We start from the raw sequence: 72,089 nt of genomic DNA on the forward strand, positions 1-72,089 counted from the left end.
CGGCTGGGGACGGCGCGGGCGGCGGGGGACGCCGGGGGACGGCATGGGCAGCGGGGCTGGTGAGGCATGCACGGGAGTTTTTTTGCATTGGAGAAGATAAGGCAGGGGAGAAGATAAGGCAGGGGAAAAATAAGGGAAAAAGACCGCGAGTTGGGCTGAATTGGCGCTAAAATTTGGTGATTCCCGCGTTAGGCCCATTTAGTGTCCGACTGTTGGTCGGGATTATTTGCCGACCGACGGTCCGATGGGCACAAGACCTTTCCCGACCGACCGCTCGACAGGACAGTTTCTAGTATTACCGACCGACTGTTTGTTATTGTTAGTTAGATTTCCCAACCGACTGTTTGTCATAAGTTTTCCTCACAAACAGTCGGTCGGCGATACTGACTTTTCCCAACACCCGTCCGTAGGGAATGCAGTGTCGTGGTGTAGTGGGAATTTCAGATCTACGTACCCTTGTAGATCACATAGCAGAAGCGTTAATAAATGCGGTTGATGTAGTGGAATGTCCTCACGTCCCTCGATCCGCCCCGTGAACCGTCCCACGAACCGTCCCGTGATCCGTCCCACGATCCGCTCTGATCTAGTGCCGAACGGACGGCACCTTCGCGTTCAGCACACGTACAGCTCGACGATTATCTCGGCCTTCTTGATCCAGCAAGAGAGACGGAGAGGTAGATGAGTTCTCCGGAAGCGTGACGGCACTCCGGAGGTTGGTGGTGATCTAATCTCAGCAAGGCTCCGCCCGAGCTCCGCAGAAACGCGATCTAGAGGAAAAACCATGGAGGTATGTGGTTGGGCTGTCGTGGAAAAGTTGTCTCAAATCAGCCCTAAAACCTCCGTATATATAGGTGGGAGGGGAGGGGCCTTTTCCTTGGGGCTCAAGGAGCCCCAAGGGGTTCGGCCGAAGGGGGTAGGAGGATTCCTCCTCCAATCCTAGTCCAACTAGGATTGGAAGGTGGAGTCCTTCCCTTCCTTCCCACTTCCCCTTTTTTCTCTTTGATTTTCTTATCTCCTTGCACAAGGGCCTTCTTGGGCTTGCCCACCAGCTCACTAAGGGCTGGTGCGGCACCCTAAAGGCCTATGGGCTTCCCCGGGTGGGCTGCCCCCCCCCCCCCCCCCCCGGTGAACATCCGGAACCCATTCGTCATTCCTGGTACATTCCCGGTAATTCCGAAAACCTTCCGGTAATCAAATGAGGTCATCCTATATATCAATCTTCGTCTCCGGACCATTCCGGAAACCCTCGTAACGTCTGTGTTCTCATCCGGGGCTCCGAACAACATTCGGTAACCAACCATATAACTCAAATACACATAAAACAACGCCGAACTTTAAGTGTGCAGACCCTGCGGGTTCGAGAACTATGTATACATGACCCGAGGGACTCCTCGGTCAATATCCAATAGCGGGACCTAGATGCCCATATTGGATCCTACATATTCTCCGAAGATCTTATCGGTTGAACCTCAGTGCCAAGGATTCATATAATCCCGTATGTCATTCCCTTTGTCATTCGGTATGTTACTTGCCCGAGATTCGATCGTCACTATCCGCATACCTATTTCAATCTCGTTTACCGGCAAGTCTCTTTACTCGTTCCATAATACAAGATCCCATGACTCACACTAAGTCACATTGCTTGCAAGGCTTGTGTGTGATGTTGTATTACCGAGTGGGCCCCGAGATACCTCTCCGTCACACGGAGTGACAAATCCCAGTCTTGATCCATACTAACTCAACGGACACCTTCGGAGATACCTGTAGAGCATCTTTATAGTCACCTAGTTACGTTGTGACGTTTGATACACACAAGGTATTCCTCCGGTGCCAGTAAGTTATATGATCTCATGGTCATAGGAATAAATACTTGACACGCAGAAAACAGTAGCAACAAAATAACACGATCAACATGCTACGTTCATTAGTTTGGGTCTAGTCCATCACATGACTCTCCTAATGATGTGATCCCGTTATCAAGTGACAACACTTGCCTATGGTCAGGAAACCTTTACCATCTTTGATCAACGAGCTAGTCAACCAGAGGCTTACTAGGGACAGTGTTTTGTCTATGTATCCACACAAGTATTGTGTTTCCAATCAATACAATTATAACATGGATAATAAACGATTATCATGAACAAAGAAATATAATAATAACTAATTTATTATTGCCTCTAGGGCATATTTCCAACAGTCTCCCACTTGCACTAGAGTCAATAATCTAGTTCACATCACCATGCGATTTCAACGGATCCAACACCCATATAGTTCTGGGGTCTGATCACGTCTTGCTCGCGAGAGAGGTTTTAGTCAACAGTTCTGAAACTTTCAGATACGTGTGTTTTTTACAAATCTTTATGTGATCTTATAGATGCTCCTACTAGGTACTATTCAGAAATACTCCAAATATCTATCTACTATATGAATCCGTTTCACTACTCATAGTTATTCGGATTAGTATCTAAGCTTGCATCGACGTAACCCTTTACGATGAACTCTTTAACCACCTCCATAATCGAGAAAAACTCCTTAGTCCATTAAGTTTCTAAGGATTACTTTGACCGCTGATCAGTGATTCAATCCTGGATCACTCTCTGTACCTCTTAACAGACTTGCTGTAAGCCACACATCAGGTGCGGTACTCAGCATGGCATACTTTAGAGTCTACGGCTAAGGCATAGAAGACGACCTTCGTCTATTCTCTTTATTCTGCCGTGGTCAGGTTTTGATTCTGACTCAAATTCACACCTTACAACACAGTCAAGAACTCCTTCTTTGCTGGTCTATTTTGAACTCCTTCAAAACCTTGTCAAGGCATGCATCTTGTTGAAACTTCTATTAAGAGTTTCGATCTATCTCCATAGATCTTGATTCTCAACGTTCAAGTAGCTCAATCGAGGTATTCCTTTGAAAAACTCCTTTCAAACAACCTTTTATGCTTCACAGAAATTCTACATTACTTCTGATCAACAATATGTTAACCACATATACTTATCAGAAATTCTATAGTGCTCCCACTCACTTCTTTGGAAATACAAGTTTTCTCATAAACCTTGTACAAACCCAAAAGCTTTGATCATCTTCATTAAAGTGTATATTCCAACTCCGAAATGCTTGCACCAGTCCATTGAAGGATCACTGGAGCTTGCATACTTGTTAGTATCCTTATGATCGAAAAACCTTCTGATTGTATCACATACAACCTTTCCTCAAGGAAACTGTCGAGGAAACAATGTTTTGACATCCTATGTGCAATATTTCATAAATAATGCAGCAACTACTAACATAATTCCAACAGACTTTCAGCATCGCTACGAGTGAGAAAATCTCATCATAGTCAACTCTTTGATCTTGTCGGAAACATCTTTGCGACAGGTCGAGCCTTTTTTAATAGTGACTTATCACCATCATCGTCTGTCTTCCTTTTAAAGATCCATCTTTACTTAATAGTCTAACTACCATCAAGTAGTTCTTCCAAAGTCTACACTTTGTTTTATACATGGATCCTCTCTCGGATTTCATGGCCTCCAGCCATTTGTCGGAATCCGAGCCCACCATTACTTCTCCATAACTCGTAGGTTAATTTTTGTTCAACAACATGACCTCCAAGACAGGGTTACCGTACCACTCTGTAGTAGTATGCGACCTTGTCGACCTACGAGGTTTGTAGTAACTTGATCCAATGCTTAATGATCACCATCATCAGCTTCCACCCCAATTGGTGTAGGTGCCACAGGAACAACTTCCTGCGCCCTGCTACACACTGGTTGAAGTGATGGTTCAATAACCTCATCAAGTTCCACCACTCTCCCACTCAATTCTTTCGAGACAAACCTTTCCTCGAGAAAGGATCGGTTTCTAGAAACAAACACTTTGCTTCCGGATCTGAGATAGGAGATGTATCCAACTATTTTGAATATCCTATGAAGGTCCCTTTATCCGCTTTGGGTTCGAGCTTATCAGAGTGAAACTTTTTCACATATGCATCGCAGCCCCAAACTTTCAAGAAGCGACACCTTAGATTTCTCTAATCCTCAGTCTATATTGTGTGATCTCAACGGAAATACGCGGTGCCCTATTTAAAGTGAATGCGGTTGTCTCTAATGCATAACCCATAAATGATAGTGGTAATTCAATAAGAGACATCATATTATGCGCTATATCCAATAGGGCGCGGCTATTACGTTTGGACACATCATCACACTATGGTGTTCCAGGTGGTATGAACTGCGAAACAATTTCCACATTGTCTTAACTGCGTACCAAAAACTCGTAACTCAGATATTCATATCTGTGATCATATCGTAGACAGTCTATCCTCTTGTCACGACGATCTTCACTCTGAAATTGCTTTGAACTATTCAATATTTCAGACTTGTGATTCATCAAGTAAATACTCTTGTATGTACTCAAATCGTCATTGAAGTAAGAACATAATGATATCGACTGTGTGCCTAAGCACTTATTGGACTGCACTCAACAAAAATGTATTACTTCCAACAAGTTACTTTCTTGTTTCATCTCAATGAAAACAAGGCTTTGCCCCATGTGGTATGGTTTGCATGTCTCAAGTGATTCAAAATCAAGTGAGTATAAAGATCCATCAGTATGGAGCTTCTTCATGCACTTTATACCAACATGACTCAAGCGGCAGTGCCACAAGTATGTGGTACTATCATCATTACCTTGTATCTTTTGTCTCCAATATCATGAACATGAGTAACACTACGATCGAGATTCAATAAACCATTGAAGGTGACTACTCAAGCAAATAGAGTAACCATTATTCTCTTTAAATGAATAATCGTGTTGCAATAAACACGATACAATCATGTTCATGCTCAACGCAAGCACCAAATAACAATTTATTTAGGTTCAACACCAAACCCGATGGTAGAGGGAGCGTGCGACGTTTGATCATATCAACCTTGGAAACACTTCCAACACGTATCGTCACCTTGCCTTTAGCTAGTCTCCGTTGATTCCGTAGCTTTCATTTCGAGTTACTAATCACTTAGCAACCGAACCAGTATCCAATACCCTCGTGCTACTAGGAGTACTAGTAAAGTACACATCAATATCATGTATATCAAATATACTTCTATTGACTTAGCCAGCCTTCTTATCTACCAAGCATCTAGGGTAGCTCCGCCTCAGTGATTGTTCCCCTCATAGCAGAAGCACTTAGTCTCGGGTTTGGGTTTAATCTTGGGTTTCTTTAAAGCAGCAACTGGTTTGCCATTTCATGAAGTATCCCTTTTAGCCCTTGCCTTTCTTGAAACTTAGTGGTTTTACAAACCATCAACTATTGATGCTCCTTCTTGATTTCTACTTTTGCAATGTCAAACATCGCGAATCGCTCAAGGATCATTGTATCTATCCTTGATATGTTATAGTTCATCACGAAGCTCTCACAGCTTGGTGGCAGTGTCTTTGGAGAACCATCACTATCTCATCTGGAAGATTAACTCCCACTTGATTCAAGCGATTGTCGTACTCAAACAATCTGAGCACTTGCTCAACGATTGAGCTTTTCTCCTTTACTTCATGGACAAAGAATCTTGTCGGAGGTATCATACCTCTTAACAAGGGCACAAGCATGAAATCACAATTTCATCTCTTTAGAACATCTCTTATGTTCCGTGATGTTTCAAAACGTCTTCGGCGCCTTGCTTCTAAGCCATTAAGTATTTTGCACTGAACTATCGCGTAGTCATCAGAAACGTGTATGTCGGATGTTCACAACATCCACAGACGACGCTCGAGGTGCAGCACACCGAGTGGTGCATTAAGGACATAAGCCTTCTGTGCAGCAACGAGGACAATCCTTAGTTTTACAGACTCAGTCCGCAAAGTTTGCTACTATCAACTTTCAACTAAATTTTCTCTAGGAACATATAAAACAGTAGAGCTATAGCACAAGCTACATCGTAATTTGCAAAGACCATTAGACTATGTTCATGATAATTAGTTCAATTAATCATATTACTTAACAACTCCCACTCAAAAAGTACATCTCTCTAGTCATTTGAGTGGTACATGATCCAAATCCAGTATCTCAAGTCCGATCATCACGTGAGTCGAGAATAGTTTCAGTGGTAAGCATCTCTATGCTAATCATATCAACTCTACGATTCATGCTCGACCTTTCGGTCTCTTGTGTTCCGATGCCATGTCTGCACATGCTAGGCTCGTCAAGTTTAACCCGAGTGTTCTGCGTGTGCAACTGTTTTGCACCCGTTGTATGTGAACGTTGAGTCTATCACACCCGATCATCACGTGGTGTCTCGAAACGACGAACTGTCGCAACGGTGCACAGTCGGGGAGAACACAATTTTGTCTTGAAATTTTAGTGATAGATCACCTCATAATGCTACCATCGTTCTAAGCAAGATAAGGTGCATAAAGGATTAACATCACATGCAATTCATAAGTGACATGATATGGCCATCATCAAGTGCTCCTTGATCTCCATCACCAAAGCACCGGTATGATCTTCTTGTCACCGGCGCCACACCTTGATCTCCATCGTAGCTATGCTATTACTACTAAAGCTACGTCCTAGCAATATAGTAAACGCATATGCAAACACAAACGTTAGTTTAAAGACAACCCTATGGCTCCTGCCGGTTGCCGTAGCATCGACGTGCAAGTCGATATTAACTATTACAACATGATCATCTCATACATCCAATATATCACATCATGTCGTTGGCCATATCACATCACAAGCATACCCTATAAAGACAAGTTAGACGTCCTCTAATTGTTGTTGCATGTTTTACGTGGTTGCCATGGGTATCTAGTAGGATCGCATCTTACTTACGCAAACACCACAACGGAGATGTATGAATTGCTATTTAACCTCTCTCCAAGGACCTCCTCGGTCAAATCCAATTCAACTAAAGTTGGAGAAACCGACACTCACCAATTATCTTTGAGCAACGGGGTTGCTTGTAGTGATGAAACCAGTCTCTCGTATGCGTACGAGTAATGTCGGTCCGAGCCGCTTTGATCCAACAATACCGCGGAATCAAGAAAAGACTAAGGAGGGCAGCAAATCGCACATCACCGCCCACAAAAACTTTTGTGTTCTACTCGAGATAACATCTAGGCATGAACCTAGCTCTTGATGCCACTGTTGGGGAAAGTCGCATGGGAAACAAAAATTTTCCTACGCGCACGAAGACCTATCATGGTGATGTCCATCTACGAGGGGAATTTCAGATCTACGTACCCTTGTAGATCGCACAGCAGAAGCGTTAATAAACGCGGTTGATGTAGTGGAACATCCTCACGTCCCTCGATCCGCCCCGCGATCCGCCCCGCGAACCGTCCTACGAACCGTCCCGCGATCCGTCCCACGATCCGCTCCGATCTAGTGTCGAACGGACGGCACCTCCGCGTTCAGCACACGTACAGCTCGACGATGATCTCGGCCTTCTTGATCCAGCAAGAGGGACGGAGAGGTAGATGAGTTCTCCGGCAGCGTGACGGCGCTCCGGAGGTTGGTGATGATCTAATCTCAGCACGGCTCCGCCCGAGCTCCGCAGAAACGCGATCTAGAGGAAAAACCGTGGAGGTATGTGGTCGGGCTGCCGTGGAAAAGTTGTCTCAAATCAGCCCTAAAACCTCCGTATATATAGGTGGGAGGGGAGAGCCTTTGCCTTGGGGCTCAAGGAGCCCCAAGGGGTTCGGTCGAAGGGGGAGGAGGATTCCTCCTCCAATCCTAGTCCAACTAGGATTGGAAGGTGGAGTCCTTCCCTTCCTTCCCACTTCCCCTTTTTTTTCTCTTTGATTTTCTTATCTCCTTGTGCAGGGGCCTTCTTGGGCTTGCCCACCAGCCCAGTAAGGGCTGGTGTGGCACCCCTAAGGCCTATGGGCTTCCCCAGGGTGGGCTGCCCCCCCCCCCCCCCGGTGAACATCCGGAACCCATTCGTCATTCCCGGTACATTCCCGGTAATTCCGAAAACCTTCCGGTAATCAACTGAGGTCATACTATATATCAATCTTCGTCTCCGGACCATTCCAGAAACCCTCGTGACGTCCGTGATATCATACGGGACTCCGAACAACATTCGGTAACCAACCATATAACTCAAATACACGTAAAACAAAGCCGAACTTCATGTGTGCAGACCCTGCGGGTTCGAGAACTATGTAGACATGACCCGAGGGACTCCTCGGTCAATATCCAATAGCGGGACCTGGATGCCCATATTGGATCCTACATATTCTCCGAAGATCTTATCGGTTGAACCTCAGTGCCAAGGATTCATATAATCTCGTATGTCATTCCCTTTGTCCTTCGGTATGTTACTTGCCCGAGATTCGATCGTCAGTATCCGCATACCTATTTCAATCTCGTTTACCGGCAAGTCTCTTTACTCGTTCCGTAATACAAGATCCCGTAACTTACACTAAGTCACATTGCTTGCAAGGCTTGTCTGTGATGTTGTATTACCGAGTGGGCCCCGAGATACCTCTCCGTCACACGGAGTGACAAATCCCAGTCTTGATCCATACTAACTCAACGGACACCTTCGGAGATACCTGTAGAGCATATTTATAGTCACCCAGTTACATTGTGACATCTGATACACACAAGGTATTCCTCCGGTGCCAGTGAGTTATATGATCTCATGGTCATAGGAATAAATACTTGACACGCACAAAACAGTAGCAACAAAATGACACGATCAACATGCTACGTTCATTAGTTTGGGTCTAGTCCATCACATGATTCTCCTAATTATGTGATGCCGTTATCAAGTGACAACACTTGCCTATGGTCAGGAAACCTTTACCATCTTTGATCAATGGGCTAGTCAACTAGAGGCTTACTAGGGACAGTGTTTTGTCTATGTATCCACACAAGTATTTTGTTTCCAATCAATACAATTATAGCATGGATAATAAACGATTTTCATGAACAAAGAAATATAATAATAACTAATTTATTATTGCCTCTAGGGCATATTTCCAACATATATATCGGGGGTTTTGGCCATTGGAGATACGGTTTTCCATCTCTCCCTCGGTGCAGCCCTGCTCTTCTTCTTCCTCCTCTCCCACGGTGCTTGGCGAAGCCCTGCCGGGAGACCTCGTCTCTCCATCGACACCACGCCGTCGTGTTGCCGGAGATCTTCCCCAACCGCTCCCTCCTCCTTACTGGATCAAGGTGCGGGAGACGTCACCGGGCTGCACGTGTGTTGAAAACGGAGGTGCCGTGGTTCGGCACTAGACCGGAATCACACCGCGATCTGAATCGCCGCGAGTACGACTCCATCAACCGCGTTCTAGCAACGCTTCCGCTTAGCGATCTTCAAAGGTATGAAGATGCACTCACCCCTCTCTCATTTATGGTCTCTCCATAGGAATATCTGAATATGGCGTAGGAAATTTTTGATTTTTGCTACGTTACCCAACAGAAGACACCTCTCTCTATAATTCCTTTCAATAACTCATTTTCTTGCTCAAGTGTAACTTGGCTAAGAGAATCATTGTGGAATCAAGAGAGCTACTAGCAACAACAACATTTGATTTAACTTTAGCATTGTTGTTACTAGATGAAGAAACTTTCTTGCCTTTATTACTAGTTTTCTTCAGTTTAACTTGTGGAACAAAAGTAGACAAGAGTAATCGTTTGGCTAGATAAGAAGAGCTCTTCTTTCGAAGATCATCATTGATTTCTTTTAGAAACTCATGCTCTTGCTTTAAATTTAGCTTGTCGAAGCGTAGCTTCTCATGAGTTCTTGCAAGATCTCTATGATCTTACAGAGTAGTTTCATGAGCTAACTTAAGAGTGTTTAATTCTTTAGTTAGTCGTTCAATCTCTTTCTGATCATCATCATTCAACTTCTCTTGACTAGCATGATTATTATCAAGTTCATTTGCAATATTATCACTAGTCTTATAAAAAGCAAGTCGTCTTGTCCTAATAAGTCATCCTCATTACTATCAAAATGAAAGTACTCGGGGTGTGATACCTTGGGGAGTTTTGCCATGAAGCAGCTTCCAATTTCTTCATTTGGTGAATCAAATATGTCATAGGAGTCGGAGGAAACGAGTGCAAGACTGGCAACACCTTCATCTTGACTATAGTCGGAGTTGGAGTGGTAGCTCCCTCAGATTGGTTGTCAGACTCGGAGCTGGATACCCATTCACCAACATGAGCTTGATGTATTCTTATTGAGCTGCTCTTGGTGTACTTGTCCTTCTTCTCCGATTCCTTACTTCTCCGGGAGTGTCTTCGTTCGTAGCGATCTTTTCTACTGCTTCTCTCTCGGTGAGGTAACTCATCTCTTGAGCTTCGTCTTCTAGGTGGCTCTTCTCTTCGTTTGTGGGGAGTTGATCACTCATTGGAATAGTTTTCGGGTTTTCCACAATTGTAGCAGTTTTGATCATGACTAGATGAACGCTTCTCTTTATATCTTGAGCTCGAGCTTCTTTCTTTGCCTCTACTCTTGTAGAACTTGTTGAATTTTCTAACCATGAGGTTTATCTCTTCATTGGTGACAAGGTTGTCATTTAAGGTAGCAGGATTATCACTTAAAGCTTTGTAAGCACCGCTTGACTTGTTGTGCAACTCATATTTGTCCTTGAGTGACATTTCATGAGCGATAATCCTTCCATTGACTTCCGTTGGCTTGAGATCCATGTAGTTTAGCATCATTTGGATCAATGTGCACAAGATGCCATATCTTCCATCCAAGGTTCTAAGTATCTTCTTGATGGTGAATTTGCCGGTCATATCTTCGCTTCCTAAGCCGACAATCTCATTTGTAATGAAAGCTAGCCTAGAGTACATCTCATCGACTCCTTCACTATCCTTCAACTTGAACTTGTCAAGCTGACTTTGTAGCACATCCCGTTGGAAATATGCCCTATAGGCAATAATAAAATAGGTATTGTTATACTCCCTCCGTCCCAAAATAACTGTCTCAACTTTGTACTAGAGCTAGTACAAAGTTATACTAAGCTTAAGACACTTATTTTGGGACGGAGGGAGTATTTCCTATTTCAAGATAATCGTTTATTATCCATGCTAGAATTGTATTGAATGGAAACACAAATACATGTGTGGATATACAGACAAAACAATGTCCCTAGCGAGCCTCTAGTTGACTAGCTCGTTGATCAAAGATGGCTAAGGTTTCCTAGCCATAGACAAGTGTTGTCACTTGATAACGGGATCACATCATTAGGATAATGATGTGATGGACAAGACCCAAACTATAAACATAGCATGTGATCGTGTTATTTTGTTGCTATTGTTTTCTGCATGTCAAGTATACATTCCTATGACCATGAGATCATGTAACTCACTGACACCGGAATAATGCCTTGTGTGTATCAAACGTCACGACGTTACTAGGTGATTATAAAGGTGCACTACACGTATCTCCGAAGGTGTCCATTGAGTTAGAATGGATCAAGACTGGGATTTGTCACTCCTTATAACGGAGAGGTATCTCGGGGCCCACTCGGTAATACAGCATCACAAACAAGACTTGCAAGCAATGTTACTAAAGAATTAGCCACATGATCTTGTATTACGGAACGAGTAAAGAGACTTGCCGGAAACGAGATTGAAATAGGTATGGAGATACCTACGATCGAATCTCGGGCAAGTAAGATACCGAAGGACAAAGGGAATGATATACAAGATTAACTGAATCCTTGACATAGAGGTTCAATCGATAATATCTTCGTAGAATATGCAGGATCCAATATGGGCATCCAGGTCCTGCTATTGGATATTGACCGGAGAGTGTCTCGGTCATGTCTACATAGTTCTCGAACCCGCATGGTTTGCACACTTAAGGTTCGGTGACATTTCGGTATAGTTGAATTATTGATGTTGGTAACCGAATGTTGTTCGGAGTCTCGGATGAGATCCCGGATGTCACAAGGGTTTCCGGAATGGTCCGGAGACAAAGATTGATATATAGGAATGTTGCATTTGGCTTCTAGAAAGATTTTGGGCATTACCGATAAAGTACTAGGAGTGACGAATGGGTATGGGGTTTTACCGGGAGGGGCCACTCACCCGGGAGAGGATCTAATAGGCCTATGGATGGCGCACCAGCCCTTAGTGGGCTGGTGTGGCCAGCCCAATAACCTATTTTCGACCAAGAGTGCAAAAGGAAAAGGAGAAAAAAGGAAGGAGGTGGCCAAGTAGGAAGGGAGTCCTCCACCAAACTGAATTGGAGGAGGACTCTCCTCCTGTTGGCTCGGCCGACCCTCTCCTTGGAGTAGGAGGCAAGGCAGCCCGCCCTCTTGTTCCACCTATATATAGTGGAGGTGAGAGAGGATTTTGGCACCACAAGCCATAGTGCAACCCTCTCTCCCTCCACCACTTCGTGACACCCCGTAGCTAGTTCGGTACGGCACGACGAAGCCCTGCCGGAGTAGCTCCACCACCATCACCAACACGTCGTCGTGCTTCCGAATAATTCAGCTACCTCTTTGTCTCTCTTGCTGGATCAAGAAGACGGAGATCATCATCGAGCTGTACCTGTGCTGAACGCGGAGGTGTCGTCCGTTCGGTACTAGATCGGGATGGAGTTCGTGGGACGCTTGTGATTTGGATCGCGAAGACATTCGACTACATCAACCACATTTCTTAACTCTTCCTGCTTAGTGATCTACAAGGGTATGTGGATCCGATCTACCCTCTCGTAGATAATCATCACCATGATAGGTCTTGCATGTGCGTAGGAATTTTTTTGTTTCCCATGCGATGTTCACCATCACATCCAACTTAGATTCCCTGACGGATTCAGTATCTTCATGCATATCAACCAAAGTATCCCAAATTTCCTTTGCATTCTGAAGGCGGCTGATTACGTTCAATTATTTGGGGCACATGCACTTGACTAGAATGTTGCGGGCTTGAGCATTGTATTGGAACATCTTCAATTCTTCCGATGCCGCATCGCAATCCAGTTCTCTTCCTTCTCCGAAGAAATCACCTTGCACACCAACACGAACAATAGCCCAAATGGCAGGGTTATGACCAAGAATATGCATTTTCATCTTATGCTTCCAACTAGCAAAGTTTGTTTCATCAAAATATGGACCTCTATGGTGGTAATTTTCCTCACTAGACGCCATACTCTCCTAGGTTTTGAAACCAATGCAATGGAGACCAAAGCTCTCATACCACTTGTAGGATTCGAAGTATGTCTACAGGGGGGTGATTAGACTACTTGTCCAAAATAAAACTTAGCCTTTTCCAACATGGATGATAAACATTTATCATGAAAAAGAAAATATTATAATAACATATTTATTATTGCCTACATGGATTATTTCCAACAAAGCATGTTGTCTTCTTGTTCGTTTAACACTTGCTTCCTCCACAAGTTCACGTTGTTATCCGTTTGGTCCTGCATCTTGGTATGTGTTTGTTTTATTTCCGGTTGGTTGTTCGCAGGGGGTATTTTTTTTATCATGGCTCTCTGCCATCTCACATCTACTCTTTTGGTTTGAAATACAAGTCTTTTTAAACATTTCAATAAGGGACTACGTACGAATCAAAATGAGTGAATCTACACTCTGAAATATATTTATACATATGTAGTTTGTATTAAAATATCTAAGAAGACTTATATATAAAAATGGAGCGAGTAGCAAATAATGCGAGCTTCCTCTCGCCTGTGCAGTGGAAGGGGGTTCCATGAGCTCTTTCGTCGATCGTCTTGCTAGTTAGCTGAGGTTTGTATGACGTTTCCTTCATTCTTCTACTTGCTCTTGTATCCACCCTCACCATTTGTTGTTTTTCTTTGCGCATCTGCAGCCGTTGCGAGTTTCTTCTTGTCGTTCCATTCTTGACTTTTTGCTCTTTGACATGAGACTTACCTTCATTACTTTCTATGTGGGTTCCTTTGATGAAATGGCGGTGGACTAATCATTGATTTTTCGATAGGTTTGTTAGTTTAGTGCCCTCACAGGGTAGGTGGTGTTGTTGTTTGATCAGGTTGGCCGTCCATCTTGATCATTGGCGTCTGCTACACCGAGGTTTGCTCGCTTAGTTTCTTATGGTTGTTTGCTCTTTTATTTACCTCTCATCTGATTGGTTCTTTTCTTGTTGGTTTATCCACTTGTCATGTTTCAGTGTGGTTTCTTATTGTGGATTTTTACGTTATGTTGTTGGTTCGTGTGCACACAATGTATGATGTTGTCTCTTTTTATGAACATCCCCGTTCTAAATAGTATGACAATGCAGTTTGCTTTGCCATCGATTCCTTGCGTTTGTGAGGTTGCCGAAGACGTTGCGTTGGCTGGGTAGAGATCAAACCGAGTATGGCCGTCCAAACGATGTGATGTTGGTCAGAATACCTCGTGATGGAGCGTCCGATAAGGGTAAGTGGATTGGTGGAGGGTGGATTCTCTAGATTTGTCATGTGGATGAGTGATCTCGTCTCGGTTTGGTTGCATGTGCAGCCCAGTTATATATTTATTTTGATTTTGTGCGGAAATACAAAGGTGAACATGTATGCGCACGCACCCACATAAATAGTAAATTCATAAAAAATAAAAAAATAAAAAATCTAAAATTGTGCGGTAAAAAACTTAGTCAATCATTCTACTCATGTGAAAAGTTTCATGATGTATTGACATCCATGATATTCTTAGTAAAGAAAATACAAGTATGGTCATATTGTTCACCAAAGAGTGTTTTTAATATAGCTTCGGCTTTGTCATTTTCGCCTACATTACCACGGATGTGATTTGTTCGTGAAACTTCATACGCGAGTGTACTGATTGGCTACGTATATTACAAAAATAAATTCAGAATTTTTAAAAATTTCTCTAGTATTTTTTGAGTTTATTTTTCATAAAGGATGCGCACGCATCCGTGTTCACCTAATCCCCGCCGGATTTTGTGATCCTTTTCTTCTTGCAGGTTTGTTTTTCTTTTCTCATGTTGCTATGTTTCTTTTTTGTCCATCGTTCATGCTTACTGCGGTTTCATGTCTGTCATTGCTGTTTGGCTAGCCGATGTATGGGGGTTGCCCTGAATACGTTATCTTTTGGGGTTTGGTTGGTTCCCGGTTAAAGAAGAAAAATCTTATTTATCCTCCTCCAAACATTTTTAGGGATCGATTAGACATGCCTGTAAGCAGGGATGGTAGGCGTGCTGTGGGTTTAGGTAAACAAGCTACAGCCTACAGCTCTCCCTGCCTAATTCCGCCTTCGAATCGACAGGTCAAGTCGTGTTGAGCCACGAGACACATCCATGCAACAGAAACGAGAAATGTCTCTCTGAATGAAACACTCGTGCGCATACATGTCCGTTTAAGATCATGTCCCCAACATGCTGCAAAACTCGGAGAAGTTCGTCCACGTATTTCTCACAGTTTTCACCCTGAAAAGATAGTTTCTACCAAACGCTGTTCCTCTTGTCCCCCCACATCCCAACGCCTCAAAGTAAGAGGGGTGCTCCTGTCACGGCCGTTGCTCCTGCCGCGCATATGCATCGGCCACCGGGGGGACCCGTCTGTCTCCCCACGTCGTGTTACAAGTTGCAAACAAGAACAGGTAGGTTGTGTGTACCGTGTCGTCCGCTGCGTACTGCACTGAACTACCCCACGAGAACAGCAGCAGCATCCAGCCGCCACTTGGTCCTTGCTTAATGCTCATAGTGCTGCTGCTGCTCAGCTGTTTGCTCTCGCAGGTCGTAATGGGAGTTAGTATTATACACGTCAACTACTCTACAGTTTTAATAAAGTGATATAAAATTAAATAAAAAAAAGGTTGAGTATCATATCATGATACCATATCATATTAAATGATGGGTTACTATGTGTCATGCATGACAATAAATTAACTATTTCATGATACTAGCATATATTACTATGCATTACAGTTCAGATGTAGTATCATACACTAATATTACATGCATGATACTTATATATGATACTCTTGGTTACAACAATCATAAGTACCGGGGAGATGAGGACATGAGCGGATGAGATTCTTCCGTCCTTGAAGGTAATTACAAAAACTTGCTCGGATTAAGGAGCGCTGTTGTTGTTGAATCTTCCGACGTAAATGCTGGTCCGGGGGTGCCGGGGCTGTGTTGCCCACTTCCATGCTGGGCCAAGAATAATTCCTGCAGTGATGCTGGTTGGATTGTGGAATGGTTCCAAAGAAATGAAGAGAATCGTAGGAGTTTGGCCACGGCTTTATTACGTAGTACATGCATCAACCCGATCGGGATGGTCCTTTATTTATTTGGTGGGCGTTTGGATCGCCAAAGGCTCCAAGGCATCGATCGATTGATCAATCAATCAACGGAGCCTCACAAAGGTAATGGGATGCTCATTGTTGGATCGGCTTATTCTGCACTAGGGAGAAATTTAAATCACAACCTTAAATTGTTTTGTTTGTCTGAAATTCATCCCCAAAAACTTTAAAATCGTCTAGTATTCAACTGTGAACTATGAACCCAGTCCGTCGGCACGTCAGCCTATTGCCTGATTTGGATAAGTTTTATCAAAAAGGAAACTATGTAGAAAACTTCGAAACGATTCTGTAAAATCGAGACTAATACTCATTATTCTGAGAAAGTTCTAGATATTTTTGCATGTCCGTCCTCGTTGCCGACCAATGCGGGGTGAGGCTGCCAAGGCCCTTTTCTATGCCATCGCGACATTCAATGCCACCGCCGCCACAACCAGGTTGGTCTTAACTGGTTTAGTTCTATGCTACTCCCTCCGTTTCTAAATATAAGTTTTTTTAGAGGTTTCACTGGAGGACTACATACAGATGTATATAGACATACTTTAAAGTATAGATTCATTCATTTTGTTCCGTATGTAGTTCCTTAATGAAATCTTTTAAAAGACTTATATTTAGGAACGAAGGGAGTAGTATTAACATACTTTGTTTAACTTTTAATTGTCTATGAATGTATTCGGTGTTCATAGACAATTAAATCTGGGACTTTTACGACGAAACCTGCATACAAGGCCTTCTTCTATGGCAAAACAAGGACTCCATGAGCCACTCAGGTGTGGTCATCGGCGGCCTTCCTTCATCTGAAGTTTTTTGGGATGAGTCCAATTACCATCTCCTAGTTCAGTGCCGCTACTCCGGGACGGTCTAGCACTCGGTGGCTCATTCCCTCGGGCTAACTATGCCTACCCTAACTCCAACATTGTGGAATGCTGGAAAATGGTTCGTCGATCTACCCCTGCCAAGCAAAGGAAAGGGAGGAATGCGCTCATTAATTATTTTTTTGCGAACACACAAAAGGCTTGCATGTTGATGTATTAAGATAGGGTGGGTGAAAGTACAGTATAGAGGAATTACAAGCAGCGGCAATTGATGCCCTGGACGCTCATACTCGGGCTCACATGATGAGTGTACACTAGAGAACAACTTTCGAAGTAAGACTAACCTAGCTAGCGCCAGATACGACTCAGCCCTGATGCCCCAGACAGCATCCACAACTCTGCCTCGACAGCGACCAGCCGGCATAGCTCACTTGCGACTACGACGGAGTGCTCGAAGACACGGTTGTTCCTTTCCTTCCAAATCATCCATACAGTGAGCAACACAATGGAGTCGATACATGTCCTAGCTTGTGGTGACACCAGCTCGCGTGATGACGGCCACCAGTCGATTAGGATGGACTCCCGGGTCGGGATGAATTTGGCGAGGCCACAACGGGAGAGGACGGAGTGCCAAACTTCATGGACAAGGATGCACCCGACAACGGGATGATTTGCGGTTTCGTCATCCCCATTACATAATGGGAAAATGACATGTGATCCCATGTCATGGCGTAACCTCCGGTCGGCGGTCCAAATGTGTCGCTGCATGGCCAGCCAAACGTGCATCTTTGCACTTTGCCGAGCCCAGGTGCGCCAGATGATCTAACCCTCCCAAGTCACTTCTGTGGGCGACGGGGAGGGCTCCCCAGTCGCCACCGCCAGCAGCCTCCTCTACCTCCCTCCTCCCTTGTTGCTGCCTAAGCACGCGGTGCGTGACCGGCATCGGCGGTGGCGGGTCGTTTCGCCTTTTCGCGCAGGGACTTCGTCACAAGGCTGGGCCAGAACACCGCAATGGCGAGGGTCGCGATGGTGAGGCGGCGGATCCCCATAACAGAGTCGTTCGGGATCAGCGACGCACGGCAGGATTCGAGGTGGTGGATTGTGCACGCGTGGGGATGGCGGCGGATCGAGATCCGTCTCGATTTGTCGTGCGTCTTCAGCCAGCGGCGCAGGTTGCGGGCAGTGTGGGTCGGTGTCCTCCGCCATGGCAGCGATGACGTCGACGTGGTGGAGGCAGCGGTGTGGTGGCGGTCCTAGTGCTTTGTCACATTCACAGCAACAATCTACATGACCGGTCCTTCTAGATCTTGTCGTCGACGTGTTTCGAAACTACTGCTAGAGATCTTGTCCAAGGATATCTGGATTGGATAGAATCCGGTCGTGCATGTCCATATCAGCCTACGGGGCTCCATGAGGGCGCGCCGCAAAGCTTTGTTTGTTTGTTGACACTATGGAACATGTCGGTCTCTTGATTTCCATGGCATAGACAACGATGGAGAAAGTCTTGGTGGCTGAGATCGAAGGATCAATAAGGCGGAAGGAGCCTTGAAGACGATGGGGTCAGCCGGGTGTTTGACAATTTTTAGAAATAACAGTGATAAGTGGGGACGGCAGCACTGAAGGATTTCGTTTTTTGGGTGCCCCTCGGATGCCGAGTCATGACTATCAAGGTGAAAATCTAAGATATGGCCTCCATCGGTTGTGTGTGGCAATTGTCTTCATGAAGATATTGTTTTGAGAGCTCGAACTTTCTCTATGGTAAAAACCTAAGATCTTGAATCGGACGATGACGGTGCTTGTGCACCATTTCCTTTTTGAAGACGTCGTTTTTGAAGACCATTTATGTTTTCTGGATGTTGTCTTTGGTGATGATTTGTGTGCTGCTTCTGAAAGGAGTTGATTATTGTGGTGAGGCTTTTCTTTCTTTCTTTTGGATTATGTGTATCCTGGATGTCTTTAAGATATCTTGTTGATGCAGATGTTGAATGTAATTGATATCTTCGTGATATAATTAATTTATTTTTTCAAAAAAGATGACCTAACCTGCTCATTAACCTTGTCATGTTCTTTATTTGGAAGGAGCGCAACAGCCCGACCTTCGACAAGATATCTTCGATGGAAGTAGGGGTGGTCGATAATATAGTAAATGAGTAGCGAACTTGAGAAAAATGCTTGGCTAGTGTGTGATAGGGATAGGCAGAAGGTGGGAGTTAGCGAGTAGTTGCATAGGGAGGAGTGTGCGGTGGTGATCGGTTGAGCTCAGATTCTTGTAACGAAGCTTAAGTGCTGTTAATACTGTTTTCCCCTCAAATCTTAATGAATCAACACGCAAAGCTCATGGGTGTTTCAGGAAAAAATAGACAATTAAATCGCAGTGCCTATGATGAATGCAATAGCTAACTCGGTGTTCAAATAAATTGAGGAAGAAACGCCATAGCATATGAAAATTTGGTCCCATCAGCAGAAATTTTTCATAAGTTCTCTTATGGCCTGAATTTGCGCGTACCGTACATAGTCTTTTTAAATTATACTTCTTCAATTCTAATTTTTTTGTCTTATGATTGTCTAAAAATAGATGTATCCAAATATTAAAATATGACTAGATATATTCATATGTAGGTAAATCTAAGACAAGTATTTTAAGACGGAGGGAGTACTGATCACCTCCATAAAGCATTGAGGATCTAAAATAGAGCGTGTGTGCTAGGCTAGAGTTCCTCTTGGTTTTTTAGTGATCCTTGCAAGGTTTCCTTCGTGTTGATCTACCTAACTCGAGCCGGTCAAAATCCAGGAACAATCCAAACCCTTTCATGCATGCATGATGCACGCCCGGACACCGCCGAACTGTCACTTCAAGCTGAATATCCCGTGCTGTCTCTGACCCTGATGAAGACCTCTCCTCTCCATCGATGAGGAATTTTTGAGGCAGCAACGCCTGAAACGCCCCCAGAGAGTTGGCAGGGTTGCTGCCCATGCATGGCCCCCGTAATACGGGGCCCGGATGGTCTGGTGCAGTTGTATTTTCTCTCGTTGATTTGGTGCTTCGTTCCATGTTTTTGTTTTGCTATGTGTTTTTTGTTTTTTTGAAACTTTGCTCTGTGTTTTGGTTGGATAGACAGGACACGTAACGATCAGGTTGTTTATTCCGATGTAAGAAGAGTCCGTCTCCTCGTGGGGCTTCCAAAGACTACATATCTTCGGCATTATTTTTATCTTGGCATGAGGATCTTTGTGATTCTGAAGTGTCCATTTTATATAGGACAACAACGTCTTGTCGTGCGGCGGCTAGCTAATCATTATTTTAATAAAAATAAAATTGCTTTACTAATCAGATTAGTTAAAAAAACATTGCGATGCTTCCCCCAAATCCCTCTCTCTTCCTCATGCATGCATACATGCATGGAATGATGTCATCAAGAATTTCTTTAATGTTTGAATTTAAAAAGTTTTATCTATAAAACCATTAATTCAATCGATGATCCGCTTTATTATTGACTTTCTCGCGACGAGTTCTTCGAAACTAGATCCCATGTCGACATGTTCCGTCAACTATTTTTTTCTGTTCATACTTGCCACTTTTTTTACCCACTTGCCATATTATTAACCACTTACTTTCTGAGAAAAATAACTTAACTGTCAATTTTTAATGTTGATTCGTACAAAGCCTTGTAGCAGTTTTCATTATACATGATATAAAAGCATGTCATAGGTTATGTTTTCCAATTTAAATATGTCAACTTGTCATATTTATATATAACTTTGTTAGAAAACTATTTTGTATGCTTGTTAGTTTAAGTATGCCGAGTTGTTATATTTACAAACGATGACCAAAATAGAGTTCTTGTGGTCACCGGTTTTAAATATGTTGAGTTGTCATATTTTTACGCGCAATCATCTAAAAAAGTTGTTTGTGTTTGCCAGTTTGGTTATGTCGAGATGTCATATTTATACATAATTTCCAAAAAATATGACGATTAAGTTATTTTTTATCAGACAAGTAAGTTCTTACTAATATGACAAGTAAGTGCAACAAATGTGGTAAGTACGAGCAAAAAAAAGTTATCGAAAAAGGTCGACATGGGATCTAGTTTTGAAGATTTCGCCGAAACAAAGTCGATGACGAACACAGATCATCGATCGAATTAACAGTTTAAGAGATAAAAGTTTTTGAATTTCGGTCATTTAGAAAGAATTTGATGACATCATTACATGCATGCATGACAAAGAGAGATGAGTTTGGTTGCACTCTAGCACGGTGTTGTTCCGGGGGATAGAAAAATTACATCACCTAATCACGCGTCAAGAAGTTACGTATGGCTTCAAAAAAAATCGAACGTGGATGAAGAGGCGCCACATGGGAAAGCAGCGGTGCACACGCTACTGATTAGATTTTCCCTTTTATATAAGCCCCTTTTCTTTTATATTCTACTCCCTGCGATCCATAACAAGTGTCATAGTTTTGAATTATGCTTATTTTGGATAAGAGGAAATACAAAATTACAAAATATATCTTAGTAAGCTTCTGGATGTGCCTTAGCAAAAAGCCTTCATCTCCGGTAGGTTTTTTTAGCACGTTACAGACGCAAGCGTTCATATATACGTGCATACGCACATCCCTGTGAACGCACATACACATACTCTACCCCTATGAGCACCTGGGAGGTACTGAGCTGGTCTATCATCTTGAGATTTACGAAGTCATCGTAGACGCCTCGTTGTCGACGGGAACGTCTTCTCCCGCTGAATGTGCATCGTCGGAAATCTTGAAATAATTTCAGAAATAAATACGATCAGCAGGTTGATAAAACAAGTAGAGCTCGGTAAACAAAAAGTTTTGTGAGCCTTCCTTTCTTCATTTCTATTTACAATTTTAAGGAGGTATTACACATATTATTCAAAAGGAAAAAAGTGCACATTGTTTATTTTTTTTGCACATGTTGCACTTTATTCGGCATACAAACAATAATATTTTGTAAAAGTAACCAAAAAGTTCAAAATGAGAAAAGAATAGGGAAATTAGAAATCCATAAATTCTAATAAATTCATCTAATTCTTTAAAAAAGGGAGTAAATTGTCAAAGAAAATATGAAAAAATGACGGAACACAAGATAACATGAAGGCACATTTTAGCTTAGAGAAACTCATATACTCCTATTCTCTAACTTTATCCATCTTCTTTTTCTTCCAAAATTCATTTACCTTTTTCTTTTCACGTGTATAAGACCAAGAACGTGTCTTCGGCAAAACTTCTCTCAACAAAGGGACATGTACTGAATTTCTTAGTATATAAAATTTAAGCAAATTAATATATAATGTATTGGAGTTGAAGGATCAAACCTAGATCCAGGTACATAGGTTAGATACCAAGAACGAACTTTCGACTAGACTAGGGTCGACAATGTCGTGTAGTCGACACTCTCCACCATAGGAGCAGGTAGGAGGTAAGAACTAAACAAGTTCATTTTTTTTCTTTTTCTTTTTTGTGCTTCTTTAAAAGTTATTGGTATTGAGCTTTGTACGGTTTCATGTTCTTCAGAGTTATATGTTTAAAGTGGATGGTTCTTCGAGTAGTGGAAGGTTTTTTTCTTTTTGATTTAACTCACAGATTACAAATTCTAGTTCAATATACTATATTATTTGTTGAAAGCAAGATGACCAAAAATTGGCGTGGGGAGAAAGATTAAACCTATTGTCTTTTTCCCTTGGCGTCTTAAGCTAGGGTTCCCCTGTCCTCCGATGCTCGCCGCGGTGAGTTCCCTTGTTGTCGATCGTTTCCTGCGTTGATCGTAGCTACTCTCCTCTCCCCTGCTGCCCGGTTTTGCCCTCTCGTGGTTCCGGCGGCTAGGGTTTTCACCAACTCGAAATATGTCTACTCCCTCGGAGTCTAGTGGATCATGACCTAAAGCTCCTAAAGATCCTAACGTTTTGCTAGAGCGTCTACATGTGGGGGAGGATGAGTTGGGTATCTAGTTTTGGAAGATGAAGCAGATGAAGCACAAGAGAAGCCAAACTGGCTTGCGCTCGCTAGGGTTCTAACGAACAAATACTTTGGGCAAGGGGCGCTGATTATCGATATGAACGCGACTTGGAACCATGCTAAGGAGGTCGTATGGAGAAGGATTAACCCCCATCTGTTTTCGGTACAATTTAATTGTTTAGCAGACTTGAACAAGGTGCTCCACCCAGTCCCTTGGGATTTCAAGTGCATTGCCCTGATTATTGCTGAATATGATGGCTTCAAGAACCCGAAATCAGTCATGTTGGACAAAATTGAGACGTGCTATCAGATCCACCGACTCCCGGATATGGTGCTCAAGAGGGAACAGTCCGTGAAGAACATGGCACAACGCATAGGAGAATTGGTGGAGCTTCATTTTGTTCTACCTAATGGTTCCATTGGTGAGTTTATACGGGTTAGAGTTAAGCTTGATGCCACAAAAAAGCTGACGAGGTTTGACTACTAGGAAAATGCTTATACATAGAACTTTACCAGTAGCGCCTGTTTGGGTCCCAACACTACTGGTAAGTACCAGTAGCACTGTGTTTAACACGCGTTACTGGTAAGACTTAGCAGCAACGTTTGTTTCATCAATGAAGTCTACTACATTCTAGTCATATTCGTAAACGATTCACACTCCATTTTGCAGAGAGAGCAACACAAGATTGCGGCCGAAAGCAACTCGTCGACTCAGTCATTGGTGAAGTACAAGTGGAACACTCCTTTCAACCGGGCCATGAACATAACGATGGGACACCACCGGGCCAGCGGCCGCAATATGGGCGTGTGCACGGCTCTGGAGATAGCACCACGTGGAAGTACTATTATAACGACGACCTCGAGGCCAAAAGACAGAGGAAGAAGTTCACTCAAGGGGCTTGATCTTCTTGTTACGATGATTTTCAACTTCACTCTGAAATTGCTTGAACTTTTCAAATGTTTCAGACTTGTGCTTCAGTAAGTAGACATAACCATATCTACTCAAATCGTCAGTGAAGGTGAGAAAATAACGATATCCGCCGCGTGCCTCTACGCTCATCGGACCGCACACATCGGTATGTATGATTTCCAACAAGTCACTTGCACGCTCCATTGTTCCGGAGAACGGAGTTTTAGTCATCTTGCCCATGAGGCATGGTTCGCACGTGTCAAGTGAATCAAAGTCAAGTGACTCCAAAAGTCCATCAGCATGGAGTTTCTTCATGCGCTTTACACCAATACGACCTAAGCGGCAGTGCCATAAAAATATGGCGCTATCATTGTTAACTCTAACTCTTTTGGTCTCAATGTTATGTATGTGTGTATCACTATCAAGATTCAATATGAACAATCCTCTCACATTGGGTGCATGACCAGAAAAGATGTTACTCATAGAAATAGAACAACCATTATTCTCTGACTTAAAAGAGTAACCGTCTCGCAATAAACAAGATCCAGATATAATGTTCATGCTCAACGCAGGCACTAAATAACAATGATTCATGTTCATAACTAATCCTGATGGTAACTGAAGTGAAACTGTGCCGACGGCGATTGCATCAACCTTGGAACCATTTCCTACGCACATCGTCACTTCATCTTTCGCCAGCCTTCGTCTATTCCGCAGTTCCTGTTTCGAGTTGCAAATATGAGCAACAGAACCGGTATCGAATACCCAGGCACTACTACGAGAGCCGGTTAAGTACACATCAATAACATGTATATCAAATATACCTGATTTTTCTTTGGCCGCCTTCTTATCAGCCAGATACTTGGGGCAGTTGCGCTTCCAGTGACCCATACCCTTGCAATAGTAACACTCTGTTTCAGGCTTAGGTCCAGCTTTGGGTTTCTTCGTCGGATTGGCAACAGGCTTGCCGCTCTTCTTTGAATTACCCTTCTTGCCTTTGCCGTTTCTCTTGAAACTAGTGGTCTTATTCACCATCAACACTTGATGCTCTTTACGGAGTTCAGACTCTGCGACTTTCAGCATCGCAAACAACTCGCCGGGTGACTTGTTCATCCCTTGCATGTTGAAGTTCAACACAAAGCCTTTATAGCTTGGCGGCAGTGATTGAAGGATTCTGTCAGTGATAGCCTCTTGCGGGAGTTCAATCCCCAGCTAAGCTAGACGGTTTGAGTACCCAGACATTTTGAGCACATGTTCACTGACAGACGAGTTCTCCTCCATCTTGCAAGCATAGAATTTATCAGAGGTCTCATACCTCTCGATCCGGGCGTTCTTCTGAAAGATGAACTTCAACTCCTGGAACATCTCAAATGCTCCATGACGCTCAAAGCGAAGTTGAAGTCCCGGTTCTAAGCCATACAAGACTGCACATTGAACTACTGAGTAGTCCTCCTTACGTGTTAACCAAGCGTTCTTAACATCCTGGTCAGCCGTAGCGGGTGGTTCATCTCCTAGCGCAACATTAAGGACATAATCCTTCTTCCCAGCTTGTAAGATTAGCTTAAGATTACGAGCCCAGTCTACAAAGTTGCTTCCATCATCTTTCAACTTAGCTTTCTCTAGGAACGTATTAAAATTCAGGGTGACTGTCGCGTGAGCCATGATCTACAACACAAATATATTCAAAGTGGACTTAGACTATGTTCAAGATAATTAGAGTTTAACTTTGTCCTTCGGTATGTTACTTGCCCGAGTCATTCCCTATGTCAAGGATTCATATAATCCCGTATGTCATTCCCTTTGTCCTTCGGTATGTTACTTGCCCGAGATTCGATCGTCAGTATCCGCATACCTATTTCAATCTCGTTTACCAGCAAGTCTCTTTACTTGTTCCGTAATACAATATCCCGCAACTTACACTAAGTCACATTGCTTGCAAGGCTTGTGTGTGATGTTGTATTACCGAGTGGGCCCCGAGATACCTCTCCGTCACACGGAGTGACAAATCCCAGTCTCGATCCATACTAACTCAACAAACACCTTCGGAGATACCTGTAGAGCATCTTTATAGTCACCCAGTTACGTTGCGACGTTTGATACACACAAAGCATTCCTCCGGTGTCAGTGAGTTATATGATCTCATGGTCATAGGAACAAATACTTGACACGCAGAAAACAGTAGCAACGAAATGACACGATCAACATGCTACGTCGATTAGTTTGGGTCTAGCCCATCACGTGATTCTCCTAATGACGTGATCCAGTTATCAAGCAACAACACCTTGTTCATAATCAGAAGACCCTGACTATCTTTGATCAACTGGCTAGCCAACTAGAGGTTTGCTAGGGACAGTGTTTTGTCTATGTATCCACACATGTATGCAAGTCTTTATTCAATACAATTATAGCATGGATAATAAACGATTATCTTGATACAGGAATTATAATAATAACTATATTTATTATTGCCTCTAGGGCATAATTCCAACAAAATAGGGGTGATAGGTGTGGCAAAGCAAGGTAATATAAATCTGTAATAAAAATTACAACAAGGTAGCAAGTGGCAAAAGTGAGCATAAACGGTGTAACAATGGTGAGACACAAGGTCGAGGCTTCATACTTTCACTAGTGGAAACTCCCAACAACATTAACATAGTCTAATCACATGATATTTCCACTAAAACATGCAACGGTGACTTACTCGGAGGTCATTCCTTTGTGATCAAGAGAGGACGAGAATTATGTAGGGCTACAAAAGCACACATCAGAGTTCTTAGTTCTCATCTATGGATTTCCCAATGTCACCGCGGCCATCCAAAGAGAGTACCACAATCACCACAACGTATCTCAAGGATAGTCAAAGATAAGCACCAAGAGACTCTCAATCTTCAATCAATTCACAAAAGAGGAAATCACTCATGAAAATATTCTTCTAATCCATGTCTAATAGACCACTGTCACCATGGTCTTGGGGATTATACTAGATAAGATCAAGTGAGTACATATATCCAATACATAGAAGAAGGGGAAACATCATGGCATCACCCTAGGTTAATATAGCCTATGATCACAATCAAGATCACATCATGGGAGAGAGAATTAACCACATAGCACTTTAGAAGACCTCAGCCCCGAGGAGGAACTACTCTCGCTTCATGGAGGGAGGAAGCAACGTCGATGGAGATGAATCCGGGGGCACTTCCTCGTCCCGGCAGGGTGCCGGCACAGGAATTCTGGTCCCCCGAAACTTGTTGGCGATGGCGGCGGAGATCGGAATTGCTTTTGGAGAAAAGGGTTCCGGAATCGGGGTTTCCTCCACGGGGGTAAAAATAGGAGCCAAGGTAGGGCACCAGAGGGGGTGGGCCCCACCCAGGCAGCATCCTCATGTGGCCAGGGGGCAGGCCGCGCCACTAGGGCGCCTGGACGCCTGGTGGCCCCCTGTGGCCCTCCTTCGGCCGTCTGGAGTCTTCTGGAACGCTGATTTATATATATATTTTTTGTGGTATTTTTTGGGCACTGTAATATGGGTATAAACCTACAATTCATAGACATCAGCATACAGAAACCGGCACTGGGTGCACTGAGTTAGTAGGTTGGTCCAAATATGTTGAAAAAGGTATGGAGGTGTACAAAACACATAGCAATATCACCCAAAACTTGCATGGAGCAAGCAGAAATTATAGATACGTTTGGGACGTATCAACATCCCCAAGCTTAATTCCTGCTCGCCCTCGAGTAGGTAAATGATAACACAAATAATTTCGATGGTGACATGCTAACACACATATAAGAACTTCAAAGTAAAGCAAGTAAGATATGCAGTTCAAGTCAAGACAATAACAAGCAAGAGTCTATATCTAGTATTGAAACTACCAAAGTAAGAACATAAAGGTGCAAGAGCTCTCGCTGTCCGTGACTGGAATGTCTCCAAATGGTGTTTGCGTGCAAGAAGTGGGAGATGGGTTTAGAGCATAAAAATATTATATAGTTTAATTAAGAATTCAATCTACTAAAACTTCACACTTGGTCTCCTACAGAATCTTATTTTGACTCATCCCCAGACCACTAGTCAGGCACAAGTCAAAATGATCCTATCCCTTTCGACTTTGAGCACTCATGCAATGGATGAGCGCAAGCAAGATATGTTGGCACTTAGGATCGCAAAGAGAATAATGATGGGGAAGGAAGACAAAAAAGGTGTGAAAGGCTCACATCAATGAGGACAACCATAGGCGACAGAAAGCCAAATGATAGATATGATGTGAGGAGTAGGGATTGCCATGCAACGGATGCACATATGAGCTAAGGTAAGCTCTCCAATGGAACTAGTGGGGGTGCATCCAACTTGCTTGCTCATGAATACCTAGAGCTCATTTGAGGAGGTTCATCATTGGAATATACAAGCCAAGTTCTATAGTGTAAGGGTCCCCACATAGTTATGCATGAATGATAATCTCTATGGAGTAAAAATATAACAATGGAGTACGAGTGTGGATCTTTCAAAAGTAATAGTAGTGTTGCCCCCCTTCTCTCTTTTTTTTTATTTTTTCCTTTTTATTTCTTTTTTGTGTGTGGCCTCTTTGGCTCTTTCTATTTATCTCCCATTTGTCCACTTTGGGATCTTTTCATGTGTCCTCTTTCGGGATCTTTTAATTTTGTCCTCTTTGGGATCTTTTCCTCACTTAAGGGCTACAATCTATATTCTACAAGAATAAAAAGAAGATCTTCACACTTTATAAGAAGTACTCAACATAAAGACAAATGAAAACGATCATGATGTATGCAAATGTATGTCTGTGCAAGTGTAGCAGGATATGCAATGAAACTAGCGCTTCATGTAGCAATAATAAGGGAAAGGCCCAACTAGCATGCGGCTCCTCGATCAAGCAAAAACATGTATGGCATGAATATCAAGTCATGAGATGGTGGATGTTGCATGGCAATGTATCTCGGAAAGGCTATGGAAATGCCTTAATAGGTAGGTATGGTGGCTGTTTTGAGGAAGGATATAATGAGGCTTATGATGACAGATCGTATCATGCCAAGGGTTTGGATACACCGGCGAAGTTTGCACCAACTCTCAAGATGAGAAAGGGCAATGCACGATGTTGGGGATATTATCTGCGACGTGACCTGTCCTAGTTGGGCCGGGTCACCAAGTGGGCGACTCATCCTTTGGCGATGCAAGCCTTGGCCCAGAGGGCCCAGGAGCCGGATGGCGGTTCAATATCTACACAGAGGATAGGCCATAGAGGAGGTTTTTCAGTCTTGGAAAGCACGACGACTTAGAGATAAAGGAAACCACGATCTGTATCGTGGTTGGGACTCTTGTAAACCCTAAGGCTTCGACCTGTATATAAAGGCGAGTCCCCGGGGAGGATAGGGCAGGTTAGAAATCATCGAGAGCTAGGTCAGGCGAGTTACGCCCTCCTTGTAATCGAAACATCATCAATACAACACAACAGGACGTAGGCTTTTACTTCCTCATGAGGGGCCGAACCTGGGTAAATCTGAGTCCTGCTCCCGTTCAACCCCTTTGAGTCGCCACCAAGGTGCGATAGCTCCATCATTAAGTCCTTTCATTAGGACATCTGCCATGAGAAAAGCACGATAGTTGGCGCCCATCGTGGGGCCTATGCACGGTGGAGTTGAGTTCTCGAAGGGAGCCCTACCAGGGTTAGGGAGCTACGCGACCGGGCTCATGACCCGGAGCCGCCGCGGAAAGTACAACATCGACAACTCGCTGTGGGGGCCCGAGGCCGATTTAATCGAATCCGGCTAGAGAGTCCCTGTCGGCAAGGTCAACATCTTCATCGGCATGGTCGGTGCACCCATGCCTGAGCCGGACATCTTCACCGACACCGTCGAGTCGGCCAGATATGTCCGTCCCGTCGCGCTGCCAAGCCTGACACGCCGAGTTTTCGTCGGCTTCACGCAGGGATCTGATGAGCCAGAGCGATCGGCGACTCAGAAGACTACGACGGTCAACACTGACGACGAGTCATCCATGGGCGACACAGATTCAATCCAGTCCCTGCACGAAGGCCACCTCAGAGATCTGTCGCTGGCGATGGATCCCGAAGTCCTCGACCGGACCCGTCGTCAGATCACCGTATACATGGCGGGGGCAACACAGTCCGAGAAAAACCCTGCAGACAACAATGAGGCTGGCGAACCATCCAAGAGCCCAGCTGCGGTCCTGGTGGACTTATCGGCGGAGATAACAAGGATCATGGCGACCCTTGTGACGGTAGAAAACCAAGGCACAATAAACGCCGAGTCGGCATAGCTGCGAGATGAGATGGCGAAGGCCCAGCGAGATGCAGAAGCAGAAGCCGCCAAGATTGAGACTCGGCAAGCTCAGATCACCGCGGACACGACCTGCTTGAACACCGAGAACTGGCAACTTGAAAGGCATCAACGCGAATCCGACGTTGTCCATCAGAGGAGGCACCAGGGGCATTTACCCCTTGATCTGAACCCTACCAGCCTTTTCGACACTCCTCGCACCCCCGGGGCAGGAACCGTTCCAGGGGGAGGGTCGGCTCAGCCGCCAAGCCCGCCGCCTCAGCCAGCAGATGGTCGCGTTCCCCGTTTCCAGACGCCTCAGGGCCACTTTTCCAACCCCATAGACAACGTGCTCGCCGCAACTCACCACTTAGAATCCCTTCCGATTTATGGCAACACCCCGACTGAAATAGAAGCAAGAAACGCCATTGAGATGTTGAAAACGGTGGTGGTCTAGAACGCGCAATTCTCACACAGCCTCGATCGGCTGCACTCCACCCCCCAGGCGAGCCGCTCCAAAAGCCGGCCAGAGGACCAACCCGCCATAACCAGCGGACTGCGACACTTACCTCAGGGTAACCCACCTGACCATCGGGACCTTCCCGCCCGCAACACCTTTGGTGTGGCAGGCCAGGATCACTAGGACATCCAAGCCCGCCCAACACCACTTAGCGAAAGCGGCAGGCAAGTCCGGGTGCCATGCTTGGCCCTTGCCCTGCGCAACGAGTGAATGCGGAAGGACTTTAAAGGACCAAGGAAGGTGCCCAACTACACCCCGGACCTTGAGCCGGCATCATGGGTTGAGAGTTACGAACTCGCAATGGACATGCTCGACGTGAGTGAACTGGTCTGTGCGAGGTACTTTACAATGATGCTCGAAGGGACGGCGCACACTTGGTTGAAAAACCTGCCGCCCAACTCCATCCAGACTTGGGCTGAACTGAAGGAACGTTTCATCAAAAACTTCCGAGGAACTTGCAAACGCCCGATGACGATCGTCGACTTACAACATTGCGTTCAGTGCCCCGATGAGTCGGCCCACCACTGGACGCGGCGGGTTGCGGAAATCATCCACTCGCCAGATGGCATCACGGCGGCTCAAGCCGTGCTGATCCTAAAGCAAAACTGCCACTATGAGCCCTTGGTACAGAAGCTGGGGCGACTCAAATGCAAGGTCCAGGATATGGGCGAATTGATGGACACCCTCACTCGGTACGCCGAAGCAGACGATACTAAAGATCCACGAGAGGACGACTGCAAGGCCAACTTGCCGAGGAAAGGCGAGTCATCCAAGAATCACCCTCGGTTCCAGGGACGCGCCCACCATAATCATGGTGGAAATGGCAAGAGAAGGCAGCAGGAAGGATCCACGGACTTCGTCGCCAACACCAATGCTAACAATGGCAATCAGCGCCAGAAGAAGAGGGGTTACAGTGGCAAGAAGCCGCACAACTATAACGAGATACTTAAGGGCCCCTGCCCGCATCACGCCACAGCGGAAGGACCGGCGACCCACTCTTGGGAAGACTGCTACATAATGCAGGAATTTCGGGCGGAGGCACTCAAGAAAGGCCAAACCGGTGACAAGAGCCAACGGCAGGAACAATTCGGTGCGCCTAATCAATGCTAGAACCTGTTCGGCGTTTTTCCCAAACCAGGGGCCCAGGGCGGCCCGCAACCAAGCAGCGGCCAGTACCCTGTGCATAACCAGCAGTGGTATAACCCGCCCGGAGTGTTTCAACAGCCACCCCCGCAGGGGGCTCCCCAGGGGCAAGATGATAATGGCGGATTCCGCAGCAATCTCAAACAATTAAACAGCGAACAATACCATGTGTTCACTACCAGTGCCTGTAAGTGAGACAAGAAGGTGAAGCACATGACGTATAGCGTGTCCGAGCCGGCACTTCCCAGGTACCTCCATTGGTCTGAGCAGACTATCTCATGGAGTAGGGAGGACCACCCGCCCAGAATCGACAACCCCGGCGACTTGGCATTGGTCGTGGCCCCCCAAGTCGGGGGATATACCCTTTCAAAGGTTCTTATGAATGGTGGCAGCAGCATCAACATCTTATATTTTGACACCTTTCGAAGGATGAACCTCTTGGAGAAAGACCTAATGCCGTCAACCACGGTATTCCATGGTATCGTTCCGGGTAAGTCGGCATATCCAATTGGGCGGGTCAAACTTAATGTGGCTTTTGGTACAGCATCCAATCACAGGAGTGAGTCCCTTATATTTGAGGTGGTCAAGCTAAAGAGCCCTTATCACGCGTTGCTTGAGCGGCCGGCTTACGCCGGGTTGATGGCTCGCCCCTGCTATGTCTACCTTAAACTCAAGATGCCTGGCCCTAAGGGACCCATCACGGTCGATGGTGACAGGAGGATAGCAAAGGAGTGTGAGGAAGGAGATGCGGCTTACGCAGAAATCGCCTGTGCTGCGGAAGAACTCAAGGATCACCAAGCCAATGTTGACCCGGCGGATATGTCGCCCCTCAAGAAGCCAACAACTGATGCCGAGGGGACATCTTCGCATGGAAACCTTCTGACATGCCTGGTGTACCGAGAGAATTCGCTGAGCACCATCTTAATGTTGACCCTAAAGCAAAGCCGATTCAACAATATCTTCGCAGGTTTAATGAGGAGCAACGCAAGGCGATCGGAGAAGAAGTCACCCATCTTTTGGCCACCGGATTCATCGTTGAGGTCTTCCACCCTAAATGGTTGGATAACTCGGTCCTGGTGCTCAAGAATAACGACACTTCCCGCATGTGCATCGATTACACCGACCTCAACAGAGCTTGCCCGAAGGATCCTTTCGCCCTTCCCCACATTGATCAAATCATTGATTCGGTTGCGGGATGCGAGCGTTTGTGTTTCTTGGACGCCTACTCTGGATATCACCAAATCAAGATGGTTGTGGAAGATCAGGAGAAGACAACCTTCATAACCCCGTTTGGGGCTTTTTGCTATGTATCCATGCCGTTTGGGCTGAAGAGTGCTGGGGCGACTTACCAGCGTTGTATTCAAAATTGTCTCCGCGGCCAAATCGGATGCAATGCCCATGCTTACATTGATGACATCGTGGTTAAATCTCACAAGAAGGAGACGCTCTTGGAGGATCTCAAGGAAACCTTTGACAATCTGCGTGCGTATCAGATGAAGCTTAATCCCACCAAATGTGTCTTTGGCGTTCCTGCAGGAAAGCTTTTGGGTTTTTTTGGTGTCCGAACGCGGCATTGAGGCCAACCCGGACAAAATCGAAGCAATGACCTCGCTCGGGAAACCAGTGAATATTAATCAAGTTCAACGCACGACGGGTCGTATCGCGGCCTTGAGTCGCTTTATAAGCCGCCTGGGGGAGAAAGCCATTCCCCCCTATCAGTTTCTTAAGAAAGCTGATCAGTTTGTTTGGACGGACGAGGCCAACGAAGCTTTTGAAGCCCTGAAGCAGCAACTGGTCAACCCGCCGGTTCTGGCCGCCCCGACTGAAAAGGAGCCTATGCTTTTGTACATCGCGGCGAATACCAAGGCGGTGAGCGTGGCAGTGGTTGTTGAATGGAAGGAAGACAGAAAAGAATACCCGGTACAGCGCCCGGTGTATTTTATCAGCGAGGTGCTGACCCTCTCCAAACAACGTTATCCACATTGGCAGAAGTTGGTTTATGGGGTGTTTATGGCGATTCGGAAGCTAAAACATTATTTCCAAGAACATTCCATCATGGTGGTAAGCTCCGCCCCTCTTGGGGACATCATCCAGAACCAAGAAGCAACGTGATGAATCACCAAATGGGCAATTGAGCTCGGGCCACACCACGTGCGGTATACGCCTTGCACGGCTATCAAGTCCCAGGCGTTGGTCGACTTCATCAATGATTGGACCGAGTTACAGATTCCCGAGGACAGGCCCGATCTCACGTACTGGACCATTTACTTTGATGGGTCTAGGCAATTGGAAGGCTCGGGGGCTGTCGTGGTGTTGATTTCTCCCCAGGGAGAGAAGTTCTGTTATGTCCTTCGACTCATGTTCCCGTGTACCAACAACGCTGCGGAGTATGAAGCCTTGCTTCATGGGTTGCGACTCGCCAAGGAGATGAACCTCACACGCGTCAGGTGCTTGGGCGACTCTGATCTGGTGGCACAACAAGTTTCAGGTACATGGGATTCCCGGGACCCCCTGATGGCGGCTTACAAAAGGGCTGTGTCTGATGTGGCGGGTCATTTCCATGGATATCAAGTCGATCATATCGACCGGCGACTCAACGAAGCGGCTGATGCCCTCTCGCGTCTCGGCTCGCAACATAAGCCGGTTCCTCCTAATGTCTTTCTGGATATTCTACATAATCCTTGTGTGAGGCTGCCTTCAAAAGAGGAGTTGGCGATACCGGATCCTAAGTCTCAGTTTGTGGCGGCTCTACGCGTTACGCCGGATTGGGTTCTTCCTTACTTGGCGTACCTCACACGAGGCGAGTTATCTTCGGATGAGGTGTTGGCCCGTCAAATCGTCCGTCGGAGCAAATCCATGGTTGTCATCGATGGCGAGTTATACAAGCGAAGTACTTCCGGGGTATTTCAAAGATGTGTTTCTTCTGATGAAGGGTGCACAATTCTCAACGAAATCCATGCAGGAGATTGCGGGCATCATGTCGGGTCATGTTCCCTGGTTTCCAAGGCGTTCCGGCATGGGTTCTTTTGGTTAACGGCTCATGCGGATGCAGAAGAGATAGTTCGTCGATGTGATGGTTGTCAACGTTTTGGACGACAGGCTCATGTGCCGGCTCAAGAATTAAGGATGATTCCCATCACTTGGCCCTTTGCGGTCTGGGGGATAGATAGGGTTGGTCCCTTCAAAATGTCATCCAATAAAAAGACTCATCTCCTGGTGGCGGTCGATAAATTCACCAAGTGGGTCGAAGCAGAGCCTGTTGCCAGCTGTGACGCGGAAACGGCCGTCCAATTCTTGAAAAAGCTGACATTCCGTTTTGGATACCCACACAACATTATCATTGATAATGGTACCAACTTATCACAAGGGGCGATGCAGGAGTTTTGCAACCGGGAACATATTCAGCTTGATATATCTGAAGTTGCTGATCCACAATCTATTGGGCAGGCGGAACGGGCGAAACAGGAAGTGCTGCGGGGAATCAAGCCCCGACTTATGGTTCCCCTAGAGCGCACCCCCGGGTGTTGGGTTGAGGAGTTGCCTTCGGTACTATGGAGCATTCGAACCACCCCGAACCGTTCCACGGGCTTTACTCCTTTCTTTTTGGTGTACGGAGCAGAAGCCGTTCTCCCCAGTGACATTAGGCATGACTCGTCCCGAGTCGCTGCTTATATGGAACAAGATAATGAATTGGCACGTTAGGATTCTTTGGATTCTTTGGACGAAGCACATGATTTGGCTGCCTCCCGCTCGGCTATCTATCAGCAAGATTTGCGGCGTTATCATAGCCGCCGGGTCAAGAGTCGAGCTTTTTAGGAGGGCGACTTAGTGCTTGAGTTGATCCAAGATCGCACTGGTATGCATAAGTTGTCACCGCCTTGGGAAGGACCCTTCGTCGTCAGCAAAAATCTTCGCAACGGGTCATACTATTTGATAGATCTTTGGCCTGATCGGCCCACCACGGAGGCTGAGTCAACTCGCCCCTGGAACATAGCCCATCTGCGGCCTTACTACACTTGAGCTGTTGGCTCCCCTTTTTTCCTTTCTCTCCCATTTTGGAAATTGTAAGTCCTTCGTTTATATAAAGCAATAAAGTCGATACCCACGAAACTTGGGTTTTCCTGCCACTTCATTTTCTTGAAAGCATGGATCTTTATTGCTCTCCGACAAGTCGCCCAAGCATGGACGCTATCAATAGCAGAGAGCATAAGTCGCCATGGTGCACTTATTACAACACTGGGTATTGATAAGCCAAAGAGGATCAAGTCGCTACACGCGCACGATTCAAACATGGGCGCCTTATATGATTCTGAGGATTAGGCCGGCTTACTTGGGGGCTATCGGCCCCAAGTCGTTTTGTGGTAAGAGCGTATACGCTTCTACAATCCTATGACCGGTCTTTCCCCTAGTCATAGGTCACTTGGGGGCTTCCTCTCACTGAGATCAGCCTAATTACCCATTTGGCTAGAGAAAAATTATCGCACTACAAATGGTTATACTGGACTATGTGTTGGCCAAATCGCCATATGGACCCATGAACTCTTGGCGAGTCAATCCACTATTTGGACCCTGAACTCACCTTGGTTAAAACATGCATGGTACCGGCTAGCGCCCCACATGGAAAATTGAGAAACCATTGGTTCATTGAACCTGCTTCACCGAAGCTTCACTCGTGCCTGATCAGCCGGTCTAAATACTTGAGCTTTTTTATACAAAAAGTCTCCTTTGGGTAGCACTTGAGTTTGTCTAACTCTTCCTATCCTGTCGCGACTTGAACGAGCCGACGAAATTCTTACTCCCACCTTCCTGGCACTGCCACAAGGTTTCACAGATTTATAAGACTCGCTGGATCTTGTTGAGCCGGGTTTTCTTCATATAAATCGCGAGAACACCTTGAGTCGGTTATTATTTATTACCATCCATTACTCATTGAGATGGTTTGATGTATGTTTTTGTTAGCCCAACAGGTTGATGATCAAAATCTTTACTGACACGGCGAGTCAAGCATCATAGGCGCCCCAAGGGCAGCACAAGGTTTTTTAAGGATCCCAGAAGAGTTCCGCAACAAGCATAAGCAAGGGATTGTTTTCTACAATAACCTAATACATGGCTCGGATGGCCAAATCAGTAAGATCTATTCTACTGATGCCTCCGGGTCAACTTGCCCTGAGCTCTGGCCGACTTCAATTTGTAAATCGCCCAGTACCCAATTACACTTGGATAGAGAAGCACATTCGCCTTCCTCATTCAAAAATGCCGAGAGATCCGCCTCCAAATCAAAAGGGTTTTTGGGCCGACGAGGAGTCAAGCTGGTTGTCACAAAGGTTGGCGGGTTTAATTTCTTGTTCTTGTCGTCATAAGCGGCTTCGTAATTTGATAAATCCAAGCTTGCTGCTAGCTGAGTCGCCGCCGAGCGTGATTCCCTGACGATGCGCTGATAATCATCTTGAGTAAACTCTGACTCGTCGTCCTTGAGCTGTGGGAAGCCTGCTGCTACTTCTTCGGGTTTCAATTCCGGAGCATATGCCAAACACCGACTCAACATAGTGAGCGCCCCTTTCCGGGCGGCTGATCGGGTTAGCTCACCTATCTGAGGCGGAAGGGTGGATAAGCAGCCAAGCATCTTTTTGATTGATGTGATTGGTTCCTTGGCGCCCATCACTGCCTTCATGGTCAGCATGCTCCCAGTGTATAGCTGCTCAGTCAGTGTGTAAATCGCCTTTCACTTCAAGGTACAATCATCCTGAAGGTTGGCGGCTCTCGTGCCTGCGTGAGAGACAATAATGGTTAGTACTTTTTTCGCACTAATTTTTTCTTTTAAAAGATACAAAACCAGGGATTCCTTCTTACCAAAGATGACTTGTGTCATGTTGGAGATATGTTTCTTTAAACCGGCCATCTCTTGTTGCACGGCTCCCAGTTTTGTTTCCGCCATTTCCGCTCGCTTTAGCGCGGTGGCCTAATCAGCTTGAGACTTCTTGTTGGCAGCTTTCAGCTTTTCCATCTCAGCTAAGATCGCCTGGTATTTTTCTTCTGCTTTAGCCCGCGCGTCTTGCTGGTCGGCTAAACTTTTCCTTAACTCGCCCAACGTCGACTCAACTTGGGCCAGAGATTCCTGTCAACATATTATCAAGGGACAAGTCTCAGAATTATTGCAAGCAACACCCCTAACACTTGGGGGCTAATGTATAATTTTTTAGACAAAATTATACCACAATCAAGACCTGACTCATCTTTCAAAAGATGACCCGACCCTTGGGGGTTACAGGTCGAAAGTTCTTCTACATCAAGACCCGGCTCATCTTTCAAAAGATGACCCGACCCTTGGGGGTTACAGGTCGAAAGATTTTTCTACATCAAGACCCGACTCATCTTTCAAAAGATCACACGGCCCTTGGGGGTTACAGGTCGAAAGATTTTTCTACATCAAGGCCCGGCTCATCTTTCAAAAGATGACCCGACCCTTGGGGGTTACAGGTCGAAAGATTTTCTACATCAAGACCCGGCTCATCTTTCATAATATGACCCGACCCTTGGGGGTTATAGGTCAAAAGTTTTTCTACATCAAGACCCGGCTCATCTTTCAAAAGATGACCCGGCCCTTGGGGGTTACAGGTCGAAAGATTTTTCTACATCAAGACTCGGCTCATCTTTCAAAAGATGACCCGGCCCTTGGGGGTTACAGGTCGAAAGATTTTTCTACATCAAGACCCAGCTCATCTTTCAAGATATGACCCGGCCCTTGGGGGCTAATGAGGAGGGTATGGATTAAGGCATACCTCACGTTTATTCTTCATCATATGGAGCAGGTTCTTCTCCATTTCATAACTTGTTTCCAGGCGACTTGCGAAGCCGGAGCAGAGCTCATTAAACTCAAGTTTTTCATATTGAGAATGTTTGGCCTTGGAAATCTCATGTCCGGTGGAAGGATGGGACGATGTTGATACATGCTTTGATAAGATTGCCGAAGCTGGCTTAGAGAAGCCAGTACCAGTAATGACTACAGCGTCAGGATCTTCAGCCGCCTTCAACGGATTTGGCGGGTTGGGAGTTTCCATGCCTTCCTTGAGAGAACTTGGAAGGTCAACTCGGTCATCAGATATATCTTTTGCCGGGTCAACACGAGCCGGTGCTGGGTTTTCTTTAAGTTCTGGAGCCGGAGTGGAAGTTGAGCCGCCAGTTTTTCTCTTCTTCGCTTGCGCTCTAAGGAAAAGAGGGTCATGCTTAAAGCAAGCATCATTATCATCAGGAAAGATATAAGTATTATAAGGACTTACCCTTGTACGTGAATCATTGGCGGAAGGGCCGACATCACTGAGTCGCTCGACGAAGGGGGAGAGGTCTGCAAAAGTAACATCTCAAAATGTGAGCGAGTTACAAGTGTGATCCAAAAAGAAAACGAAGGTGGTAATTGATAGAGGGTACCTCATTTTGCCGTTTCTTGGTAGGGGTTTTTACTGGTAACCCGTACACCAAATATCGTGAGTGGCTTCGAGTCTTCCGAAAAGAAGCGTGTTGCATTTTCTTCCAAAGGAAATTAGGGTCCAGACAAGCATTCGGGTGACACATGGGAACTTCCCACAAACTCGCCTGGCCGGCTTAGGCGGAGGAGAAGATGAGTCGGAAGAAATAGAAATTAGTTCTACGGCGTCATCCTGGCTTTCGTTATCATCATTCTGTACATAGAAATGCAGAGATATAAGGACAAATTAGAGCAAAGGGAGTCAAGACAAAGATAAAGTTTTACCTCTGAAGACGCTTCGCCGACTTGGGATTCGTCCACATCAGACGATTCGGCGATGGCAGTTTTGTTTTTACTCTTGGTTTTCTTCTTTGGAGGCGGTCTGGCTTGCTTCAGGGCATTCCTCTTCGGCCTTCGTGACCAGAATCGGTCGCCTTTCTGAGGTGGAATTGCCATTATGCAAGTCAGAATCCGAGTAAGTCGGAAAGAGTAAACCAAGGGTGGGTTAAATTATTTACCTTAGGAGCCGGGTTAATCTTGCAGAATGGCTTAAGCCCTATCTGGCTACACTTGGCCAAGGGCTCGCCGGTTAGCTTCTTGATGATGGTCACAATGTGTTCCTCTGTGAGTGTTGTGCGGAAGTAGCATTGGGGGGTGGTCCAAAGTACCATCAAAATCGCACATCAAGCCGTCTCGGCGACTCAAGGGAAGGATGCGCCATTCCACCCAGCAGCGGATCAGATCAACTCCCGTAAGACCGTTGTTTGTTAAATATCGTAACTCGGATAACACTGGAATGAAATCCGACGACTCCTCTTTGGTGAGCTTGTCTAGAAGTTTGAAGTTTGTGGGCAGACGTTCCTTCCTATAGCCGAGGAGTTTGTTTTCACCCGGAGGGGAAGTGTCCCGGCAGTAAAACCAAGACTCACCCCAGCCTTTGGGATGGCTAGGCATGACGAGTGACGGGAATGAGCTGTCCCTGCATCGTTGAACGTTAACGCCTCCAAGTTCTAAGCTAGGGCCGTTGGAGAACTCGGTCTGGCGATTCAGATGGAAGAAGTACCAAAACAAAGGGACCGATGGTTCCATTCGCACGTAAGCTTCACAGAACACTTGGAACTGGCACATGTTGCTGATCGAGTTGGGGCCCAAGTCTTGGAGGCGGACGTTCATGAAGGCCATAACATGTCTGAGGAACTTTGATCCTGGCGGCTTAAACCCCTGTTCGAGGTGTTCAGCAAAAACAACTATCTCCCCTTCCTTCGGGTTGGGAATTTCGTCGCCTAGTCCGATGACTTCCTTCGGATCAAGATTCCCTGTCTTTACGCAATCCTCAAGGAAGGCATCGTCAACTTTGGTCGGAAGCCAGTCGGCCTTGAAAACGGCACCCATAACTACAGAATAAAAGGACATGGGTAAGATAACCTGCCTAAAACTTGTTGAAGTGGCTAAGAGAATCCCTCAACTCGCCGAACACTTGACGAGTGGCTAAGAAAATCTATTAACTCGCCAATAAGGGACCAGATTTGGGTACAAGGGCGACTTAGGAATTTCCTATTGTTCAGAGAAGACATCTCAGAGCATCAGAGATGTGCGGTAACATGATGAAGTGCGGATCTACAAACCGGTTTCTACACAGCAGGCAGTGAAATATAGATCTACGAACAAGTTAAAATGAACGGAAAAGGGCCTGGATAAGGTGAAACAAGCCATGGCTAGGGTAAATACAGTGAGGGTGATTTGACCGAAGCCTTTTTGGTTCCTCAAACAGGAGCTAATCGATTGAGGATACGGTAGATGCTACCGTGCCTGTTACTACTATGAATCAATCAGCATATGTGGAGGCGTTCGAGGTGTTCTAAGAATCCGGCAGACGACGAACATCTAGGAGCTAAGATCTATTTATAATGGCGAAGGACTGACCTGATAATGGCGTTTGGAAGCGACCGTGGGAGATCCGCGGTGAATGTTGCGTCCTTGGTTGGCTCGGAGATGCGTCGGACGCGGTCGCCGGTGACGGAGTTCCTCGGGCGGCGGCGGAGTTCTTGGTGCGGTCGCGAGGAAGAAGAGGCAGACGAAGTGAGTAGGTGGAGATGCTTTTCACTCCCTTTCCCGAGCCTATTTAATGGGACGGGCACTGGAATCAAGGCGCCTCGCGCGGGAACCGAAAAGACAAGTTAAAGATTCACAATAATAGCACCAAGATTTTCGGGATATCTGTGCCGCGAGATCCGTTGGGGATTGCGTCATCATTTTTCCGAGATTAAAGGGATAAGATGATGTCATCAAGAAACGGTTCGGTGACTTGGATATTTCTATGAAGGATGGCGACTTAAGCAGATGATGCATGAAAGGAGAGGAATGAGTCGCCCCTAAACTAGGTAAGAGTTTATTGGCGTGAACAGGTTCAAGTCAATCTGGGGCCTAATGTTGGGGATATTATCTGCGACGTGACCCACCCTAGTTGGGCTGGGTCACCAAGTGGGCGACTCATCCTTTGGCGATGCAAGCCTTGGCCTAGAGGGCCCAGGAGCCGGATGGCGGTTCAAGATCTACACAGAGGATAGGCCATCGAGGAGGTTTTTCAGTCTTGGAAAGCACGTCGACTTAGAGATAAAGGAAACCACGATCTGTATCGTGGTTGGGACTCTTGTAAACCCTAAGGCCTCGACCTGTATATAAAGGCGAGTCCCCGGGGAGGATAGGGAAGGTTAGAAATCATCGAGAGCTAGGTCAGGCGAGTTACGCCCTCCTTGTAATCGAAACATCATCAATACAACACATCAGGACATAGGCTTTTACGTCCTCACGAGGGGCCGGACCTGGGTAAATCTGAGTCCCGCTCCCGTTCAACCCCTTTGAGTCGCCACCAAGGTCCGATGGCTCCATCATTAAGTCCTTTCACTAGGACATCTGTCGTGACAAAACCACGACACACGATATGGAAGAGGCTAGCAAAATATGGATGGTGGAAGTGCCAACAATCAAATACTCGCATTAGTCCGAAGAACTCATGCACTTATTATCGGTAACTCTCTATCTAGTCAGGAGATTCACAAAGAGACAAGTACCTCGAGCAGGAGTGTTTGGGGGTTTGGTTATCCTTGCGCATCCTCGACCCATGATAACGTGAGGGTACTCTATATATTCCAACCCCTCGAGAGGATAGCAATCCATCTAGTAGCTAGAGTTCTCAACTATTTTTTTAGTTTTTTGAAAATACACACGGATTTCCCAAAATACGATACCTATCACTAATAGGCTCAAGCCCTTGACACAAATAGTCCAACCATTACTCAAATCAATACCTCAAAACTATTGGAAGTTACTACTATACTCAAATAGCAACCTCAATTACCTACTCATGCAAGACACACAAATAAGTGCAACAAGCCAACTCTCTAAACAAGATAAGCATGATAACTCAAGAGAGTTCCAAAGCAACCTAAATAAAAGCTCTTAAAAGATAAATCATGAAAACTAAGAGCTAAGCATGATAGCAGCTATGAAAAGATAAAGAACACACAAAAAGATAAGCATGCAAACCTATGTTGTGTTCTAGGGTGGAGTGGAGCGTGTTTCTCTCCCAAACAAAGAAGGCTAGGTTCCAACTTGTTATGAACAGCAATCAAAACTAAAACAAACTAAAAAGTAAAGAGCGGGACGCTCCAAGCATAGCACATAACATATGAAGTGATAAAAATATAGCATGGAGAAGGACGAACTGATGATTGTTGATGGAGAAGGGGATGCACGGGGGCATCCCCAAGCTTAGGTACTTTAGTCTCCTTGGATATTTCTTGGGGGTGCATGGGGGCATCCCCAAGCTTGAGCGTTTGACACTCCTGGATCTTCTTTCATCATCTTCCATCGCATACTTGAAAACTCCCTTCATACAAAACTCATCATAAGCTGATTAGAGTGGTTAGTACCCATAATAAAATAATTTTTCTCCACAGGAGATAAAGATTTTAATGAAGAGCTACTATTTCTCAAGATTGTCAAAAAGTTTTCGCAAACAAAAAGCAAGCTTAAGATTTGCAAAACGATGATCACGCAAAACGTGGTAGAATCTGTGAAAAATAGAGCAACAAGTAGTAAATAATTTTTTCAGGGCACTTCTGCAACTAAAATCGAAACACTCAGAACAGGCGCCTGAAAGCCAATTGTATAGAGCATACTGTCAAAACAGGCTCCAGAAATACTCAGATTATCTGGTGATTTTTCCTGAATTTTTCCATCAAGCAGACAGAATCTGTTTCTGGACAACATGTCACCACTTTTGAACTTTCTTGCAATCGGATGCTAAAACTTGGCACAAAGCTTAAAACTAAAGATACAATGATGTTGCTATAGTAGTAACACACAACAAGACCACTAAAAACTCAAAGTAAAAACTAAAAGTAATGATAACAAGGGTTGTCTCCCTAGAGCTCTTTCCTTATAGCCATAAAGATAGGCTTAAGATTTTAATGATGCTTTCGTAGGAATAAGAGTTGTATAACAAAGGAGAGCATCAAGAAGCAAATGCCAAATACATTTAAGTCTAACATGCTTCCTATGCATAGGAATATTGCAATATAATAATTCATTGAAGCACAAAGCAATAAGCATAGGAAGGCAAAACAAGTGCAGCTTCAAAACCTTCGACATAAAGAGAGGAAACTTCTTATTTTTTAGATATTTAGAACCATCTCTCCCCTCTCATTATAAATTTCAGTGGCATCACGGATGAACTCAACAATATAACTATCACATAAGGGATTATTTCCATGATCCAAAAGCATAAAAGTATCACTACTCTTCTTATAAGCAAAATCTTTCTTATTAGGAATAGTGAGAGTAAAGCAATCATTATCATCATGGTAATCATCATGTTTAGGAAGCATAGTATCATCAAAGCAATTTTCTCCTCAAAAGTTGGGGGACTAAAAATATCATGTTCATCAAACCCGTCATCCCCAAGCTTAGAGCTTTCCATGTCATTAGCAATATGGATATTCAAAGAAAGCATACTAATAACATTGCCACCATCATAATTGGTATGCAAATAATAAAGTTCCATAGGTTTTTTAATTTTCTCCTCAAACACTTCATGTCCTAGTTCAAGATAAAGCTTATAAATCTCTCTCATATTTTTGTTGTTTTCCATTAAACCTAACTAGTGAAATAAAAACAAGAAACAAAAAGATTTAATTGCAAGATCTAAAAATATACCTTCAAGCACTCACTTCCTCGGAAACGGGGCCAGAAATAGCTTGATGTGTAGCACGCTTCTATTCTTGTAGACTATGTTGGGCCTCCAAGCGCAGAGGTTTGTAGGACAGCATCAATTTCCCTCAAGTGGATGACCTAAGGTTTGTCGAACTCAGTGAACTAGAGGTTGAAGATGGTCTCTCTCAAGCAACCCTGCAATTACAAAACAAGAAGTCTCTTGTGCCCCCAACACACCTAATACAATGGTAAATTGTATAGGGGCACTAGTTCAGCGAAAAGATGGTAAAATATGGGCGATAGGTGTGGCATAGCGAGGTAATATAAATCTGTAATAAAAATTACAGCAAGGTAGCAAGTGACAAAAGTGAGCATAAACGGTGTAAAATGGTGAGAAACAATGCTGAGGCTTCATACTTTCACTAGTGGCAACTAATACGTCTCAATCGTATCTACTTTTCCAAACTCTTTTGCCCTTGTTTTAGACTCTAATTTGCATGATTTGAATGGAACTAACCCGGACTAATGTTGTTTTCAGCAGAATTGCCATGGTGTTGTTTTGTCCAGAAATAAAAGTTCTCGGAATGGCCTGGAAACTTACGAGGATTTTTTGTGGAATATATAAAAAATACTGGCGCAAAAATTACCTGAAGACACGGATCCAGGGGCCCACAAGCCCAGGAGCCCCCCCAAGGCACGCCTGGCAAGCTTGTGGGGCCCACGTAGCTCCGCAGCCTCCAGCTCCAACTCTATAAAGTCTCTCTCGCCCAGGAAAAATTAAGGGCGAAGAGTTCATCGCGTTTCACGACACGGAGCTGCCACCACCACCTGTTCTTCCGCGGGAGGGCAGATCTGGAGTCCGTTCTGGGCTCCGGAGAGGGGAAATCGACGCCGTCGTCATCACCAACCATCCTTCATCGCCAATTCCATGATGCTCTTCATCGTTCGTGAGTAATCTCATTGTAGGCTTGCTGGACAGTGATGGGTTGGATGAGATCTATCATGTAATCGAGTTAGTTTTGATGGGGTTTGATCCCTAGTATCCACTATGCTCTAAGATTGATGTTGCTACTACTTTGCTATGCTTAATGCTTGTCACTAGGGCCCCACGGCCATGATTTCAGATCTGAACCTATTATGTTTTCATCAATATATGTGTGTTCTTAATCCTATCTAGCAAGTTGTAGTCACCTACTATGTGTTATGACCCGGCAACCCCGGAGTGACAATAACTAGAACCACTCCCGGAGATGACCATAGTATAAGGAGTTCAAGTATTCACTTTGTGCTAATGCTTTGTTCCGGTTCTCTATTCAAAGGAGACCTTAATATCCATTAGTTTCCATTAGGACCCCGCTGCCACGGGAGGGATGGACAAAAGATGTCATGCAAGTTCTTTTCCATTAGCACGTATGACTAAATACAGAATACATGCCTACATTACATTGACGAACTGGAGCTAGTTACATATCACCCTATGTTATAACTCTTACATGATGAATGTCATCCGACATAATTATCCATCACCGATCCAATTCCTACGAGCTTTTCCTATATTGGTCCTTGCTAAGTTACTTTACCGCTAGTGCTGTCACTACTGCTACTGTTACTGCTGGTACCGTTACTATCACACTACTTTGCTACTAAAACTTTGCTGCAGATACTAAGTCTTTCAGGTGTGGTTGAATTGACAACTCAACTGCTAATAGTCGAGAATATTGTTTGGCTCCCCTTGTGTCGAATCAATAAATTTGGGCTGAACACTCTACCCTCGAAAACTGTTGGATCCCCTATACTTGTGGGTTATCAAGACCTTTTTCTGTCGCCATTGCCGGGGAGCATGGCTCTATTCTCTGAGTCACTTGGGATTTACGTCTGTTGATCACTACGAGGAATCCGAGAGATCCAAAAACTAAAGTCTTGCCCTCAATTACGAGGACAGGTAAGGAACTGCCATCTAGCTCTGCACTTGATTCACCTTCAGTTATGAGTAAATTTGCGACACCACCACCTACTAGTAATCCTGATATGTCGCCTGTGCTTGATGATGCTACTTCTGCTCTCCATGATGCTTATGATGATGGTTTGCTTGATAACGATTTGCCACTGGGTGCATTTCTTGATGCAAAAATTGCTAGAGTTACTGCTGAATGTGATGATACTTCTGAAACTGATAAAATTATTGAAGTGGAACCCGTTGTTACACCTGTTAGACCTAGCTCTCCTAGATATGATTTGCCTGATATACCTAAGGGTTATGTTATGGAGGGAGAGGTAGCTGAAGACTTTATTGCTTGTAAGGATAGCTATGATCTTGAGAATTTATTGCGCAAGTGGAAAGAAAAAACTCTGAATGCTAGAATGAAATATGATCCTAAGTTTGCTACTTCGCCCATCTTTGTTACTGATAAGGATTATGAATTCTCTGTCGATCCTGAGTTAATCACTTTGGTTGAATGTGATCCTTTTCATGGTTATGAATCTGAAATGGTTGTAGCACATCTTACTAAATTGAATGATATAGCCACCCTATTCATGAATGAGGAAAAAAATCGCCATTACTATATCCTTAAGTTGTTTCCTCTCTCACTAAAGGGTGATGCTAAAACTTGGTTTACTTCTCTTGCTCCTGGTTGTGCGCGTAGTCCCCAGGATATGATATACTACTTCTTTGAGAAATATTTTCCTGCCCATAAGAAAAAAATTGCCTTGCAGGATATATATAACTTTGTGCAAGTTGAAGAAGAGAGTCTCCCACAAGCTTGGGGGAGGCTTGTCCAGTTACTTAATGCTTTACATGATCACCCTCTTGAGAAAAATGAAATACTTGATATCTTTTACAATGGACTAACCGATGCTTCTAGGGACCACCTAGATAGTTATGTTGGTTGTGTTTTCAGGGAACGAACTGTGGAACAAGCCGAAATTCTATTGAATAATATCTTGAGGAATGATAATGCTTGGACTATTCCCGAACCACCTCCGAAGCCAACTCCAAAGAAAAGAGGTATTCTATTCCTCAGTCCTGAAGATATGCAAGAAGCCAAGAAATCTATGCAAGAGAAAGGTATTAAATCTGAAGATGTTAAGAATCTACCACCTATTGAAGAAATACATGGTCTTGATAACCCGACACAGGTAGTAGAGGTAAATTCTCTTCGTAGATTCAATGAGAGTGATATCTGTTATGATAAACCTGCTAGCTTATGCTTAGATGAATTTGATAACTTTGTTGCCAAACAACAAAGTTTTAATGATTATGTTAGCAGACAATTGAAACAAAATGCTCGTATGATTAATCATATAAGTGCTTGTGTGGATAGAAATGTCAATGATCTTAAGCTTTTGGGTAAACATGCTTCTATGGTCACTACTCAAGTAGAACAAGTACTTAAGGCTCAAAATGACTTGCTCAATTAGTTGAATGACAATGCTGTTAGAGTTGTCACTAGAGGTGGTAGAATGACTCAGGAACCTTTGTATCCTGAGGGCCATCCTAAGAGAATTGAACAAGATTCTCAAGGAGTTAACACTGATGGACCTAGAAATCCTGGTAATAGGAAGAAAAAAAAAGATGATAGGAACTTGCATGATAGCAAACCTGCTGCTGTTACACCCTAGAATCAAAATGATGTCTCTATTTATGATGTCGGAACACAATCTGGTGATGAACATGAGCCTAGTGAGAATATTGATAATGGTGTTCATGTTGATGCTCAACCTAGTAATGATAAGGATGTGGAGGTTGAACCTGATCTTGATAACCCACAACCTAAGAACAAGAGATATGACAAGAACGATTTTATTGCTAGGAAGCATGGTAAAGAAAGAGAACCATGGGTTCAGAAACCCATGCCCTTTCCTCCCAAACCATCCAAGAAAAAGGATGATGAGGATTTTGAGCGCTTTGTTGAAATGATTAGACCTATCTTTTTGCAAATGTGTTTGACTGATATGCTTAAAATGTCTCCTTGTGCTAAGTACATGAAAGATATTGTGACTAATAAAAGGAAGATACTTGAGGTTGAGATTTCCACCATGCTTGCTAATTACAGCTTCAAGGGTGGGACTCCTAAGAAACTAGGTGATCCCGGAGTGCCCACTATACCTTGCTCCACTAAAGGAAATTATGTTAGAACTGATTTATGCGATCTTGCAGCCGGTGTTAGTGTTATGCCTCTCTCTTTATATCGTAGACTTGAATTGGAGAAGTTGACACCTACTGAAATGTCTTTGCAAATGGCCGACAAATCAACAGCTTTTCCTATTGGCATTTGCGAGGATGTGCCTGTTGTGGTTGCTAACGTTACTATCTTAACGAACTTTGTTATTCTGGATATTCCCGAGGATGATGCCATGGCGGTCATCGTTGGAAGACCCTTTTTAAACACTGCAGGGGCTGTTATTGATTGCAACAAAGGCAATGTCACTTTCCATGTTAATTGTATCGAGTTCATTGCATCAATGCTATTGAGAAATCTTCATCAATTATTATTGGAGGTTTTGAATGCCCTATACCAACTGTCAAGATGAAGTATGATTTACTTGTTGGGGATATGAACATCCCCGTTGAGGTAACCTAGTGATTATTCGAAAATTCTCCGATTTTATGTGATTCGAAAAAAGTTTGTCAAGGAGACTTGATCAACCTCGTTGACGGATTTCTTTTGATGACCATGAGATGGAAGTATCTAGGAGTCACAACCTTGTGTTCCCAACTTTTACTTTCTGTTGTTTAGAAGAAAAATAATAATTTTAGCTTTATTTTCCTGTTTTCCGCATTTTCCGTTCAATAGAAAAGTGACCCGAAAATAAAAGTTCTCCAAATGCCCTAAAATTCAAGTATGATTTTTTCTGGAATATTTGAAAATTTCTGAGATGGAAAGCGAGTCAGGGGGATGCATGATACGTCCATTTTGCATCATGCTTTCATGTTGATATTTATCGTTTTTTGGGCTGTTATTACACTTCAAGGTACAATACTTATGCCTTTTCTCCCTTATTTTGCAAGGTTTACATGAAGAGGGAGAATGCCGGCAGTTGGAATTCTGCCTGAAAAGGGAGCAAGTTTGAGATACCTATTCTGCGCAACTCCAAAAGCCATGAAAATCAACGAGGAATTTTTTTTGGGATTTAAAAAAAATACTGGGCCGAAGAAGTACCAGAGGGGCGCCAGCAGGAGGCCACAAGCCTGCTAGGCGCGGCCTACCCCCAGGCCGCGCCTAGGGGGATTGTGGGCTCCCACTTGGCTCTTTGGCCCCCCTCTTTTCCTACAAGAAGGGTTTCGTTCCATAAAAAATCGAGAGGAGGCTTTTCAGAGGATTCGCCGCCGCCATAGGCGGAACTTGAGCAGAACCAATCTAGAGCTCCGGCAGGACGATCCCGCCGGGGGAAATCGTCGCCATCGTCATCACCAACACTCCTCTCATCGGAGGGGACTCATCACCATCAGCATCTTCATCAGCACCATCTCATCTCCAAACCCTAGTTCATCTCTTGTAACCAATCTCCATCTCGCGACTCCGATTGGTACTTGTAAGGTTGCTAGTAGTGTTTATTACTCTTTGTAGTTGATGCTAGTTGGATTACTTGATGGAAGATTATATGTTCAGATCCTTGATGCTACTCATTACCTCTCTGGTCATGAATATAAGTCATGCTATAAGTAGTCATGCTATAAGTAGTCATGTGAATTTGGTATTCGTTCGATATTTTGATGTGTTGTATGTTGTTTTTCGTCTAGTGGTGTTATGTGAACGTCTACTACATAACAGTTCACCATTATTTGGTCCTAGAGGAAGGCATTGGGAAGTAGTAAGTAGATGATGGGTTGCTAGAGTGACAGAAGCTTAAACCCTAGTTTATGCGTTGCTTCGCAAGGGGCTGATTTGGATCCACTAGTTCAATGCTATGGCTAGACTTTGTCTTAATTCTTCTTTTGTAGTTGCGGATGCTTGCGAGAGGGGTTAATCATAAGTGGGATGCTTGTCCAAGTAAGGGCAGTACCCAAGCGCCGGTCCACCCACACATCAAACTATCAAAGTAGCGAATGCGAATCATATGAACATGATGAAAACTAGCTTGACAGAATTTCCCATGTGTCCTCGGGAGCGCTTTACCTCCTATAAGAGTTTGTCCAGGCTTGTCCCTTGCTACAAAAGGGATTGGGCCATTTTGCTGCACCCTTGTTACTTTTGTTACTTGCTACTTGCTACGAATCATCTTGTCACACAACTACTTGTTACCGATAATTTCAGTGCTTGCAGAGATTACCTTGCTGAAAACCACTTGTCAGATCCTTCTGCTCCTCGTTGGGTTTGACACTCTTACTTATTGAAAGGACTACGATAGATCCCCTATACTTGTGGGTCATCAATGCACTAGTGGGCCACAAGCCCAGGAGGTGCGCCTACCCCCCTAGCCAAGCCTAGCAGGCTTGTGGGCCCCACGTGGCCCCCTCCACTTATTCCAGCTCCCATCTCCTTCGTCTATGTCGGGACCCCGATCCTAAGCCATAGGAATCTATCCTGTAACACATCACATCCCTTTGTGGTCTCACACACGGTTAACTCCACGGCTGCAACCTTACCTTAGCCGGGACCGTTTGCGTCTTTTGACTCACGTATGCGATAGTGTCGCTAGCAATCCAATGTCAAAGAACCCGGATCGACATGTCTAGTCATAAACCAAAGTGGCAGTACCGCACAAGGACAGGCATACATGACCCAACAAAGCAGGTGTCGGTCATCGACGAATGTAGACGAGTCGTAGCAAGCTACAAGGACTCCATTACATCGCGTGACATTTCCCCAAAGGGGACAGACACAGCAGCTAAGAAGGACACATGCCGGTCAACCAATGTGTCCGGAGCAGTAGCGAACTACCAAGGCTCATTGGATCACAAAGGGGCATTTCCTTGTAAGGAGTGCTACTAAAGTTCACGACTAGGTATTTGAACCCCATACATATCAAGTACGACACACGTACGCATGGCATATCGATATGTATAGATATATCGATGGCATCACAACATAACCATAAACATACAAGCTTTATTTAAGAGGCTCGGAAGAGCCACACACATAATATTACACATTAAGGGTCTCACGACCCATAATAGCAGTCATACAATACAAGCCAGCGGAAGAGTTATAAGCTGTCTGGGTACAGACAGTGCAGCTAGAAGGCACATGGCCTGACTATACTACAGAGCCGACGTAGGGCCAGATCGTAGCTGGGACACCAGCTACTCGTCGTCGTCGATGTCTACGAAGAACCCTCCGTTAGGGTCATTAGCAACTTGTGCAACATTTATTAAGCAAACATGAGTACGAAGGTACTCAGCAAGACTTTAGGAGAACTAACTACTCATGCAAGGTATCAAAAGGTATTGTGGGGTTTCAGGCGGAAAGCCAGCATTTGACTCGTGGCTAGACAACTTGCACTTTGAAATTAGTTTTGACAACTTGATTTCTCGCACACGAGTCCACTAACACCACAACAATACACTATCGTGGAATCATTCCGTCTCCATACGGAAATGCCGTCCACGACACTCACGCTTATCTTGACAATTTTATGAATAACCATTGAAGTTATCTATGAACAACATATGTCTCCAAGTAGTCCATATCCGCGGACGCGGCTATTCGAATAGATCATAACCCTGCAGGGGTGTACTTCGTCACACACGCTCTCGCCACTTATCGCCATGTGCACGTCATGCACCTCGGCAACCTTCAAGCGGAAGCCCAGCGAGGGAGTCGGCCACGACCGTTAACCACACTAGTACCTAGTCCAGGTTTATCGCCTATCTGAGAGTAACCCGTACGGAAGTCCGGCCGAGGTTTCCGCCACGGCCTCAAACGATTTGCGTAGGGTTCCCAAGCCCACCATCCGGGTGCCACTTGGTACACCGTGCCACTGCCTACCGCATCACGGTCCACCTCTCAGGTCAGCACCATGCACGGCCTCCAGCATTACTATAAACACCAGAAACTACTTGCAACTCCTGGACCGAGTACTACGCGGTTAATAGGCCGAGCGGGGTCATATTTCAGGGCCCAGCATGTGGTAGTATCTAGTCTTGGATTACATACACGGAACTCAGTTCCTAAGGACGGTTCCAATGAAACAACCCGCCATGTACTCCTACACAGCCTTTCACCGGTACCTTTACCAAATCAAGTTCAACACACAACCTTTGCTCACCGAACACATTCCTCATTTCTGTTCATCTCCCAGATGACAGACCATACACAACTCTAAGCATAGCATGCATAGCAGGATAAGGCACATCATAGCTCAAGCAACTACCAGGTATGCTAGGTTGCAAGGTTCGGCTATTTACTGTGACAAGGTTAAGTCATGCAAAGGAAGTGGGTCCAACTATCGTGGCAAAAGCAGTTGAAGCATTTGATCCTAATGCAATAAATAGGTGCAGGAGCAAGAACATAGGAGTTATCGGGATGATCAAAAGGGTTGCTTGCCTTGTTGCTCAGAGGAGGAACGATATCCGTCAGACGGATATTCGGTGGAATCCGGGGGTGCGGAGCGTACCGAAATGAATGGCAACATTCAATAACAATCATATGCACTCAAAATGATGCATGAGCATGGCATGAGAATGCAAGGTGATAAGTTATTATTTCCAACATGTAATAGGTTTAGAGTTGATTTGAATCACATTCGAATAGCAATTCAAACGGGTATTTTCGGATATCGGTTTAATTGATTCGACCTGATGCTCGGTTCATCTTGATGTTAACATGCAAGAATTGTCATGTTATGATACTGATTTGTATCTAGGGCAGTGTGTGATCATTGCAAATATAATGAAATTTGAATATTTTTGCAAATTCCATTTATCAGGTGATTAAAAGAATTGAATTATTCCTTATTTCACAATTTAGGGTTCTGTAACTTTTTCAAACATAGTTGAAAATAGCATAATCAGAATCCTTGAATTTTTCTGATACCTTTTCATATATAAATTATTTTCATTGGAGTTACAGATTAATTTCTATGATTTTTACAATTTTTAGCAGTTTCCTGAATTATTTCTATACTAGAAATTCTATTTATTGCATCAGGCTGACGTCAGCAGGTCAGCCGACCTGTTTAGGTCAAACCTGACAGGGGGGCCCCACTGGTCAGCCTCTCTGGGACTAATCCCGCGCTGACCAGCCCCTAATTGGGGTTTGACCAGGCGTGTAGCCCTCTGGCAGCGACTGAGGGGAGGGCGATTACGCCCTAATGGTCGGCCACGTTGACGGCCACCGGAGGGTGGTCGCCGGCGACCAGACCCGCGGCGGAGGGCTCGCCGGAGGAGACCTAGATGGCGCTGCACAGCACCAAAACGCACGCGGTTGGCAGCTACAGCATGCTCGCGAAGTGGCCGATCTGGCAGGACCATCTGGGGAGGCTAGGGTCGCCGGAAGAGGGGACGGCGACGAGCCGGAGCAGCGGCCGAAGCTCGGGCGCCATCGGGGTCTTTGAATTAGGGGAATCTACGCTCGGTTCTTAGCTGCTACGGCATCTACGCGTCATCCTGGAGCAGCTGGTGCTCTCAGACGGACGAGCTGATCATCGGAGGGCTACCGGCGACGAGCGGCAGCGGCGGTCCTCGTCGGGCCCCGGTGAAACTAGCGCTAGAGGAGGGGATCGACGGGGGAAACTTAGGGGAAACGACCGCATGCTCACGGGGAGTGCAGAGCAGATCTTAGACGGCTCGGGGAAGGCCTGGGGGCGATGAATCGACGGAAGAGGTCCGGCGGCCGGAGGTGGAAGACGACGGCGTTGCGGGCGTTGCAGGGATCGAGGAAGCTTCGGCTTCTGCAGAGACGACCAGGGCGACGAGGCGGAGCTAATGGCGTGCTCTGGGAGGGGATCCTATGGCCAGGGGCACGGGCAGCTTGAGCTCGAGCTCGGCTCTAATGGCGACAACAAGGAGGAGGAGGAGATCCGGGTGGAGGAGGAGAACCGAGGCGGGGAATGGATAGGGGAGGCTCTGGGGAGCTTATCCCCGTCATCGCCAGCGCGAGGCGGCGGCCAGGCAGGCACGCAGGTGCATGGCCGCACCGGAGGAGGCGGCGGCCACCTCCTGCTGCCTACTGGCGCGAGGGAGGGGACGAGCGGGGAGATGGGCCGGGCCAGGCTTGGGCGACAGGTAAGCTTTTTCCCATTTTCTCTGTTTTTGTTTTTCTGTTTTGCTAAATATTGTATTGCTAATTAATTCAGGTCCAAAACAAAAAGTAAAAACTAGTTTAGACCTCGTGAAATATTTGTTATAATATCCCCACTCATTTCCAAGGTTTTCAACATTTTTGGAAAATTATAGTTTCTGATTTCAATTTTTAAATTTGAAACCAGTGGCTTTTGCATTTACTTAAAATGCTTAAAGTGTCAAGAAAATAGTTTTCTCCAATGCTCATTTACTTTCATGATTTATCATAAAGTTTGAACATTTCTTGAGGCCATTTTGGGTTCATTGATTCTGAACTAGTTTGAGATTTCCTTTAATTGAAATGGTGGCTAGGGTTTTGAGTTTTTCCTTTGCCACTTTGTTGTTTTTGTTGAAACTTCTTAGATGCAAATGCAAAGAAGACATGAGCACAATGCTATCTTGCTTAAGGGTTAGGGATGTGACAGTCTACCTCCAGAAAAAATCATTCCATAGCTCAACCCGTGTTCTTGCTCTTTGTGCTGCATTTTTCGATCTCCTTGTGCAAAGCCCCATTCACCAAAATGTTTTGGGGAATTGTTCCTTGGTATGTGACTCCGCCATTGGTCCAATTAGTTTTTGTTCTAGTGCTTTATTCATTGCATAATTTTAATGCCTTAGTGACCCTATTCTTGAGCTTTGCATGTTAATTTTAGTTGGTCCCAAGTAGTTTTGATGCATGAGATGGACTCTAGACACTTGTAGGAGTAGTTGCTATGAGTTCTGTTGAGCCTTGTTCACTTTTCTTTTGAGTCACTAAAAATTTCAGAAAAATAAGATGTTCAGGAAAAACTGTCATGGTGGTTCCTCAAGCAAAAGGGGTCCCCGTCTCGTGATTCGGGAGCCCGATCCTTATCAGCCAATGAACGCACAGGTACAACCATGTGAATGGCCTTCCGATGAATTCATGATTGATGCAGGTTTCAAGGACGAGTTTGATACATTTGTTCACAATGCCGGGCTCGAAGAATTCATCTCCAATAAATGTGAACAATATACTACACTCACTGCCTCTTTTGTTCGTAGATTCAAATTTTTAGTTGGTCGTGACACATCCATACTGTTTGATCTTTATGATAAATCATATACCATGGATTTAGAGGATTTTAATAGAATTTGCAAGATACCTGATTGGGGTAGTCCCAATGACCCTCCTAAATCTTCGGTTAGATATTTTATTTCTAGTATGACCGTTGGAGAAACTAGAGATATTACGTAGCCTACCATGGGGAGCATTCATTTTCCTGCCTTACATTATTTTGCCCTCTTCATAGGTAGATGCATTAACGACAAGCATGAGCATTGTCACCTCTGCGCACCTGACCTTAGTGTTCTTAAGAGCGCAACAACGGGTGATAGAAGTTTCAACATGGGAGCTATAATTGCGAGGAGGCTAAATAATATTGCTAATGAAGGGCATTTCTTTGGTGGGATCTATGCCACTCGCATAGCAAATTTTCTTGGAATACCCATCCGCACAGGAGATCCCCCGCTCCATACAACTTTCCTTGATCGCGCTGCTATGATACGTTATCAATTCCTTGAGAGGGATAATGAATCCCTCCTATACCGGTTAGTATTTAACCGACAACGTGTTTTCCATATTACCCTTCCTGCTCCTGCCTTCTTTGACTTTCAGGGAAAACAGAGATATTATATAACCAGAGGAGAGGCAGAGGAGTATGAGTTGGAGGCAAAGGCTGCTCGCCTCCGTGAGGCAGCTATTCAGGCGGTAGCTGCCGCGTCCCCATACAACCCCCATTATGATTTTGGATATCGCCTGGACCAGCCGTGGGAGTAGACCAACTTAGGCCAAAAGCCGAAGCTTGGGGGAGTACGTGTTTCTCACCGAATTTATATTCATGCTCACACATTCACTTTGATAGTCGGTGTTCACACTTTGCCATTGTATCATCCATGCTAGTTTATCTATTTTTCTCGCTTTCTTCTCGTGTGTTTGTTTAAATTGAGAAAAACAAAAAAATAGTTGTAAGTTTACTTTCCAGCTTGTTTAGTGGCATTAAAAAATAAAACCCAAAAATATTTACTGTTCTTCTTTTTGCTTGTTGGGAGCTTTCCCATGTGAATAGTTTTCTTTTTCTTTGGGTCAAGGTAGAAGACCATGATTAAAATGTTTAGTGGCTCTCATATGCAAATTGTTTATCCGTCATAGAGCCCGTATTACTTTGTCTTCTCCTCTGAGTTTGCTTGCAGATTCCAGCTTAGTCCAATGCACGAACACTCTCATTATTATTCACATCATTCAGTCGTGCAAGTGAAAGGAAATAATGACGATATATGATGAAGTGACTGAGCCTGGAGAAGCTGGTATGAACTCAACCTATTTTGTTTTTGTAAATATGACTAGCTCATCGTTCCTAATTCAGCATTGTTATGAGATAAACATGTTTGCAATGACAACTTAGAGATCATAGTTTCTGATGCCATGCTTAATTAGCTAGGAGCTTATAATGGTTTGTCTTGGATGCCAACATGGATTTCAAGAGGATTATGATGTAGTATGATAGGATGGTATGGTCCTTTGAATGATTCAAGTGGCTTGACTTGGCACATGTTCACGCGTGTAGTTGAAACAAAATCAACACAGCCTCTATGATATTCATGTTTATGGTGATTTATATCCTACTCATGCTTGCACTCAACATTGGTTAATTTTAATGGATATTAATGACTGTTGTCGCTCTCTAGTTGGTCGCTTCCTAGTCTTTTGCTAGCCTTCACTTGTACTAAGCGGGAATACTACTTGTGCATCCACTTCTATAAACCTAAAGTTGTTCCATATGCGTCCACCATACCTACCTATATGCGGTATCTACCTGCCGTTCCAAGTAAATTTGCATGTGCCACTCTCTAAACCTTCAAATGATAATCTGTTTTGTATGCCCGAACCGCTCATGTGGTGACAAGGGGCGATCAGTATCTTCCATGCTAGGCGTGTTATCCTCAATACGTGTTTATTCACTATCACTCACGAGAAAGGGGCCGGTAATCGGAATGCCCAGTTCCATACTCAAATCGAAATTATAATTGCAAACAAAACCCCCCTGGATTGTTGTTGGTACGGACGGCACCCGAGGATTCGGCTAGTCGTGGAGTGTGATTTATCGGTGGTGGGGGAGTCAAAACTTTACTTTTCTATTTGGGAACCGCCTATAATGTATGTAGCATGGAAGATGGTGAAAACTCTTGGTCATCGCGTTGACAATGAAAGCATGCCACCCAAAATTATTTATCTCTGTTTTAAAAAGCTTGAGCTCTGGCACCTCTGCAAATAAATGTTTCCCTCTGCGAAGGGCCTATCTATTTACGTTTATGTTGAGTCATCCTCTTCTTATTAAAAAGCACCAGTTAGAGAGCACCTCTGTCATTTTTATGCTTTGTTATTAATCGATATTGAGTATGACTGTGACTGGATCTTCTTAGCCATAATTTACAATGTCAAGTCAGCCCTTGGTCTTTGAAGGTGCTCTGCATTTATGTTTTGCAGTCTCGGAAAGGGCTAACGAGATACCATCATTTCATATTGTATTATGATTGTTTTGATTGAAGTGTTGACGTTTGAAACTTATTATTATTGCTCGCTAGTTGATTATGCCATTGATATGAGTACATCATGAGACCTAAATGTTATTGCTTTTGTGGTTGGCTTATGATCTTGCTGAAAATCCGAATATGAGTTAGACATAATTACAACAACAAGATCAAACAGAGTTCGTAAAAGTTTTTCTTTTGTCTCTTTCAGTTTGTCAACTGAATTGCTTGAGGACAAGCAAGGCTTTAAGCTTGGGGGAGTTGATACGTGTCCATCGTATCTACTTCTCCAAACTCTTTTGCCCTTGTTTTAGACTCTAATTTGCATGATTTCAATGGAACTAACCCGGACTAACGCTGTTTTCAGCAGAATTGCCATGGTGTTATTTCTGTGCAGAAATAAAAGTTCTCGTAATGACCTGGAAACTTACGAGGATTTTTGTGGAATATATAAAAAATACTTGCGCAAGAATTACCTGAAGACACGGAGCCAGGGGCCCAAAAGCCCAGGAGGCGCGCCCCCCCTAGGGCGCGCTTGGCAGGCTTGTGGGGGCCCACGTAGCTCCGCAGCCTCCAACTCCAATTCTATAAAGTCTCTCTCGCCCAGGAAAAATTAAGAGAGAAGAGTTCATCGCGTTTCACGACACGGAGCCGCCGCCACCACCTGTTCTTCCTCGGGAGGGAAGATCTGGAGCCCGTTCTGGGCTCCAGAGAGGGGAAATCGACGTCATCGTCATCACCAACCATCCTTCATCGCCAATTCCATGATGCTCTTCATTGTTCGTGAGTAATCTCATCGTAGGCTTGCTGGACGGTGATGGGTTGGATGAGATCTATCATGTAATCGAGTTAGTTTTGATGGGGTTTGATCCCTAGTATCCACTATGTTCGAAGATTGATGTTGCTACTACTTTGATGTGCTTAATGCTTGTGACTAGGGCCCGAGTGCCATGATTTCAGATCTGAACCTATTATGTTTTCATCAATATATGTGTGTTCTTGATCCTATCTTGCAAGTTGAAGTCACCTACTATGTGTTATGACCCGGCAACCCTGGAGTGACAATAACCAGAACCACTCCCGGAGATGACCATAGTATGAGGAGTTCATGTATTCACTTTGTGCTAATGCTTTGTTCCGTTTTTCTATTAAAAGGAGACCTTAATATCCCTTAGTTTACATTAGGACCCCGCTGCCATGGGAGGGATGGACAAAAGATGTCATGCAAGTTCTTTTCCATAAGCACGTATGACTAAATACGAAATACATGCCTACATTACATTGACGAACTGGAGCTAGTTACATATCACCCTATGTTATAACTGTTACATGATGAATGTCATCAGACATAATTATCCATCACCGATCCAATGCCTACGAGCTTTTCCTATACTGGTCCTTGCTAAGTTACTTTACCGCTACTGCTGTCACTACTCCTACTGTTACTGCTTCTACCATTACTATCACACTACTTTGCTACTAAAACTTTGCTGCAGATACTAAGTCTTTTAGGTGTGGTTGAATTGACAACTCAACTGCTAATACTCGAGAATATTCTTTGGCTCCCCTTGTGTCGAATCAATAAATTGGGTTGAATACTCTACCCTCGAAAACTGTTGCGATCCCCTATACTTGTGGCTTATCAACAACTCCCAACAACATTAACATAGTCTAATCACATGATATTTCCACTAAAACATGCAATGGTGACGTACTCGTAGGTCATTCCTTTGTGATCAAGAGAGGATGAGAATTATGTAGGGCTACAAAAGCACACCTCAGAGTTCGTAGTTCTCATCTATGGATTTGCCAATGTCACCGCGGCCGTCCAAAGAGAGTATCACAATCACCACAACGTATCTCAAGGATAGTCAAAGACAAGCACCAAGAGACTCTCAGTCTTCAATCAATTCAAAAAAAGAGGAAATCACTCATGAAAATATTCTTCTAATCCATGTCCAATAGACCGCTGTCACCATGGTCTCGGGGATTATACTAGATAAGATCAAGTGACTACATCAATCCAATACATAGAAGAAGGGGAAACATCATGGGATCACCCCAGGTTAACATAGCCTATGATCACAATCAAGATCACATCATGGGAGAGAGAATTAACCACATAGCTACTGTAGAAGACCTCAGCCCCGAGGAGGAATTACTCCCGCTTCATGGAGGGAGGAAGCAACGTCGATGGAGATTAATCTGGGAGCACTTCCCCGTCCCGGGAGGGTGCCGGTACAGGAATTCTGGTCCCTTGAAACTTGTTGGCGATGTCGGCGGATATCGGAATTGCTTTCTGAGAAAAGTGTTCCGGAATCAGGGTTTCCTCCATGGGGGTAAAAATAGGAGCCAAGGTAGGGCACCAGAGGGGGTGGGCCCCACCCAGGAGGCCTCCTCGCTCGACCAGGGGGCAGGCTTCGCAACCAGGGCGCCTGGACGCCTGGTGTCCCCCTTCTGGCCCTCCTTCGGCCGTTTGGAGTCTTCTAGAACGCTGATTTTTTGTATATTTTTTGTGGAATTGTTTGGGCACTGTAAATATGGGTAGAAACCTGCAATTCACAGACATCATGAGACAGAAATTGGCACTGGATGCACTGAGTTAGTAGGTTGGTCCAAATATGTTGAAATGGTATGAAAGTGTACAAAACACATATCAATATAACCCAAAACTTGCATGGAGCAAGCAGAAATTATAGATACGTTTGGGACGTATCAGTGGTTCCGTATCGCAAAACGCGATGAACTCTTCTCTCTAATTTTTTTCTCCCCGTATAGGAATATATAGGAGTGGAAACAAGGTCGGAGGAGCCACAGGGGGCCCGCAAGCCGAGGGCCGCGCCTTGCAGGCTTGTGTCCACGTGGTGGCCCCTTTCCGGTTGATTCTTTCGCCAATATTTTTTATCAATTCCAAAGTATTCTCTGTGAATTTTTAGGCCAATCCAAGAACTTCTATTTCTGCACAAAAATAACACCAAGGCAATTCTGCTGAAAACAGCGTCAGTCCGGGTTAGTTCCATTCAAGTCATGCAAATTAGAGTCCAAAACTAGGGCAAAAGAGTTTGGAGAAGTAGATACATTGGAGATGTATCAAGGTGGTCGTGATCATACCAACGGGCCTCAGGAAGGTATGACCACAAACTCACCTACATAACTACAACCATCATCTATCCTGTTGGATGAGATCGAGGGACACGAGGAAGGAGGGCCAACCATTTCGTCGCATGATGACATCGGCCCCATGGAAGAGGATATTGATCATGACATGGAGGAGGATGGCCCTCTCAAGTATCTCCATACCGCTTTTGACAACGAATTAACCATATGAATATGAGATGCATGGTGTACTAGAGCTGGAACGTCATCGGGAGTGCAAGAAGTCATTGTTCATGCAATCCTCGCAGGACATGCCTGTAGATGTCGGTTCCACCCAAGCTCAACTAATTATTAGCCAGAGCCGTTTATTACCGAGCCCGACAACACTAGGGGTGGTGCTCATGGAGGGTCTGACAGACCCAACAGCACCTGAGCCCACCAAGAAGAAGCAGAGTAAGAGACTGGCGAGAAAATGGAACGAAGCTGCCAATGTTGCTTCTAGCAGAGAGCCGCCTCCACACACCCGGGTTGACAGTGTACGATGAAACATGCACCATTAATCCATGTCGCGGCAAAGCCAATGGTACCGATGGATGCGCTAGCTCCCATAAGACGGATTCTCAAGAGACTCCATGACCATGTGTTGTCGACAAAGAGAAGCCGCCTCGCCTTGGATGATCCATGATACCCACTTTATACGATTCATGTGTCGAGTAGTGGCATGTACGTCCACACATGCCACATGGACCTCTTCTTCATGCAATTTGATTACATCTTCCATATGTTTCAAATGAGGACACTCGATTTTAGATTCGCCCGCCTATATGCGCTGCACATGAACTACATCGTAAGGAGATTGCAAATCACTAGTCTTGTGGTTGCGGACCCATACTACATGCATGAGGACTTATTGTCAATAAACAAAGCCAACCATCAATATGCAAGGGAGTACGTCGAAGAATTCTTGCTCATCAATAAGGACAAATAAATGATTCTCCTACCTTATCATCCCGGGTAAGTCATCCGCGGATAGCCACTATAACACATACATCCTTTCGTGCATTTCAATAATTATTTTGCAGGCATGGAGGCTAACTTGATCGTGTATTTCCTGCTTAGTACAAGTGAAAGCTAGCAAATAGATTGAGAAGAGCCCAACCAAGGAACGAAAACCATCATAAGTGAACATTAAACATAACTAACACCGAATAATGCAACACAAGTAGGATTTAATTTCATAGAATAATTACTGACTTAATGTGCATGCATAGGGAATCAGAAACCTTAACACCAATATTCTTATTAAAGCATAATTACTCATCAACATAACTCAATATCACTATCTTCACATCGCAAAACTACTACAAATAATCGAGTTTAACATCCAATGATCTTCATGAAAGTTTATAATATATCTCCCCTGGATATCTATCACTTTGGGACTAATTTCATTTAAACCAAATTTCCATTGCAAATAATAAGATCTCAAACAAATACAAGTGAAGAATGAGAAAAAAAGTTTCTTTAGAATTTTCAACTCTCAAAATAACATAAGTGAAGCAAGAGAGGATTTCTTCAAAATTTGTACTAACTATCAAAATAATCTAAGTGAAGCATGAGAGCAAATTTTATCAAAATAGCAGCACCACCGTGCTCAAAAAGATATAAGTGAAGCGCTAGAGCAATTCCAAGGCTCTAAAAAATTTAAGTGAAGCATAAAGAGTTATTCTAACAAATCAGATCATATTTTCTCTCTCGAGCAAGGTTTATTATGAGAAACTAACCAGAAAAGAATGTAAATACTCAAATAATACAATATGCTCCAAGCAAAACTCATGATATGTGACGAATAAAAATATAGCTCCAAGTAAAATTAGCGGTGGTTGTTAGAAGAAAGAGGGGATGCCTTGCGGGGCATCCCCAAGCTTAGTTGCTTGGTACTCTTTGGATATTACATTGGAGTGCTATGAGGCATCCCCAAGCTTAGGATTTTATCACTCCTTACTCCTTCATCCATCGTGATCTCACCCAAAACTTGAAAACTTCAATCACACAAAACTCAACAAAACTTTCGGGAGATCCGTTAGTATAAGAAAAACAAACTTTACTTTAGGTACTGTTGTAAACCTATTCCAAATTTGTTTTTTGCATTATATGTTGGGGATCGTAGTAAATTCAAAATTTTACTACGCTGTACAAGGATTTATCTATGGAGAAACCAGCAACGAGAGAGGTTGTAGAGCATCTTCATACCTTTAAAGATCGCTAAGCGGAAGCGTTACTATGAACGCGGTTGATGGAGTCGTACTCGTAGCGATTCAGATCGTGGTGGATTCCGATCTATGTGCCGAACTACGGCACCTCCGCGTTCAACACACGTGCAGCCCGGTGATGTCTCCAACACCTTGAACCAGCAAGGAGGAAGGGGAGGTTGAGGGAGAGAGCTCCGGCAGCACGACGGCGTGGTGGCGGTGGAGCTACGTGGTTCTCCGACAGAGCTTCGCTAAGCTATGCGGAGGACGAGGAGAGAGGGAGGTAGGGCTACGCCGAGAGAGAGAGAGTTTTCTTGTCTCAAATGAGCCCCAATACCTTGGGTATTTATAGGAGGGAGGGATAGACGGTGCACACCCCTAGGGTTCCCTCCCTAGGGGTGGCGGGAGCCCTAGATGGCCACGGAGGGTGGCGGCCAGGACAGGGAGAGGATGGCGGCGCCCTAGGTGGGCCTTGGGCCCCTCCTGCACCTAGGGTTTACCCCCTCCACCTCTCCTTGCGCCTTGGGATTAGAGGGGAGGGCGCACCAGCCCACTTTTGGCTGGTCCCCTTCCACCTTTTGGCCCATTAAGCATCTTGGGGCTGCTGGCCCCTCCTAGTGGACCCCCGACACACATCCGCTAACCAAAATCTCACTTCCTATATATAAATCTTTACCTCCGGACCATTCCGGAGCTCCTCATGACGTACAAGATCTCATCCGAGACTCTGAACAATCTTCGGTAACCACGTACACTATTTTCCTATAACCCTGGCATCATCGAACCTTAAGTGTGTAGACCCTACGGGTTCGGGAGACGTGCAGACATGACCAAGACATATCTCTGACCAATAACCAACTGTGGGGTCTGGATATCCATGTTGGTTCCTACATGTTCCACGATGATCTCATCAGATGAACCATAATGTCAAGGATTCAATCAATCCCTGTCTATCGGTATGATACTTGCCCGAGATTCGATCGTCGGTATCCCTATACCTTGTTCAATCTCATTACCGACAAGTCTATTTACTCGTTCTGTAACACATCATCCCGTGGCTAACCCCCTTGGTCACACTGAGCTCAATACGATGTTGGATTACCGAGTGGGTACAGAGATACATCTCCGTCACACGGAGTGGCAAATCCCGGTCTCGATTCGTACAACTCAACAAACACTTTCGAACATACCCGTAGTGCACCTTTATAATCACCCAGTTACGTTGTGACGTTTGCTACACCCAAAGAACTCCTACGGTATCCGGGAGTTGCACAATCTCACGGTCTAAGGAAATTATACTTGACATTAGAAAAGCTTTAGCAGACAAACAACACGATCTAGTGCAATGCTTAGGATTGGTTCTTGTCCATCACATCATTCCCCAATGATGTGATCCTTTTATCAATGACATCCAATGTCCATGATCAAGAAACCATGATCATCTATTGATCAACGAGCTAGCCAACTAGAGGCTCACTAGGGACACATTGTCATCCATATATTCACACATGTATTACTGTTTTTGGTTAATACAATTATAGCATGAATAATAGACAATTATCATGAACTGGAAATATAATAATAACTAGCCTCTAGGGCATATTTCCAACAGTCTCCCACTTGCACTAGAGTCAATAATTTAGTTACATTGTGATGAATCAAACACCCATAGAGTTCTGGTGATGATCATGATTTCCCCGTGGAAGAGGTTTAGTCAACGGGTCTGTGACATTCAAATCCGTATGTACTTTACAAATTTCTATATCTCCATCTTGGATGTATCCACGAATGGAGTTGAAACGACGCTTGATGTGCTTGGTCTTCTTGTGAAACTTGGGCTCCTTTGGAATAACAATAGCTCCAGTGTTGTCACAGAACAGAGTCATCGGGACCGACGCACTTGGAATCACTCTTAGGTCGGTGATGAACTCCTTCCTCTACTGCTTCCGAAGCAGGTATGTACTCCGCTTCACATGTAGATGCTGCCACGACGCTTTGCTTGCAAATGCATCAACTAACTGCCCCATTATTCAAAATGTACACGTATCCGGTTTGTGACTTGGAGTCATCCGGATCTGTGTCGAAGCTAGCATCAACATAACCCTTTACGACGAGCTCTTTGGCACCTCCATAGATGAGAAACATATCTTTAGTCCTTTTCAAGTACTTTAGGATATTCTTGACCGCTATCCAGTGATCCACTACTGGATCACTCTGGTACCTCCCTACCAAACTTATGGCAAGGTTCACATCAGGTCTGGTACATAGCATGGCATACATGATAGAACCTATGGATGAAGCATAGGGGACGGTACTCATCTTTTCTCTATCTTCCGTCGTGGTCGGCCGTTGAGTCGCACTCAACCTCACACCTTGCAATACAGGGAAGAACCCCTTCTTAGCATTCTCCATATTGAACTTCATCAATATCTTGTCAAGTTACGTGCTTTGTGAAAGACCTATGAGGCGTCTTGATCTATCTCTATAAATGTTGATGCCTAAAATGTAAGCAGCTTCTCCAAGGTCCTTCATTGAATAACTCTTATTCAAATAGGCCTTGATGCTTTCCAATAGTTCTATATCATTTCCCATCAACAATATGTCATGCACATATAATATGAGAATTGCTATAGAGCTCCCACTCACTTTCTTGTAAATACAGGCTTCTCCATAAGTCTGTATAACCCCAAAAGCTTTGATCACCTCATCAAAGCGAATGTTCCAACTCTGAGATGCTTGCACCAGCCCATAGATGGAGCGCTGGAGCTTGCATACCTTGTTAGCACTGCTAGGATCGACAAAACCTTCTGACTGTATCATATGCAATTCTTCTTTAAGAAAGCCGTTCAGGAATGCTGTTTTGACATCCATTTGCAGAATTTCATAATCATAAAATGCGGAAATTGCTAACATGATTCAGACCGACTTCAACATCGCTACGGGTGAGAAGGTCTCATCGTAGCCAATCCCTTGAACTTGTTGATAACCCTTAGCGACATGTCGAGCCTCATAGATGGTCACATTACCATACGCATCAACCTTTTTCTTGAAGATCCATTTATTTTCTATGGCTCGCCGATCATCGGGCAAGTCCACCAAAGTCCATACTTTGTTCTCATACATGGATCCTATTTCGGATTTCATGGCCTCAAGCCATTTGTTGGAATCCGGGCCCGCCATCGCTTCTTCATAGTTCGAATGTTCACTGTTGTCTAACAACATGATTTCCATGACAGGGTTGTCATACCACTCTGGTGCGGAGCGTACCCTTGTTGACCTTCAAGGTTCAATAGCAACTTGATTCGAAGTGTCATGATCATCATCATTAACTTCATCTCTAGCCAGTGCAGGCGCCTCAAAAACATTTTCTTGTGCTGCGCTACTCTCCGGTTCGAGAGAAGGTACAATTACCTCATTAAGTTCTATTTTCCTCCCACTTACTTCTTTCGAGAGAAACTATTTCTCTAGAAAGGATCCGTTCTTAGAAACAAAGATCTTGTCTTCGGATCTAAGATAGAAGGTGTACCCTATAGTTTCCTTAGGGTATCCTATGAAGACGCATTTTTCCGGTTTGGGTTCGAGCTTCTCTGGTTGAAGTTTCGTCACGTAAGCGCCGCAACCCCAAACTTTAAGAAACGACAACTTAGGTTTCTTGCCAAACCATAATTCATACGGTGTCGTCTCAACGGATTTGGACGGTGCCCTATTTAAACTGAATGCGGCAGTTTTCAATGCATATCCCCAAAATGATAGCGCTAAATTGGTAAGAGACATCATAGATCGCACCATATCCAATAAAGTGCTATTACGACGTTTAGACACACTGTTACACTGCGGTGTGCCAGGCGGCATGAGTTGTGAAACAATTCCACATTTCCGTAGGTGTGTGCCAAACTCATGACTCAAATATTCTCCTCCACGATCAGATCGTAGAAACTAAATTTTCTTGTCGCGTTGATTCTCCACCTCACTCTGAAATTCCTTGAACTTTTCAAAGGTTTCAGACTTGTGCTTCATTAAGTAGAGATATCCATATCTACTTAAATCATCAATGAGGGTGAGAACATAACGATAGCCACCGCGAGCTTCAACGCTCATTGGACCGCATACATCTGTAGTTATTATTTCCAACAAGTTAGTTGCTCGCTCCATTGTTTTGGAGAATGGAGTCTTGGTCATCTTGCCCATGAGGCACGGTTCGCATGTGTCAAATGATTCAAAATCAAGTGGCTCCAAAAGTCCATCTGTATGGAGTTTCTTCATGCGCTTTACGCCGATATGACCAAGGCGGAAGTACCGACGGCGATCACATCGACCTTGGAACCATTCCCGACGTGCATCGTCACCTCGTCCTTGGCTAGCCTACGCTTGTTCCGTAGTTCCTACTTAGAGTTGTAAATGTGAGAAACAATACTGGTATCAAATACCCAGGAGCTACTACGAGCACTGGTAAGGTACACATCAATAAAAAGTATATCACATATACCTTTGACGTTGCCGGCCTTCTTGTCCGCTAAGTACTTGGGGCAATTCCGCTTCCAGTGATCGGTTCCATTGCAGTTGTAGCACTTAGTCTCAGGCTTAGGTACTTTCTTTTACTTCTTCCCGGCAACTCGCTTACCGGGCGTGGCAAAAACTTTGTCGTCATTCTTGAAGCTTTTCTTACCCATGCCCTTCTTGAAACTAGTGGTCTTATTGACCATCAACACTTGATGCTCTTTCTTGATTTCTACCTTTGCAGATTTCAGCATTGAACGCAACTCGAGAATAGTCTTTTCCATCCCTTTCTTGTTGTAATTCATCACAAAGCCTTTGTATCTAGGTGGAAGTGACTGGAGGATTCTGTCAATGACCGCATCATCCAGAAGTTCAACTCCCAGCTGAGTCAAGCGGTTGTGCAACCCAGACATTCTGAGTATGTGCTCACTGGAAGAACTATTCTCCTCCATCTTACAGCTAAAGAACTTGTCGGAGACTTCATATCTATCGACCCGGGCGTGATCTTGAAAAAAAGTTTCAGCTCATCGAACATCTCATATGCTCCGTGTTGCTCAAAACGCCTTTGGAGCCCCGGTTCTAATCTGTAAAGCATGCCACACTAAACGAGAGAGTAGTCATCACTCCACGACTGCCGGGCGTTCCTAACGTCCTGGGTTGCCGCGGGAACGGGAGGATCACCTAGCGGTGCATCAAGGACATATGCCTTCTTGGAAGCCACGAGGATGAGCTTTAAGTTACGAGCCCAGTCCGCATAGTTGCTCCCATCGTCTTTCAGCTGGTTTTCTCTAGGAACGCGTTGAAGTTGAATGGGACAGTTGCGTTGGCCATTGGATCTACAATATTTGTAAAGACAATTTTAGTAAGTTCATGATAATTAAGTTCATCTAATCAAATTACTAATGAACTCCCACTTAGATCGAGATCCCTCTAGTCATCCACGTGTTACATGATCCACGTTGACTAGCCCGTGTCCGATCATCACGTGAGACGGACTAGTCATCAATGGTGAGAATCTCCATGCTGATCGTATCAACCATACGACTCATGTTCGACCTTTTGGTCTCCCATATTCGAGGCCATGTTTGTACATGCTAGGCTCGTCGAGTCAACCTAAGTGTTTTGCGTGTGTAAACTGGCTTATACACGTTGTATGTGAACGTTAGAATCTATCACACTCGATCATCACATGGTGCTTCGAGACAATGAACCTTCGCAACGGTGCACACTTAGGGGAATACTTATCTCGAAATTTTAATGAGGGATCATCTTATATTTGCTACCGTCGTTCTAAGCAATAAGATGTAAAACATGATAAACATCACATGCAATCATATAGTGACATGATATGGCCAATATCATCTTGCTCCTTTGATCACCATCTTTGGGGCACCATGATCATCATCGTCACCGGGATGATACCATGATATCCATCATCATGGTCTCCATCATTGTGTCTCCGTGAAGTTCTCACGCCAACTATTACTTCTACTACTATAGCTAACCGTTAGCGATAAAGTAAAGTAATCAACATGGCGTTGCATCTCATACAATAAATTAAGACAACTCCTATGGCTCCTGTCGGTTGTCATACTCATCGACATGCAAGTCGTGAATCCTATTACAAGAACATGATCAATCTCATACATCACATATGTAACATCACATCCTTTTGGCCATATAACATTACATAGCATACCCTCCAAAAACAAGTTAGACGTCCTCTAATTGTTGTTGCAAGTTTTACGTGGCTGGTTTGGGTTTCTAGCAAGAACGTTTCTCTCCTACATGATAGGCACAATGTTTATACGCCAATGCTATTTACCCTTCATAACGACCCTTTTCATCTAATCCAATTCGATTAAAGTGGGAGAGACATACACCCGCTAGCCACCTTATGCACCAAGTGCATGTCTGTCGGTGGAACCAGTCTCACGTCATCGTACGTGAAAAGTCGGTCCGGGCCGCTTCATCCCACAATACCACCGAAAAAAGATAAGACTAGTAACGGCAAGCAAGTTGACAAATCAGCGCCCACAACTTTTGTGTTCTACTCGTGCATAGAATCTACCATAGAACCTCGGCTCAGATGCTACTGTTGGGGATCGTAGTAAATTCAAAATTTTCCTACGCTATACAAGGATCTATCTATGGAGAAACCAGCAACGAGAGAGGTTGTAGAGCATCTTCATACCTTTGAAGATCGCTAAGCGGAAGCATTACTATGAACATGGTTGATGGAGTCATACTCGCAGCGATTCAGATCGCGGTGGATTCCGATCTATGTGTCGAACTACGGTACCTCCATGTTCAACACACGTGCAGCCCGGTGACGTCTCCAACACCTTGAACTAGCAAGGAAGAAGGAGAGGTTGAGGGAGAGAGCTCCGGCAGAACGACGATGTGGTGGCGGTGGAGCTACGTGGTTCTCTGGCAGAGCTTCGCTAAGCTATGCAGAGGACGAGGAGAGAGAGGGGTAGGGCTGCGCCGACAGAGAGAGTTTTCTTGTCTCAAATCAGCCCCAGTACCTTGGGTATTTATAGGAGGGAGGGAGAGAGGGTATTCACCCCTATGGTTACCTCCCTAGGGGTGGCGGCAGCCCTAGATGGCCAGGGAGGGCAGCGGCCAGGGCAGGGAGAGAAGGGCGGCGCCCTAGGTGGGCCTTGGGCCTTTCCTGCGCCTAGGGTTTGCCCCCTCCACCTCTCCTTGCGCCTTGGGATGAGAGGGGAGGGCGCACCAGCCCACTTTAGGCTGGTCCCCTTCCACCTTTTGGCCCATGAAGCCTCTTGAGGCTAGTGGTCCCTCCCGGTGGACCCCCGGAACCCTTCCGATGGTCCCGGTACGTTACCGGTGATTCCTGAAACACTTTCGGTAACCAAAATCTCACTTCCTATATATAAATCTTTACCTCCAGACCATTCCAGAGCTCCTCGTGACGTCCGAGATCTCATCCGGGACTCCGAACAATCTTCGGTAACCACGTAAACTACTTCCCTATAACCCTAGCGTCATCGAACCTTAACTGTGTAGACCCTACGGGTTCGGGAGACGTGCAGACATGACCGACACATCTATCCGGCCAATGACCAACAGCGGGGTCTGGATATCCATGTTGGTTCCCACATGTTCCACGATGATCTCATTGGATGAACAACGTTGTCAAGGATTCAATCAATCCCGTATGCAATTCCCTTTCTCTATCGATATGATACTTGCCCGAGATTCAATCGTCGGTATCCATATACCTTGTTCAATCTCGTTACCGGCAAGTCTCTTTACTCATTCCGTAACACATCATCTCGTGGCCAACCCCTTAGTCACACTGAGCTCGATATGATAATGGATTACCAAGTGGGCCCATAGATACCTCTCGGTCACACGGAGTGACAAATCCCGGTCTCGATTCGTACAACTCAACACACACTTTCGGAGATACCCGTAGTGCACCTTTATAATCACCCAGTTACGTTGTGACGTTTGGTACACCCAAAGCACTCCTACGGTATCTGGGAGTTGCACAATCTCACGGTATAAGGAAATGATACTTGACATTATAAAAGCTTTAGCAGACGAACAACACGATCTAGTGCTATGCTTAGGATTGGGTCTTGTCCATCACATCATTCCTCAATGATGTGATCCCGTTATCAATGACATCCAATGTCCATGATCAAGAAACCATGATCATCTATTGATCAACGAGCTAGCCAACTAGAGGCTCACTAGGGACACATTGTGATCTATATTTCACACATGTATTACTATTTCTGGTTAATACAATTATAACATGAATAATAGACAATTATCATGAACTGGAAATATAATAATAACTACTCTATTATTGCCTCTAGGGAATATTTCCAACAGTCTCCCACTTGCATTAG

The sequence above is a fragment of the Hordeum vulgare genome, chromosome 1H, assembly GCF_904849725.1.
Source record: "Hordeum vulgare subsp. vulgare chromosome 1H, MorexV3_pseudomolecules_assembly, whole genome shotgun sequence".
In the NCBI taxonomy this organism is placed as follows: domain Eukaryota; kingdom Viridiplantae; phylum Streptophyta; class Magnoliopsida; order Poales; family Poaceae; genus Hordeum; species Hordeum vulgare.